The 72,089-nt window shown below is 39.7% G+C and overlaps 2 protein-coding genes across 2 annotated transcripts; both read left to right on the top strand.

Annotated features, from left to right (window-relative positions):
• Positions 1-6,245: 6,245 nt before the first annotated feature.
• Positions 6,246-47,239, top strand: DPT (dermatopontin). Its single transcript, XM_060088593.1, has 4 exons — positions 6,246-6,560; positions 28,486-28,611; positions 42,976-43,083; positions 46,963-47,239. The coding sequence occupies exons 1-4, from the start codon at positions 6,256-6,258 to the stop codon at positions 47,027-47,029; spliced, it is 606 nt and encodes a 201-aa protein (XP_059944576.1). The 5' UTR covers positions 6,246-6,255; the 3' UTR covers positions 47,030-47,239.
• Positions 47,240-53,907: 6,668 nt separating this feature from the next.
• LOC132483315 (riboflavin kinase-like) lies at positions 53,908-54,297 on the top strand. Its single transcript, XM_060088594.1, has one exon. It carries the CDS (start codon positions 53,908-53,910, stop codon positions 54,295-54,297), a length of 390 nt encoding a protein of 129 aa, XP_059944577.1.
• Positions 54,298-72,089: the final 17,792 nt, after the last annotated feature.

Consider the following 72,089-nt stretch of genomic DNA (forward strand, 5'->3'; position numbering starts at 1 on the left):
ACCGATTTGCCTAACGATCCCCTCCACTCCAGTGTCTAGTGTTTTTCTGAGGTGATAATGACAACCTACATTTGTGTCAAGCATTATAATTTACAAAGGCTTTGCCAGACCACAATTTGGTATGATTCTCACAGTAATCTCATGGTGGCTATTATCTCTCATTTTACAGATAATAAAACAGGTTTGTCTAACTCAGTGGTTCTCAACCAGAGATGATTTTATTCCCCAGGGAATGTGTGCCAATGTCTGGAGGTATTTTTGGTTATCACATTTTGGAGAGGGGAGACCTACTGGCATCTAGTGGATAGAGGCCAGGGATGCTGCTCAACATCCTGTAATGTACAGGACAGTCTCCACAACAAGGAATTATCTGTCTCAAAGCATCAATAGTGCCAAGCAAGATACTCTGGTCTAATGTCATTTCATTTACTTGTTGAACCAGGATTCTAACCCAGATCTTTGGAGTCTAGGAGCCCCTGCTCTTTTTAGCATCGTGTGCCACTGCTTTCAGGTCCTGCCACTACCTTGGTTAATATCATCTCCTCATTGAGAGAAAAAGACTGATGAATTCAATGAAGTTCCCTTGGTGCTTTGTGCTAGCTATGAAAATTATGGTCAGTTATTAATTCTCTCTGAACCTAATTTTCCTCAACCATAAAATGGTTAGCCTAGAACTGTTGGAAGATTAACTGGTCTGTCACATGTAAAGCACATGGCTGAGTATCCAGCACACAGTAGGTGCACTTTATTCTACCCCTCCCAATCTTTTCTCCTCTCTCTTCTTAACTTCAGCTCTTCCTGAACTTCCTTAACTTTCTCTGCTGCCTGCAGTATGAGCATTTTTAACATTTTAGCTCTCAAGGCTAGCTTCAAATGGCAAAAATGTGGGTTCTATCTTAGGAAAGCAAAGGATCACACAAAGAGAGGCAAGCCTGAGGAAGAGGAGGACAGCCTGGTATACCAGGGCTATTCAAGACCTTCCTCAGCTAAACTGTGAAGCTGGCAAATATTCTTGTTTGGAGGAAAATATGAATGGTTCAGCAGACACTTGCCATCTTTCCTGAGAGTACATATATAAAGACCCTGTATTTTGGCCACATAGCACTGCAGCCAAATCCTAATTATACACAGAAGTTAAAAGGGAAAAAAGAAAGTGGCCCAAAATGGAATCCTCCAATAATTTCCAGTCAATATTTTAGGTTAAGTATCTGTTCATCTGGGGCTACCACCTTCTCCCAGGCACTGGGATGAGCCATGCCTTCTGCCTTTCCAATGGCTTGTCCAGGGAGCCAACAGGTCTTATCCAGATTGCTCTAGTAGATGTAGATCTGCTCTAGAGTGACATCGTGAGTATATACAGTTTTAACTAGCAATGTACAACAGGATCTGCCCCAATCCTAAAGTAACTCGCTCAGAGGGATGTGTTGATTCAAAGGCCTTTGTGGAGGCTCCCCGTTGAGATCAGGCCAAACAGCATATTCAGAATTTCTCAAGAAGGGACTATATGCCTGAGAAGGCTTCCAAGTAGGAATGGATCCAGGCTCTAAAAAGTCTCACCAGAGCAGCTGTGGCTTTCCATAGCTTTCCGAAGAACTTAGGCCTAATAACAAGTATGGGTGAGGATGTAGAAAAATTGAAACACTCATACCCAGCTGGTAGGAATGTAAAATGGTGCAGCTGCTTTGGAAAGCAGCCTAGCAGTTTCTCAAAAAGTTAAAAACAGAGTTACCATATAGCTCCAAAACTCCACTCTTAGGTACACATCCAAGCAAAATGAAAACATACAGCCACACAAAAACTGGCATGTAAATGTTCATAGCAACATTGTTCATAGGCAAACGGTGGAAACAACCCAAATGTCCATCAATTTATGATGGATAAATATCTTGCAGTATGTCCAGACAGTGGAATATTGTTTGACAATAAAAATAAATGAAGTACTGACACATGCTATAACATGGAAGAACCTTGAAAAAATGCTAACTAAAAAAATGATCACAAAAGACCACATATTGAGTGAGTCCTTTTATATGAAATATCCAGATTAGACAAGTTCATAGAGACAGAAAGTAATTTTGTGGTTACCTAGGGCTAAAGGGTTGAGGAAAAATGGAGAGTGATTGCTAATGGGTACAGAATTTCTTGTTGGATGATAAAAATGTTCTAAAATTGATTGTGGTGATGGTGGTAGAACTCTATGAATATACCAAAAGTCATTGAATTATATACCTTCAATGGTGAATTGTATGGTGTATGAAGTATATCTCAATAAAGCTATTAGAAGAAGGAGGAGAAGGAAAGAAAGAAAAGGAGACAAAAAGGAAAAGGAAGAAGAATCAACCAGGCATTGGAATGCTCATTGGCATAGTCTCTCCAAAACATCTCAAGTTCATTACTACTAGGAAGTGAGACATTCCAGTGATTATGCTGTGGGCTCTGGAATAAATATGATTGAGCTGGAGTCAGATAGGCATTAGCATGACTGTACTACTCCTTACCAAGTGACTCCTGAAATTTAAGTAGAGTTTTCTGAGATAACGTGTGTGTAGTGGTTCTACAGCATGCATCAGGCCACCTGAAGGGCTTGCAAAAATGAATATTGCTGGACCCCACCCCAGAATGCCTGATTCAGTAGATCTGGAGTCGGGCCAGAGAATTTGAGTTTCTAAGAAGTTCTCAGGTGATGCTGATGCTGCGGGTCCTAGAACCACACTTTGAAAACTACTGATCTAATACTGAGTTCTTGAAGTTCCCCAGGGCCTACTGAGCATACTTTGCCAACAACAGCAGAAATTCATAGTGCAAATTAGTATGTGTGATTTAATATTAATAACCTTATCAATATTTTATTTGGCAATTATTTTTAAATGTTGATATATAATTAGTGGACTGCAGTTTTGATGAAATGATGAAAGGAATCACAGTCTAGGAATCAGAAGACCTGGGGGTCATGCCCTTCCAGTCCTAGGAAGTTGAACCAAAAAAGTTCCTGACCACAGTTTCCTCATCTGTGAAAAACAAATCCCAATAATGCCTCACTAATATATACAAGGCTGTGAGAAAGATAATATGATAACCTAGTTGAAAATGCATGGTAAATTGCGTATGCATTAAACTTACATTCTTAATGTCTGCTCAGGACAAACAGTCTCTGGGAAACCTCCAGCAATGGGCTGCAAGTCCTCAGTTTCTAGAATCCCCTGAGACACTGCCTGAGTTAGGATGCTATCAACTCTAAGTAACAAGAATCTATACCCAAATTAGACTAAACTCTAAAGATGTTTACTTGTGCACATTACAGGGAGTCTAGCCATGGAAGATGTAAACTGGAAGATAAAAGAGGTCTGCAGAGAATGGGGAACAGGCAGGGCCTGGAAATTGTTGGGAAATGAATGTATGATAAAGATGAGTGCTTACAATGATTTGCATTGTCTCTTGGAGCTCTATAAGTCTTAAGATTACTCATAAGTCATATCCAGAATGCAGGATATAACTCATGAGCATCAGGATGATCCATTTTAAAACCTCTACAGTAGTGGTTCTCAAACTTGGCTTTACATGCAAATCATACAGGAAGGTTTTAAAGGATACTCTTGTCTGGGCCTGGTTCAAAAGCTTCTGATCTGACGGATCTGGGGTGAGCCTCAGACACTGGTGTCTTGCAAAAGTTCCCCAGGTAATTCTTAAGTGCTGACAGGGTTGAGAATAATTGCTGCAGCATATCATAAACCAAAGTGGTTGCCCTAAGCATGGAGGACTCCAGTTGCCAGCACTGGGGATTTACTTAGGGATAGGAGTGATAGGACAGTGGTGCCTAATCTTTTTGGCACCAGGGACCGGTTTCAAGGAAGACAGTTTTTCCACGGACCGGCGGGGGAGGGGGGAGGGGGGCGGGGGCGGGGGAGGGGGGCGGGGGAGCGAGGGAGCTGGGAATGGTTTGGGGATGATTCAAGTGCTTTACATTTATTGTGCACTTTATTTCTATTATGATTACATTGTAATATATAATGAAATAATTATACAGCTCACCATAATGCTGACAGGAGGTGGAGCTCAGGTGGTAATGAGAAACAGCTGTAAACACACATGAATCTGCACTCACTCACCCGCCATTCACCTCCTGCTGTGTGGCCAGGCTCCTAACAAGCTGCAGACCAGTACAGTCCGCAGCCCAGGGGTTGGGGACCCCTGTTATTGGAGAAGGTGGTACTAAAACAAAACTGGGACTCACGCCTATTCAGCCCAGAGCCTCTCCCCCTCCCTTTGATAACTACATCATCAGAGCAAATGACATGCTCGACACACGCACAAATATACACACATGTTTGCTTTCCTCCCATGTGTGACTTTCTCCTTCAAGGTTACCTTAATCTAGGCCTGAATGCCATCTGGTAAATGTGCTATACGTTGACAAGGGGTGGCATTCATAGTGTGATTTTTTTCCCCTGGATCCACATTCCTTTAGGAAAGTGGTTCTTAAACTTTGGTGTGAATAAGAATCACGTGGAAGAATTTTTTAATGTAGATACCTGGGCATTACCTGTGAGGTTATGATTTAGTAGGTCTGGAGTGGAGCCCAGGAATCTGCATTTTAAGAATCTTCACAGGAGCTTGAGAAATCATTGGTCTACAACCACAATTTTAAGAAACTTCCTGAGGGACAGCCCTGATGAAAAATGGGAAATACTACCCATTTAGGAGGTGCCCAAAGGGCTCAAGAAATTTGAACAGCTAAATCACCAAAGAAAACAGACAGATGACCAATAAACACATGAAAAGATGCTCAAAATCATTAGTCATTATGGAAATGCAAATCAAAACCTCACTGCAATACCACTGGAAACCTACTAACTTGTTAAAATGGTTAAAATAAAAGAAACTGCAATTTTTCTGGGAGGGATGCACTATAGCTCAGCACTTTAGAAGTCAGGTAGTTTCTTACAAAGTTAAATATACACTTAATCCAGTACTCTCACTCCTAAGTATTTGCCCAAATGAAGTAAAAATTTCTTCTCACAAAAACCTGTTCATGGATGTTTATAGTAGTTTTATTCATAACTACTAAACACTGGGAAAAAAAAAACAAATGTCTTTCAACTGGTAAATGTATAAGCAGTCTGTAGTACAGCCATACCATAGAATACCACTCAACAGTGTAAAGGAACGAACTATTGACACTAACACACAACAAGATGGATGGATCCAGAAAGCATTTTTCCTAGTAAAAGGAGTCAGAAAAAAGACAACATATTGTATGATTCCATCTATTTGACATCCTGGAAAAGACAAAACTACAGTGACAGAAAGTAGATCAGTGGTTACCAGGGGCTGGGTATTGGGAAGGATTTGACTACCAAAGGGCATAAGGGGACTAGAGGGTTGAGGGAATTGTTCTGTGTCTTGATTATGGTACTGGTTGAATGACTGTATGCTGAACATTAGAAGAGATGAATTTTATTATATGTAAATTATACCTCAACACAGAGGGGAAAACCACCAAAGGATAAAAAGTGGCTTTATTCAAATTAAACTCATGCCGTATTTGACAGCCGAGCACAGTTTCTAGGTGTAGATGGATCCAATTTCAGCAGCTCAGAAGGATGCTTAATTGTAGCGATAATGCCCAACTTATCTCTCCAGGGGCCCATAGTACTTCCATATGTGACTTAAAAATTCCCAGAGTAGCCTGCAAACTGGCATTCCATGCTTATACTCAGGGTTAAAAGATGTTGGGCTGAGAACTTAAAGTAGGTATCTAGCCTTGCAGAAATCTAAATAACTCTGACCCTTCAACCTATTATTTTGGTGTTTTGAAATCACTTTCTGCATATTTGTGTGGTCCTGGAAGGCTGGTTTGGAGAACAAATACAGAGGTTTGCTAGTGGTGGGGGGAGTAGGGAAGAGAGAAGTGAAGTGCTAAGAGATGAGGGACAAATTTGCTCCTTTTTTCAAGTGAATGTTTCTGAGGAGTGTGAAGCCATTTGCTTTTATAATCTATCTGCTAAGTTGTTTCTTCTCTAGGGAGTTTCTTCCATTTGCATGTTCCTTACGTTTTCTTAGAATTCCACCTTAAAACAAACTGAATGTACTTATGGCCAATATCTCCGCGCTGAAAAGTTTTGTTTAAATGATGACACACTGCAGTTGGAGCCTGCTTGCTCACCCACATCTGGAAGCCACATGTCAGCAGCAGCTGTATAAAACCAGCAGCCCAGCAGACATAGGGTGACATTTTTTGCCAGAAACCCAGACAGCATGGACCTCACTCTTCTGTGGGTGCTTCTGCCACTGGTCACCGTGACCTGGGGACAGTATGGTGACTACGAGTACCCATATCAGCAGTACCATGAATATAGTGATGATGCGTGGGTGAATCTGAACCGGCAGGGCTTCAGCTACCAGTGTCCCCATGGGCAGGTGGTGGTGGCCGTGAGGAGCATCTTCAACAAGAAGGAAGGTTCTGACAGACAGTGGAACTACGCCTGCATGCCCACCACTCAGAGCCTGGGGGAGCCTACGGAATGCTGGTGGGAGGAGATCAACAGGGCTGGAATGGAATGGTAAGAGCCAGGGGGCTGCACACAGCCGGTATTATCGCAGCATATCCCTCTCACTGGGGGATGCTTGACGCTCAGGGAACAGCACTTACTAGAGACTGGACAAGTTCTACCAGGAACTTTTCCATTGCATGCTCTGGGTGGGGCAGGGTCACTGCTGAGCAGACTACATTACAGGACAAAAACCCAGAATGGGGGATGTCCATGGCAGATGGACTCCTCTGTGGTTCTGTTCCTTCCAGAAGCAGCCCTACTCTCAGTTTGGTCCAGGACTAGTATGGGTCTGCGAAACGTTTACCAGTTCACCAAAAGTTAAGAACAGAAATTGAAAGTATTTACGGAACCTTATAGCAATTTAATATTGCTGTGACATCCAAGTGACATTTTAGTTTGGTAGTAATTTATTTTGACTGTTTTACAAAAGTATTGGTACCCAATAGTTTGGGGAAGATAAACAATGGGACGTTCATCACAGACAGTTTGAGAAATATTGATGTAGAGCAAACGAGTGGGGAGAGGGGTCAAAGAAGCTTAGGCAAAGAGAAGTGAAATTAAATAGCTCTCTCCTGCCCCGATTAAATGTGTTCTCTCAGTTTTGAGTACCAGGGTCCTTCTCTCTGTCTGAATTTAAAATGGGTTTCATTGCTGGGAAATAGTTTACTAAAGTCTCTTGGGGAGAAGGACTGTTCTCTTCTGACTGGGCTCTGCCATGGTTAATGACATGGAAATGGTCTGAGCCTGTGTCTTCACCATGGGTGTGACTGTCTCACCCTAGTATTTGGTCAGAGCCCATCCTAGGAGCTATGGTCTGTGAGGCCAGATAATCACAGCAGCCAGGATGAAAGCAGGACCACTGGGTGGGTCGGGGGAATGGGTGGAAGCAGACCCTGTGGAAGGCTGGCCTGGGAAAGAGGAAGCCCACCTGGCAGGCTGCTGTTATGGTAACTGTAGAGAGAAGATTCTTTGAGGACTCCCAGCATGCATGTGGTGTAATGGGGGTTAGGGATGGTCAAGCACAAAACTCTGAGGGCCACTCCAGCAGCACACAGAACAATGATGGGAGATCAAGAGGAAAAGAATGATGGGTGGAGGGGACCACTCAGTAATAAAAACAGCGGCCATTGATTGAGTGCTTACCCTGAGCAAGCACCATGCTGGGTGATTTATATGGATTATCTCATTTAATGCTCAAAACAAAGTTCTAAGTTATTTTATAGGTAGACAGAACACAGTCTAGAGATCAGGGGTTTCCTCAGCTGGGAAGTGGTAGACCAAGGATTTGGATCCAGTGAGTCTCAGCTCCAAAGTGTATGTGCTTAGCCCTGGTGATGGATGAGACAGACTTGAGTGTCTGCTCCCTCTGCCCAGTGTGGGCTCAGTCAGCACAGCCAGGGCCACAGGACTGGACTCAGGGCAGTTCTTCATCCTGAGGACGGAGGGCTCTGCAAATCACAGCAGAAGCCAGCCCTGGAGGGATTGGACCAGCTTAATTACTACCATGACTGAGGAGGGGCTCAGCCAGCCTGTGGAAGGGATGGAGAGAGGGTCACACAGGCAGCTTCAGGTCAGGGGCCCCATTATTGGGCCTTTCTCATCCCCCCCCCAACTGCCTCTAGTGAGCAGATTTAATTATTCAAAACCCCTTCTGACACATGGCTGACTCAGAATCCAGCCTCACCTCAATGATTGACAGTCTCCAGTGGTTCCCTGTAGCCAGGCCAGTTGCCTGGCACAGAGCATGGGGATGCCCAAATTACAACTGTCTGTCTAGTCCTCCAACTTAGGGGGCTATTATATGGGTGGGGCCCCTTTCTAATGTTCCCCTTGTAGAGCCACAACAAAACACACTCAGATGATTTCTTAAGCCCCAAAGGAAGAGCCCTGGGCTCTGAATCAGGAGGCCTGGATTTAGATCCTTGTTCTAAAGACAACTTGCCGGGTGACCTTGAACCATGGGTTCAGCTGTCTAGGCTCCCACCTAATTTGGAAAGTGAGAGGTCAGACTGAATGATCTCGCAAGGCTCCATGGCTCCAATTCTCTTCCCTCTGCTTGGCTCTGAAAAGACAGTTGGATTTTTCTTTCATTCTGTTGATTCTTGCGTTTACCCCTGCTAGGGAGAGAAGGCAAATTATGTTTAGTTTCAAACTTGCCAGGGTGTGACTGGTTTGTCATTAACTCCCAAACTATTTGAAGAAAAGTATGAGAGGGAGTAGAAATGATATGATTTTGTTTGACCAATGCGAGTCGAATGAGAAACTGACAGGCACGATCTCTCTTCCACCTTCTCTTCTTCCACATTTTTGAGTATGCGGAGTCAAATGATATTTTTTTCTTTCTCCCTTTCCACCCTCTGTTTTCTCATCTCCTCCTCCATCAATCACAGAGTAAAAAATGTACAAACATGAAAAACAGTAGGACTCAGCTGCCCCAGAACTGATCCCAATTATCCCAGAGGCATTTTTGTTGGATGATTATTGCTTTGAATTTAGACTCCAGCCTCAGTGAAAAATCTGGAAGGAAAGAAATTGCTCATAAACTGGGGAGCAGTTATATCTTCCCGTTGGCTGCAGGGTCTTAATCTGTTCCGGAGGAAGAGTTGACAGTTTTGTGCAATTTGGCTGCCTTGTATAACTACATTAGCTTGCAGGCTTATTTTAAAAGGGGACGAGGAATCTTGAACACAGATGCGACAACAGTACATAGGGTCTGCTAAAGACACTTGCTAATTGGAGCACAGTCTTTAAAAAGTGTTTCCGTCATGGCTGAGTGACTTGTAACACTGCTGTTTGGCTAGGGTTTCTCTGTTGAAAATCACTTCTTCAGTAGGCAGATTCTGAAGTGTGCATGCTGGTCGCTCACTAACAACTGCTTGGAGGCTTTACCTGGGTTCCATGAGTGGCATTTTGCCATCTCAGAGCATGCCTCAGTTGTTCTTGGGGAGTCTTCTCAAACCTGGGTTGACCCAGGCTGTAGGACATGTGGGTCCTGTGTGGAACAAGATGAAACTGGAATTTTCTAGTGAGGCTGAGCTGGAGTGTGGTGGAAGGGGCTCTGGTCTTAGAATCAGGAAACTTTGATTTGCAGCTCCTGTTTCTATCATCTCTGAGTTCTGTGGTCTTGGGCATTCAGTTTCTCATTCTGGAAAAAAAGAAAAGAGTGTGACACCCACCTCACAAGCTGTTAGAGGGTGTTACCGTGATGCTTACAGGATAAAGTGTAGGAGAACTCTAAAACAAATCTAAATCTAAAACAAATTCCTGGCACATCATGGACAGTCAATAAAGATTTTGTGAATCTGAAATTTGATGAGGCTAATTTGAGGCAAACCAGCTTTACATGGAATCTGAATTCAGAAGAAGAGCATTCAGTATATTGGCATCTGCTTTTTCCCCAGGGCTTCAAAGAATTCCCAAGAAGGTATTTCAAAATGGCAGCTTGTTTTAGAGCTAATTATTTGAATTTATGAATTTACCAAAGATAAGTCACATGATAGAGAAGAGGAAACCATGTTACTTCCACAACATTCAAAAATCATGAGCTACTCCAAATTTTGGCAGTTGTATCCTTGGCTAAGGTACAAGCCCACATAAGAGCATATAATTCAGCCTGTTAGGCTGAAGTAGCCATAGATAAAGGTACTGCCTCAACAATACCAAAAGAAGTTGCAATAGCATACTCAGCACAATATTTGCCATTGTCACCTTTTAAATAAGAACTACTAGTGAACCATGAATAGTCAACATTACCCAAAGAATTTCCTACAGATCATTTACAAGGAGTCAGTAGGTGATCCATCAGTGTTAAGCAGTCAAGAGGAACTTCATCAGTGACAGAGGGGAGAAGAGTAGCAGAATTAAGATTATTACAACATAAAAGAGTGATGTGAGGAACAGCTAACAGAAGGACTTCTTATGAAGTGAGGCAGCTGAGAAATGTTGGGTGTGATGAGAATTTTCAGGAGAGCTTCTACTGAAATGGTTAAATGGTCCTGGACAAACCTCAACTCTAAGTCCTTAGGTTTTCTCACCAGTAAAATAAGAGCATTACAGGGACTAGTTAAGGGACAGTGAGGCCTTGAGCCTTGTAATCTTCTAAGATGGTTTTTATGCCTTGAAGGGCTTCTTTACTTACAGGATATTGATTCACTCTGGGAAGAGGTTTTAAAAGATCTATGTGAATCTTGATGGGAGGTGGGCTGTGAATTTTCCCAATATCAGCTGTAGATTTTTCCCATAAGGGGGTTGGTAGTTGATTCAATAGGGGCAGGTGATGAGTGTTTCCGGAATAAACTCTAGTGCCATCAAAAACAAAGCAAATAAAAGATGTCAAAGAGTCACTTAATTCACCTGGTTGGCTGCTTTGATAACTACTGTCAATTCTAGAATTGCTTTCTCCTTTTGGGAGAAAGAAAGTTCTATATTCTTCTCTAAGAAGTATTGACCTAATAAATGGATGGGCAGAGAAACTAAGGAGAAAGGGGTATGTGTCTTTCAAAGGGCCTAAACAGAAGGCAATATGTTCAAGGACAGAAACCTCTTGAGGTTTATTAGAGATCCCTACTATTTGAATTGTTTTAATGCTACAAGGCAAGGAGTGATTGATAGTAGAGGGGTTGAGTACCAGGAGTGTGGCTCCAGTGTCAGTGAGGTCTGGAAGAGATTTATCCCCCATCTGGAGAAACGTTCTTCAAGTCAGTTAAGAGGGAGGGTTGGGAAGAGCTCCTACAGTTCCCAGGAGCTTAGTCACTGAGAACCAGGAGGATGTTAGAAAAGGCTGATTAGAGGGCTGAAGGCACCTAAAGCACTTACATTTGTAGCAAATTCTTTTCCAGTGTCCTGGCTTTTTGCAATAATAGCAGAAACTCGGGGTGGATGGGGGGTCATTTAGGGGCCTTCGCTTGCTGGAGTTGAAGGTTAAGATTTTGTCAGTCTTCCTTTTAGGTGACTCATTTAAAGTATGAGAGAGCTGGTTTATCAGATTAACTAAATCTGGAGTGGACAAATTTTCCTGTTCCGTCCTGGTCCTTTTTACCAGAAGGGAGATGTTCTGGGTCAGCCTATTACTAAACATAGAGTTACAAGCTACATGGGTGGAATCAACATCTGAAGAAAGACCAGAATTTGCTTTAAGAATAATATGAAATCGATTGTAATAGTCATAAACAGGTTCATCAGATTTTTGTGTGCAAGCCTGAATTTTGTTCAACAGGCTTTGGAAAAGCCCTAGGAATTCCTCAACGAAGTCACTTATTGATTGCCTGAGCCTGATCATGTAATAAGTTAGTGGGCTGGTCTCATGGTTGTAATTCTAGAGAACTGTCGGGCTTTCCTGTACTAACAGTTTTCATTCAATGCTGGGCCTGGCCTTCACCTACAAGCATTTGAACAAACTGATGTTAAGTCGTAGAAACCAGGTTGATAAATCTGAATGACTATATTAATTCAGCAAATCTGTGAGGATCTCCAGTTACTTTGGGCGAATCTCTGACCATGACTCGCAGTTCAGCATTAGTCCAGGAAATATAAGAAATTAAGGGTTTAGCCTCTGGATCCCCCAAAGGCTTAATTTTAAAGGGATAGGTTCTGATAAGTTCAGAGGACAAGGGAGTGGAGAGAGTTTCAGAGAAAAGGGGAAGTCTGGCAAGAGAATTAGTATTGGGGAACTGGGGATGTAAGGGAGGTGTAGTCAGGCAAAAAGAAGGGAAGGGGGAAGCTGGCACTGGAAGTGGGGCCTGATCAGGAGGAGGAGTGAGATAAGATGGTGCTGGAGATGGAGCCTGAGACAGAGAAGCCAAGGAAGAAGAGCCTGAGGCTTTGGGAGCCATGTTACCTTTCTTTAATTGTTTACCTTAGTTCATCTTAAAATCTTATTTTGCAAGATGCAATTAAATTTGTCCCCTGCTGATAAAGTTTGGAAGCCTAAAAATACCAATCGAAATAGGCATTCCATTTAGTTTTGGAAATTTTAGAGCTATGGTTGTCCAATTTGGTTTTAAGAAAAGTACATTTAGGGATTTCAAAATTTCCTCATAATGGTCATTGATATTCTAAATTGCTTTCAGTTAGGTCAATCCAGTTTGGTTAGACATGCACATGAAGAAGGACCTTGGTTTTCAAACATAAAATGGGCCAGGATCCCTGTAGGAAAGGAGTGCCCTCAAAATGTTTAGATAACTGGGATCCTATTTCTCAGAGCTTTTTCTCTAGAGTAAAATAATTCTTTTCAAACAACTTAAGCAGCTCAAATAGCTCAAACAGCCTGCAGGCCTAATACCAGCCAGTTCTAAGGGAACAGTCTAGTCTTGGAAGAGCCAGGCAGGAAGCTGCTCAGCACAGTTCCAATAGAACAGTCCCTATTCCTGAAGGAATGGGCTGATGGCTAGCCAGTTCAAGCTGGATCAGTCTGATTTCAAAAATCAGGCCAAAGTGCCAAATGAGTAGTTGCATACAGAACAAGGTCTTAACCAAAAGAAAGATGAAACCTTAAAACAGATCCCAAATAAAACCTGGAGAGCTTCAAAACTCAAAGAGAGCGAAGCTCAGATCCAGGAGAAAGACTTGCCTTCAAACCCCAGGGTCAGTTAGAAAAGCAGTGAGCAACAATGAGCTCAATGTGGTACCACACCTGTTTGCTTATAAGCCTCAGAGTAATCGGGGGTCTTCACTGGACCCCCATATGGAACAACAAAATGTTGACCTAAGACAAATAGACGGCCAGTTATAACTCCAGAAAAAAATGGGTTTATTTGGAGGAGCAAAGAATTGCAATTTGGGGTCTACAACTATAGTGAGGCATGCACAAGTCCCCCGCAAAATGGAGAGGAGAAAACTCTTATAGAGGGGAAAAGGAAGTTGGGAGGGCCTATATTAAACAAAGTTCATGGCTTTTCATTGGTTGTGTTATGACAATCTCTCATTGGCTGAGCTCTTGCCAGGCAAGAAGAGGAAGTCTTTCTTCTTCTGTTGGGCTCTGCTATCTTTGAAGAGTATGAGAGCACCCATTTCTGGTCTCCTGACTCTAATTGAGGTTTCTGCTTATTAATTTTTTTACAGTAGGAACTCAGTTTTCCATAATCTGATTCTAACTGAGACCAAGGTTCTGTCTAGTACGGAGCAATCCGTCCTGATTCATTATTCTGATCGTTCAGTACGCACAGTGCTCACCTCTTCAGAGAAGTTTTCCCAGACCACCTCCTCTAAACCAACGTCTCTCACACTCTACTCCCCAAACTGTGTTACGTTTCCTGCAGTGCTCTTGTCATTACATGATTTGTATTTATAGTTTGTCCCCTGCAGATTATAAGCTTCATGAATATAGGGACTTTGTCTCATTCACCACTGTATAGAATATTGCCCAGCACTAGAATAATGCTGGCACATAGTGGGCCCCACTAAATATGTAGCAAAAGACCAAATAAGACTAGTTAGTGCATCGAGCAGCCCACAGTGCCCTCAACAAAGAAGCCTGAGATCTTCCTGCAAGGGAATCCATTTTGCTTACATTTTTAAATTTAATTTTTTATTTTATATTGGAGTATAGTTGATTTACAACGTTGTGTTAGTCTCAGGTGTACAGCAAAGTGATTCAATTATACATATACATATATCCATTCTTTTTCAAATTCTTTTCCTATATAGGTTATTACAGAATGTTGAGTAGAGTTCCTTGTGCTGTATAGTAAGTCCTTGTTGATTATTTTCTATATAGTAGTGTGTATATGTTAATCCCAAACTCCTAATTTATCCCTCCCCCAGTACATATATATAGTGGAATACTACTGAGTCATAAAAAAGAATGAAATAATGCCATTTGCAGCAACATGGATGGACCTAGAGGTTATCATACTAAGTGAAATAAGTCAGACAGAGAAAGACAAATATCATATGATATCACTGATATGTGGAATCTAAAAAAATGATACAAATGAATTATTTACAAACAGACAGACTCACAGACTTCAAAAACAAACTTATGCTTACATTTTTGATTCTCAATATTCCAGTGTCTATAATATGGAGCTCAATTTTATTGTACACATCTCATTTTGGCTTCTTGCATTCACCGCCATGCAGGATGGTCTTTTTTGGTCTTCTTTCTTGCATTCACCACCATGCAGGATGGTCTTTTTTGGTCTTTTTCCTGAAGTTCTCCAAACCATGCGTAGAGGATGGCTGACACACTTGTTACCTCAGGATAAATTCTTTATTAGGTTTCCATTATCCCCCAAATCTTAATGTCCCAATATGCTTTTAAAAACACAATAGTAAAACTTTTCATTGCAAAAGCCATATGGGCTAAATGCTACATGGTATCCTGGTTTAGATCCTGTAAGAGAAAAAGTGCATTAATGGAAAACCTGGTAAAACCTAAATGAAGTCTGGAGTTTAGTGGTGTACAATGTTAATTTCTTAGTGTTCATAAAGGCACCAGAGTGATGAAAGATAACTTTAGGGTAAGCTAGGTGAGGGGCATACATGAATCCTATGTATTATCTTTACAAATCTTCTGTATCTAAAAAATTATTTCAGAATTAAAAGATTAAAAAATAAGGATGCAGGCTGGTAGAGTACATATTGGGAGTTTAAAAGGCAGAGCGTAACAGAATCACAAAATCTCAGCACTGGGAGGGATCTCATGTAAAATCTAGAACAACCTCCCTACATCATAGATTAGGAATTAAAGCCAAGAGTGAAGCAATTGAAAAAGCAACAAAACAGGTACCTTAAGTATAAGTGCTATTATCTTAATCCTAATTGATATGGTGCTTTATAGTTTATAAAGTATTCCTCATTCATACATTCATTTGCTTATTCATTCACTACCAAATGTTTATTATCACAAACTTTGCCAGACTCCAAGATTATGAAGGTAAATAACATACAGTCTATGCCCTTGTGCTACTCATGGCCTAATCTTATTTGATCTTCACAATAATACTGCAAGGCAGCATTACTATTTTCCCCATTTTATACATGAAGGACCGTGGTTCAGAAGCACTAGGAGACTTGCCTGCTCATAGCTAGTGCAGAGGTGGAACCTAAGCCCCAGTGCTGATGCCACAGTGCTGCCAGTGAATATTAAATGTTGATGGTATTTTTGGTCTTGAATAAAGTTGTAGTCAGTTCTGGGCTATAGAAGATATCACATCTATGTAAGATTGACTTCTGAGGGAAACAAGGCTGAGTGTGGGAGAATAGAGTTATAGCAGATCTAGGATTCTTGCCAACTTTCCATCTTGGTCACTGTTCTGAGATCTAGGAATCAATTGTCTGAGGGAACTAGGGCTTTGCAAAATGGCTCTTGGCTGTGCTCATAAGGATGGTAAACTTTAACTCCTCCCAGTAGGGGATTTGCTTCTGTCTGCATACTTGTCAGATATAATATTCCTAATGAATAAGAGATTTCCACAGAGTTAGGATACCTTTCTCTCTCTCTCTCTCTCTCTCTCTCTGTGTGTGTTTCTTCAAGGTATCTTGAAGTAATGGAAGGAATATGGACTTTGGAGACAAACAGAACAGTTCTCAAAATGCAGCCCCACTACTAACTTTAGGCAAGTCATGTCAACTTTCTAAGCCTCAGCTTCTACTTCTACAAAGACAATGCCCCAGAATTGTTATGAGAATTAAATGAGATAATATATATGTATTATTGGCTGTGTGTCCTTTGGGGAATTACTTAACCTCTCTAAACCTGAGTTTCCTTATCCATCAAATGGTGGTGGTGGTGGGGAACTGATTGTCCAAGCCCATTTCACGGGATTGTTTTGGTGATTAAAATAATTAATGCAGGTATAGTGCTTAACACAATGCCTGGCACATGGTAAGTCCTTTATAAGAGTTATTTATCCTTACTATTATGACTACTCTCTGGAAACTGAAACTCAAAGAGAGAAATATCACACAGTTGGTAAATTATAAAGCTGGAGTTGAAATATACAAATTGCTAGATTACAAAGACCACTGATAGGTACCATTTTGTTTTGGGAACATATAATTCAGTATACATATTAAGTGTACAATATGAATGTCAAATATTTTTCACATTTCAGATAACAGAGTGGTAGTATTAGATCTCTTGGTTAACAGATATTGTAAATAATTGACTTCAGGAGCTCCTGTGGTTAATTAAGCCTGAAATCCCTGCATGACCTGGAATAGTTCTCAGGCCAAAAGTGATCTCAGGACATAAATACATCTCATAATATAACCTGGATCTTCTCAGAGGCCTTTGGGTTAGCCTCTACTGCTTGTATTTTTCTAAAACAGGGCAGGAGTTTGTGTTTTGGGAAGAATTGCTATTTCTCCCTTGTCCTGTCCTATGGCTTTCTATCCAGAGAAGCTGTTCAGCAGTTCATTTCTGATTCACCATCTTGAAACCTGCTAGATACTAGCAGAATTAAAACCCGACATGGAGAAGATAGCAGAACTCTTACCCAGGTGTGGGCAGGAAGAAAGCAGACTGCATATAACTCAGCATTATTTAAAGAGACTGTTCATACCCCCATCATTGTGGCAGGGGGACCAGTAATCAGTGGTACAGTGTTTACCTTCAAAACCCCTGCACTATCTCACGATGAGATGGTTCAGAGATAGTATATGTTAGGTGAAATGTGTGATAGTGACATCAACGTGTCATGACAAAGAAAAATCAGCAAGAGTTAGAATTGTCAAGAAAGGAAGATTTCTTGGAGCAGGTGAGCTTCAAATTATATTTTATTATCTACTTTCTGAGGCTAATATTACTGCCCCACTGGAAGGGTTCAACCTTGATAATTTCTAATGTAGGCTCCAACAGAAAGTGTTTTGTGGAGACTAGGATGTAGCTTCTCTTTCCATTTAATTGCAAATATTTATGATAATAGTAATAATAACAACTACTACCTTTCCTGCCTTCCTGCCTCTTTTTGTTTTTAAACATCTTTATTGGAGTATAATTGCTTTACACTGTTGTGTTAGTTTCTGCTGTATAACAAAGTGAACCAGCTATATGTATACATATACCCAATATCCCTTCCCTCTTGTATCTCCTTCCCACCCTTCCTATCCCACCCCTCTAGGTAGTCACAAAGCACCGAGCTGATCTCCCTGTGCTATGCAGCTGCTTCCCACTGGCTATCTATTTTACATTTGGTAGTGTATATATGCCCATGCCACTCTCTCACTTTGCCCCAGCTTACCATCCCCCTCCCCGTGTCCTCAAGTCCATTTTCTACATCAAATCTTTATTCCTGTCCTGCCCCTAGGTTCATCAGAACCAATTTTTTTTAAGATTCCGTATATATGTGTTAGAATACAGTATTTTTTTTCTCTTTCTGACTTACTTCACTCTGTATGACAGACTCTAGGTCCATCCACCTCATTACAAATAACTCAATTTCGTTTCTTTTTATGGCTGAGTAATATTTCTTTGTATATATGTGCCACATCATCTTTATCCATTCATCTGTCGATGGACACTAACGTTGCGTCCATGTCCTGGCTGTTGTAAAAAGTGCTAAAATGAACATTGTGGTACATGACTCTTTTTTTATTATGATTTTCTCAGGGTATATGCCCACTAGTGGAATTGCTGGGCCAAAGAATAGTTCTATTTTTAGTTCTTTAAGGAAACTCCATACTGTTCTCCGTAGTGGCTGTACCAATTTACATTCCCACCAACAGTGCAAGAGGGTTTCCTTTTCTCCACACCCTCTCCAGCATTTATTGTTTGTAGGTTTTTTGATCATGGCCATTCTGACCACTGTGAGGTGATACCTCATTGTAGTTTTGATTTGCATTTCTCTAATGATTAGTGTTGTTGAATACTTTCATGTGTTTGTTGGCTACCTTTACATCTTCTTTAGAGAAATGTCTATTTAGGTCTTCTGCCCATTTTTGGATTGGGTTGTTTGTTTTTGTGATATTGAGCTGCATGAGCTGCTTGTAAATTTTGGAGAAAAATCCTTTGTCAGTTGCTTCATTTGCAAATATTTTCTCCCATTGCCTTTCTGTCTTGTTTATGGTTTCCTTTGATGTGCACAAGCTTTTAACTTTCATTAGGTACAATTTGTTTATTTTTGTTTTTATTTCCATTTCTCCAGGAGGTGGGTCAAAAAGGATCTTGTTGTGATGTATGTCATAGAGTGTTCTGCATATGTTTTCCTCTAAGAGTTTTATAGTGTCTGGCCTTATATTTAGGACTTTAATCCATTTTGAGTTTACTTTTGTGTATGGTGTTAGGAAGTGTTCTAATTTCATTCTTTTACATGTAGCTGTCCAGTTTTCCCAGCACCACTTATTGAAGAGGCTGTCATTTCTCCATTGTATATTCTTGCCTCCTTTATCAAAGATAAGGTGACAGTATGTGCGTGGGTTTATCTCTGGGCTTTCTATCCTGTTCCATTGATCTATATTTCTGTTTTTGTGCCAGTACCATACTGTCTTAATTACTGTAGCTTTGTAGTATAGTCTGAAGTCAGGGAACCTGATTCCTCCAGCTCCATTTTTCATTATCAAGATTGCTTTGGCTATTCAGGGTCTTTTGTGTCTCCATACAAATTTTAACATTTTTTGTTCTAGTTCTGTAAAAAATGCCATTGGTAATTTGATAGGGATTTCATTGAATCTGTAGATTGCTTTGGGTAGTAGAGTCATTTTCACAATGTTGATTCTTCCAGTCCAAGAACATGGTATTTCACTCCATCTGTTTGTATCATCTTTAATTTCTTTCATCAGTGTCTTATAGTTTTCTGCATACAGGTCTTTTGTCTCCTTAGGTAGGTTTATTCCTAGATATTTTATTCTTTTTGTTGCAATGGTAAATGGAAGTGTTTCCTTAATTTCTCTTTCACATTTTTCATCATTAGTGTATAGGAATGCAAGAGACTTCTGTGCATTAATTTTGTATCATGCTACTTTACCAAATTCATTGATTAGCTCTAGTAGTTTTCTGGTAGCAACTTTAGGATTATCTATGTATAGTATCATGTCATCTGCAAACAGTGACAGCTTTACTTCGTGTTTTCTGATTTGTATTCCTTTTATTTCTTTTTCTTCTCTGATTGCTGTGGCTGAAACTTCCAAAACCATGGAGAGTGGGCAACTTTGTCTTGTTCCTGATCTTAGAGAAAATGGTTTCAGTTTTTCACCATTGAGAACGATGTTGGCTGTGGGTTTGTCATACATGGCCTTTATTATGTTGAGGTAGGTTCCCTCTATGCCTACTATCTAGAGAGTTTTTATCATAAATGGGTGTTGAATTTTGTTGAAAGCTTTTTCTGCATCTATTGAGATTATCATATGGTTTTTACCTTTCAGTTTGTTAATATGGTTTATCACATTGTTTGATTTGCATATATTGAAGAATCCTTGCATTCCTCGGATAAATCCCACTTGATCATGGTGTATGATCCTGTTTATGCGCTATTGGATTCTGTTTGCTAGCATTTTGTTGTGGATTATTGCATCTATGTTCATCAGTGATATTGGCCTGTAGTTTTCTTTTATTGTGACAACTTTGTCTGTTTTTGGTATCAGGGTGATTGTGGCCTCATAGAATGAGTTTGGGGTTCCTCCCTCCGCTATATTTTGGAAGAGTTTGAGAAGGATAGGTGTTAGCCCTTCTCTAAATGTCTGATAGAATCATCTGTGAAGCCAGCTAGTCCTGGGCTTTTGCTTGTTGGAAGATTTTTAATCACAGTTTCAATTTCAGTGCTTGTGATTGGTCTGTTTATATTTTCTAGCTCCTCCTGGTTCAGTCTTGGAAGATGTTTTTCTAAGAATTTGTCCATTTCTTCCAGGTTGTCCATTTTATTAGCATATAGTTGCATGCACTAATCTCTCATGATCCTTTCTATTTCTGCAGTGTCAGTTGTTACTTCTTTTTCATTTCTAATTCTGTTGATTTGAGTCTTCTCCCTTTTTTCCTTGATGAGTCTGGCTAATGGTTTATCAATTTTGTTTATCTTCTCAAAGAACCAGCTTTTAGTTTTATTGATCTTTGCTATTGCTTCCTTCATTTCATTTTCATTTATTTCTTATCTGATCTTTATGATTTTTTTACTTCTGCTAACTTTGGTGGGTTCTTTGTTCTTCTTTCTCTAATTGATTTAGGTGAAAGGATACATTGTTTATTTGAGATTTTTATTGTTTCTTGAGGTAGGATTGTATTCCTACAAACTTTCCTCTTAGAACTGCTTTTGCTGCATCACATAGGTTTTGGGTTGCCATGTTTTCATTGTCATTTGTTTCTAAGTATTTTTTTTATTTCCTCTTTCCTTTCTTCAGTGATCTCTTGGTTATTTAGTAATGTATTGTTTAGCCTACATCTGTTTGTATTTTTTTACATTTTTTTCCTGTAATTGATATCTAGTCTCATAACATTGTGGTCGGAAAAAATACTTGATATGATTTCAGTTTTCTTACATTTACTGAGGCTTGACTTGTGACCCAATATATGATCTATCCTGGACAATGTTCCATGAGCACTTGAGAAGAATGTGTATTCTGTTGTTTTTGGATGGAATATCCTATAAATATTAATTAAGTCCATCTTTTTTAATGTGTCATTTAAAGCTTGTGTTTCCTTATTTATTTTCATTTTGGATGATCTGTCCATTGGTGAAAGTGGGGTGTTAAAGTCCCCTACTATTGTTGTGTTACTGTCACTTTCCCCTTTTATGGCTGTTAGCATTTGCCTTATGCATTGAGATGCTCCTATATTGGGTGCATAAATATTTACAATTGTTATATCTTCTTCTTGGATAGATCCCTTGATTGTTATGTAGTGTCCTTCTTTGTCTCTTGTAATAGTCTTTATTTTAAAGTATATTTTGTCTGATATGAGAATTGCTATGCCAGCTTTCTTTTGATTTCCATTTGCCTGGAATATCTTTTTCCATCCCCTCACTTTCAGTCTGTATGTATCCCTAGGTCTGAAGTGGGTCTCTTGTAGACAGCATATATACAGGTCTTATTTTTGTATCCATTCAGCCAGTCTATGTCTTTTGGTTGGAGCATTTAATCCATTTACATTTAAGGTAATTATCAATATATATGTTCGTATTACCATTTTCTTAATTGTTTTATGTTTGTTTTTGTAGGTCCGTTCCTTTTGTGTTTCCTGCCTAGAGAAGTTCCTTTAGCATTTGTTGTAAACCTGGTTTGATGCTGCTGAATTATGTTAGCTTTTGCTTGTCTCTAAATGTTTTAATTTCTTTGTTGAATCTGTATGAGATCCTTGCTGCGTAATTTTGGTTGTAGGTATTTCCCTTTCATCGCTTTAATTATCTCCTGCCATTCCCTTCTGGCTTGAAGAGTTTCTGCTGAAAGGTCAGCTGTTAACCTTATGGGGATTCCCCTATAAGTTATTTGTTTCTTTCCCCTTGCTGCCTTTACTATTTTTTCTTTGTATTTAATTTTTGATAGTTTGATTTTATGTATCTTGGCATGTTTCTCCTTGGATTTATCCTATATGGGACTCTCTGTGCTTCCTGGACTTGGATGACTATTTCCTTTCCCATGTTAGGGAAGTTTTCAACTATAATCTCTTCAAATATTTTCTCAGACCCTTTCTTTTTCTCTTCTTCTTCTGGGGCCCCTATAATTCAAATGTTGGTGTGTTTAATGTTGTCCCCGAGGTCTCTGAGACTGTCCTTAATTCTTTTCATTCTTTTTTCTTTATTCTGCTCTGCAGTAGTTATTTCCACTATTTTATCTTCCAGGTCACTTATCCATTCTTCTGCCTTAGTTATTCTGCTATTGATTCTTCCTAGAGAATTTTTAATTTAATTTGTTGTGTTGTTCATCATTTTTTGTTTGCTCTTTAGTTCTTCTGGTTCCTTGTTAAATGTGTCTTGTATTTTCTCCATTCTATTTCCAAGATTTTGGATCATCTTTACTATCATTACTCTGAATTCTTTTTCAGGTAGACTGCCTATTTCCTCTTCATTTGTTTGGTCTGGTGGATTTTTATCTTGCTCCTTCATCTGCTGCATATTTCTTTCTTCTCATTTTGTTTAACCTAATGTTTTTTGGGTCTCCTTTTCACAGGCTGTAGGTTCATAGTTCCTGTTGTTTTTGGTGCCTGCCCCTAGTGGGCAAGGTTGGTTCAGTAGGTTGTGTAGGCTTGCTGGTGGAGGGGACTGGTGCCTGTGTTCTTGTGGATGAGGCTGGATCTTGTCTTTCTGGTGGGCAGGACTGTGTCCAGTGGTGTGTTTTGGGGTGTCTGTGACCTTATTGTGATTTTAGGCACCCTCTCTGCTAATGGGTGGGGTTGTGCTTTTATCTTGCTAATTGTTTGGCATTGGGCTTCCAGCACTGGAGTTTGCTTGCTGTTGGGTGGAGCTCAGTCTTAGCATTCAGACGGAGATGTCTGGGAGAGCTCCTTTCCTGCCATTTCATAATAAACTTTGTGCTATGCTCTGGGGTAGACACGACATATAGCATCTCTTTAATCTTCATGTAATACTATCAGGGTAGAAATTATCATCTCCATTTTGCGCAAGTAGGTATAAATGTCAACAGAAAGGACAAGATGGGGAATGGAGTCATTCTGTTGGGGCTTAAGAGAGAAATCCAGAACTTTTAAAGCTCCTTTAAGTAGGTAAACGTGCTCCCAAACTGGTTTGCCTCTGCCCCTTGCCATTTCACTGCCCCACCATCCCAAGCCAGTCTCTTGTTTCTCTTCTCTGCCTTTACTACCAATCTACTTCTCTCCAATATCTGTATTGTTCGGTGTCTCTTATTGGCACAGTTGTCTGGAAAGGATTGCAGACCAAGTACAGCACCAGACATAGAGTAGGTTCTAATGACTATTTGTTGAAAGACTTAACAAACATTCTGAAATTCTGTGACCCATGTTATAAATGTCTGATAGCAACTGAAAGGATTATTCTGAGGAAAATAGAATTTACAGGAGTCAAACTTTACTCTAAAAGAATGAGTCCACCTTGGTGGAATTTAAACCCTCATCAAGCTGGGTTGGGAGAGAAACACTGGGGAGTAAGAGCTTTGCCACATGGTCTCCCGGTCACATGGAGTGGCCACCAGCCTGGATGATGATCAAAGCTGCTCTTATTCCATATTTGCTGTGGAGCTGAAGACTGGCTAGCAGTCCTGGAAACACGTCTGTATGTTTATAGAGCTGGAAGAAAGATACCAGCACAACCAGCCCACCCATTTGATGGGATTGTAAAAGCTCTTAACCAAGATAGTACTGCTTTCCTTTACCCTGTTCTCCACTCAACCCAATGCCACCCCCAACTTGCTAAGAGTTTGGACTTTCTTTGAGTTGGGACTGAGACCAGCAGAGACCGGAAGAAGAGACTAAAACTTCACAGAGTTGTTCACCAGCAAAACCAGATATGTGCACACCTTCCAGTCCTGGCCTCCATCATTGGGCCTGACCAACAGCCCTGGACCCAATGAAGAACACAAAAAAACAGTGAGAAAGCCTGGCTGGAGATTGGACCAGAAGCAGAATGACAGTCCTGGAGCAGCATTTTGTGCTCCCTGCAAGTTCATGAACAGGAGGTTTGGCCTCAGAAAAATCTGAGTTTGGATCCTGGATCTTCCTGTTTCTATCTTCACCAAGATTTTTGCAGGCATCATTTTATTTCATCTTCACAGTGACTTAGATGAGGCTCTACACAGCATGTGAAGGTCAGGGCTAGGACCAGAACTCATGTTTGCTGATTCTTCAACAAGGGCTCTTTCCCCTGCATCCTATCGCTTCCTTGTTTTGCTATTGTGGACACAGGAGAAGGTTTTGTCTTTGCTTTTCAGAGTGAAGACCCTGAGAGAAACCACTTTCAGAAAGACCACTTTCTCAGAAAAGGTCCATGACTATTGTCAGAGGAGTAACTGCCTGCTGATTTTCCTTCTAGAAAGTTTCTAATGTCAGGTGGAGCATGGCTAACAGTGCTCCAGTTTGTGAAACTGAGCCTACAGGCTTCAAAGGGATGATAAGAAAGAAAATATGTCTTTTCAAATGGAGAGGAGAGAGTCCTGAATGAGGGCACCCCAGGGTCCTGAGACTCTAAGGGAATGTTCTCAGGGAGTCTGTGCCTAGGGCTCAGCTGGGGTCCTCTCACTGTTCATCAGGAAAGCTGCAGTCTTGGGCTCAAACTCTTTTCTGTGGACCATTCAGGAGCAACAACCAAGTGCTGGGAAGTGAAGCAGATCCTCAGAATGTCTTTTCACCATCAACATTTTTTAAAAATTGAATCTGAATCACTTTAATGATTCAAGTTTTCTCCAACATCCCCCGCCACTCCAATTGACAGGCTGCCCTCATTCCCTTTCTCACCTGCCTGGCTCCTGTGTTTGCAATCCTGCAGTTTGTGGCCAAATGTTTAGGTGAGTCTTATTAAATAAGGTACTTTTAAAAAAGGTGATTGAAAGGGAGAGAAATGCCTAAAGTTTATTCATTTTGCACCCTCGTCCTGGAGTAGGCTTTGTTCCTGAAAGAGAAGGTGGAAGTGGGAAGATGGATCGCTCACGTGAGTTCCTGAGAACTACTTGGAGGGAGTTTCAGGGCCCTTCCTGGATTTGAATGACAGGCTTTTAAAAGTCCATTCTGCCTCTGATAATGGAAGATGCTCTGATCATTCATTTGTTCATTCATTCTTCCATCGAACATTTGCTGGACCCCATTGTCAGGCACTGTGGGGAATTCAAATTGAAGATTAAGTGATCTTTCTCCTTCAAGGACTTTACCATCTATTGGGGGCAATAAGTCATGCTCAAATATCTATGCTACAAAGTGGGTGTGTCAGTGACTAAGACAGTCGACTGCTGTGAGCTTTGTTTTAGGGAAACAGCAGCTCAAGGAACACATATGAGGCCACCAGCTTTCCACTGATGGAGACTGGGAAGCCAAGGGCAGATTTCACAGAGTATACTCACAAGTGCCGTGTGGACTAAATGAAAGTATGACGACAATAGTAAGTAATTTATTAATCATTAATAGACACTATCCCCAGAGTTGTATATGCATCACCTTATTTGGTCTTCACAATAACTTTACAAGTACATACTGTTATTATGCCCATTTTACAGATGAGGAAACTGAGACCATTAGAGGGTCTGAAGCCTGTCAAAGGTGACACAGTCAGAAGTGGTTAAGAGCATAGCCCATGCTCTTAACCGCCCTGCTATACTGCTCCCACATGAGTGTGAAAATGTACCCTTACAAAAATCCAATTCTAGAAGGAATAATTTCATTGCGTTGGCCTCATGTACTGCCAAACTCCAGTGCAGGCTCACTCTACTAAAATGTGAGTGCAATGGGACAGAAGCTGGGGGAAGTGAGCTCTGTTTGGTTGTCTAACTTTCATCATATGTTCTTAGGCCCTGGGCCTGTAGTGTCCAAATAATCTTCACAGGGCAGTGTTATCTGAGGTGGTGTGTGAGAGAGTGACACACACACTTCCATAGAGGACTATGGGGTCAGCTGCCTGGCTGGCAGCCGGCGGAGAATTCATGGAACTTGGATGGCCTTCGGAACTGGTACCCCGTGAAACCATTCAGCTTATCTTGCTACATTTATTTTTGCTTATGGGAACTCACCACCCTGGGAATGCTATCCCCGTGATAGTCTGAGTGTACAGGACAAACCAAGACAATGGAACAACAGCTCCAGGGAAACCACAGCCTGGCTCAGTTCTGAAAGGGCTGTTTTAGAGGACAGCAGAATTTTAGTGATGGTAAGGAGGAAGATCACAGCACCAGTTTGCTGCACTGTTTCTCTTTGGACACATATGAGCTTTGTTTACAACTCTTATAGCTTTCTGTTGAAGTTGGCTTTCACTTGCATTGCTAGGATTAGGATAGAATAAGACCATGCTGGAAGATCAGCCCCCAAGGCTACCCTTCAGACCTTGGTTGTCCATTCCAAGTGTGTGGCTTCCTGATATGTACCAGGTGTTTTCCAAGGTGGTAATACTTCTGATGAGATGCAAGTACTGGTAGAGGAAAGAAGAGTAGACCATCAAAGGGCACAGGTCTCAATTTATGTCATAAATTGCACTATTGATCTCCTACAGTTGAGCTTTCTAAGGTCTTTGAGAAATTCTTACAGGTCCTGGGAACAGGGAATTCAAGCCAGTTTGTATGGTGACCAAGTACCAAGCCCATCTCTCAATTCTTCTTTCAACACAGAAGCACAGTGATTGAAACAGAATAGTGAGGGAGTACAAGTTTGTTGAATGAATGAATGAATGAATGGATAAATAAACACATGTTTGAATATATATAAGCATAAATGAATAATAAATGATAAAAAGTACAGATGCTTTCTGACCAGACATGAAATATATTTAATATCTAGTTTTGTCAGACCCAGAAGATCATTTCCAATAATTAAAAAGAATGAAATGAAATCCAGTCATTGATGGTTTTATAGTTTGTGTGTCAGCAAGGTCCCTCTCACCTATCAGCATCGGGTACTTATTCTTACTTTATCTATTATATTTTCTGGAAACTTACCTTTCCTTGAAAAGCAGGGTTGTATTCCAGCAGCTGTCAGGTCATGACACAGAGACAACTGCCTTCTCTGCTTACTCATAAGAGGGAACATGATCAATGGCCAGGTGGGTAAAAATACAAAGAAGCAGAGGTAGCTAAAGACCTCCTTTGGAAGGTCTTGTGAAAGCTCTCACTCTACGCAAGGTGGGAGCCCACTGTGGCCAGGTGGAGAACAGCAACCTCATCAACACAGCAAAAGGAGCAAGCCTTAAGGCCCCGGTGGGTTGTGGGGAAGGAGTGGGAGAAAGTGGGACAGGAGATGGAACAAAGGGAGAAATGATTACACTGTTCTAAGCCAAGGCTTAGCTAGCAAGGTGCTGTGAAGAGGGAACAGGCTGATTCCTAGACCAACAGCAGCCCGGATAGAATGAAACAGTGAAAATTCATGTGACTGCAGGGAGGGTCTGTGGACTAGAAGAATTAGAACTGAGCAGCTTGGACACGAAAAGGACCCTTAGAGGATGTTTGAGGAGTTCAGGTGGCCCATCACCACTCTGTAAGGACTGGCTCCATAGGCCAGGACCCACAGTGGGCACTGGGGATAGAATTTTGACCAAACACTCCCTGACCACGTAGAGCTTGCTGTCTAGTGGGCAATAGAAAGAGTCCTGGATACGTTGTGAAAACTTGGGGTTGTGGTCCCAGCTCCCCACAGCTTGTACTGGGTCACCCTGTACAAATCGCTGTGCCCATCTGGGCTTTGCCTGCTGAGTATCCTTGTGCTCAGTCTCCAGGCTTATGCTTCTAAGAAGGTCTTGTGAAAGCTTCTCTTTGTATTCTTTTTATTTTAATTCAAGTAATGTGAATTAAAGTATCTTTTATTTTATTTTATTTTTTATTTATTTATTTTTTTGCGGTACGCGGGCCTCTCACTGTTGTGGCCTCTCCCGTTGTGGAGCACAGGCTCCGGACGCACAGGCCCAGCGGCCATGGCTCACGGGCCCAGCCGCTCCATGGCATGTGGGATCTTCCCGGACCGGGGCACGAACTTGTGTCCCCTGCATCGGCAGGCGGACTCTCAACCACTGCGCCACCAGGGATAGTGCGCCACTATCTTTTATTTTAAATGGCATGAATATAATATTGCATTTGTAAAAATTCTAGATGCCTCTATATCCATTTATTTATGCATTCCTCCATCTAACAGTATATTCATAGAGGTCCAACAAGAGCAGAGTTTCCCAATTTTCCTTCGGTTGAAAGACTGTGAATCATTTGAATTTGAATGGCAAATATACATCATTCCTACCAGTAAAACAAAGTTTTTTTATGATTTGCATTAAAATGGAATAAATTGTAAGGAATCTAGGTCATTGAAAGAGTGGCATGACTCAATAACTGAGGGAGCTGGGATCTTGGAAAGGGGGGCTCTACTTGTGCATGATTGTGGTTGGTTTACTTGGACTTGTTCTCTTCTCTTCAGGTACCAGACATGCTCCAACAATGGACTGGTGGCAGGGTTCCAGAGCCGCTACTTCGAGTCAGTGCTGGATCGCGAGTGGCAATTTTACTGTTGTCGCTACAGCAAGAGATGCCCATATTCCTGCTGGTGAGTTTAGCAGCCAAACGCAACTCCTCACTGCTTCTGGGGCTGGAGGGGAGCTTGCGGGAGGGGGTGGGGTGGTGGTGGTGCTCTGGTCCAGGTTTCTGGCTTCAAATAAGCCTGGGCTGTCACAAACAAGTTTTAAATATAGCATCTAGCCTATAGAAGGGGATGGATGGATGGGTGGATGGATGGATGGATGAGTGGAAGAAAACGCCAGAATAATATTCACACTGGGAGAGACCTTACAGGTCATCAACCCAATGCTCCTTCTTTTGGCAGAAAAGGAAACAAACAGAATAGAGCAAGGATGTGACTTGCCCGAAACCACCCAGCTATTTCATGGGGGTTCACTTCTATGCTGAAGTGTACTGACTCCTGTTTCAGTGCTCTTTTCTCTCTATCACAATAACTACTCATCACATTCAAGGCTGCTGAACCCATTTGGGAATGTATGTTTTCCCGCGGGACTTTTTTGGAAGAAGCCAACCCCGTTCCAGGTCAGAGTGGCAAACATAGTATAAAATTACAGACTAAAAAAGGAGGCTAGTGCTTTCTAGATAACTATGTAATTCCAGTCTGTGAAATTTTGTTCCTTTCCGGCTCCCTGGGCTGATGCCAAATATCCCATGACCTAGCCTTTGAGTTGACTAGGAGATTGTGTGTATATTTATTTACCCTGATAACTTACACTGGATGTTGACAACATAACTTGTCCCAAGTTCTTCAGTCTGCAAACAAGTCAGACATTTCTGCTTTGGACAAAGGAATCCAAAAGTGTCAACATTTGAAGGTTGGCTGACTCAAATGATGTATCTCTCCACAGTGTGATGCTTGGAAGAACAGCCTTGTGGGTTATGCTTATTCTCTGCAACCAGAGAGCATTACTCCACAGATGCCCCAGTGGGGCACAATGTCTCTAGGGATATGCATCTCCAAACTCTTAACGTTTTTCTGTTTGAAGCAATGATAAATGGTAAATTCAGAGATCAAGGTCAGCTGATATCAGTAGCTATCTGATGGGGCAGGGACCTCGTCCAGCTTTCCAAAATGCCTCCATGAATCTGTTCTTACTCCATCACAGCAGGAAAACAGGCATGGCTAGGGTGTAGGATATAACTGTGAAAGGTCCTGAATCCAAGGCCAAAGGGGCTTCACATTCTGGGGTAGAGTAGAAGGAGCCCACCAATCATTAAGATGCTAGGAAATTAATGAACATGGAGCTCTGTAGGTAGGCAGAAAGTCTTGATATCAAAGACTGACAAAGAGAGATGTGCAACTTTTCTTAAATTGCCCAAGACATTCAAATCTCTGGTAGCAACATTTATCCTTGGCTTTGGTCTGCAATGGTCTGCCCATCCTCCTTCACCACCCTACCCTCCCTCTTCCTCATCCCACTACATCACCCAGATATGTCACTGATGGTTGGTAGAACCAAAGGGTGGGGGGAGAGAGGAGAGAATTACTCAGAAAGACACAGCAAGTCAACTTAGAAGCGGTCCCTCTAAGGAAGGCTTCACTTGGCTGCAACTCTTTCTGGTTGCGTGGTGTTAGAGCTGAGAGCTACCACGGTTGTCAAGGAAATGGTACTTTTTCAAAGGGACACTTGGAGCAGCAGCAGAATGAGACTGCCGTATCACCATGGTAAGCAGTGCATGACTCACTATCCCATTGGTGTGTCTAGACATTTTAGTGGCATCTTTAAATTTCCTGAGTCATGACGGTATATGCTTTTCTAAATTGAACGAAACCTCTAGGGCATGAATTAGGTCATATTTCTTCAGCATCTCAGCATATTGCCTGGCACAAAGTAGGCCCTTAGTAAATTTCTCGAATGAATAACGAAACATCACAGGCGCATAGGAACTGTAACAGTGGTGAAACCTGACATTGATATGATGATGTTTTATAGTGGAAAAAGACTTCATTCACAAGCATCATTTTATTTGATCCTTTTAACAGCCCTTTGGAGTGAGAACTGTTTTCCCACACCTTCCCACAGTGAAAACTCCTGATAACTCTCTTATTTGAAACCTTCCCTTACATCACTTTAACTAGCTTGAATCACCTCCCAGGGAACTGGACATGTGTAGGTGGGGACATTTTTCTCTTCCCACTTTGAAGGCCATTCTGCAGCACTGAGCCCGACACTGAGAAGTGAGCATCTATCCTCTCTGTGCTTGCAAGCTTTTAGGGATTCAGGAATAGCACCACTCTGCACAGGAAAAAAAAAAAAAAATCATCCAACCAACTCCCACATAAGTGCGTGCGGGATTTATTTGTTTGGTGGGAACCAAGGTGCTGCTCCCATTTCAGTCTCTGCAGTTTCTCATGAGATAATACAGCATCACTGAACTCTGGCAAGAAAGCGAATTCCTGATAGATGCAGACATGGCGTCACTCACCGGTCCCCACTGGGATTGGATACATATGTAAATATTACACATATTTATTTCTATGTGAGAATTAATTCTTAGTCCATTCATCTGCAAACCACAAACACATCACTGAGGAAGCCACAACCTTTCACAGACTGTTTGAAATAATTCCTCAGTCTCCAAACAGCTCCAGCGGCTGCATGCCATGCACCAGGCTGTCCCGCATCAGCACGCTAAGGCTGTCCATGTGTAGAATATGTCCCAGGAACCGACAGCTTTGAATTGAGCATGTGTTTCCTTTCCTAAATGGTTCTTCTCCAGATTCGTGACCTTTCATCAGGTTCACTGGATAATATGTTTTGACCAAAAAAATAATGTCCTTCCTCAGAATTAACATAGATAACCCGTTAGTTATCCTTCAGCCTTGAGGTTCTATGACTTTCAGATGCTGCATTCTATTTTCCACTGCCTGGTCCCCCTCTCCCTTCTGCTCAAGTCATAGCCACAGAATTTTTTTTCTTAATTTCTAGATCGCTCTAGCTAACAACAACAACAAAGTCAGTTCATCAGCATATTCTCCTCTGTCTACCCCAAAGCACTCCATCAAAGCTAATCTTTAGCTCCTACTCTCATTGTTCAGATTTTAATACAAGATGGATAGTGTCTGCATGACTGTTCCCCATGAAATCGTGGCAGGGACAAGAATGACCTCGTAGGCACTTCCACTGTGGCGTCTGTCACCCCCACCCCAGCTCAGATGCCTGCTGCAGCACTGTTCCCAGAGGTCTGGTGGGAAGTGCAGCTTCTACACTGGTTCTTCTGAGCAGGTGGAAAGCTGTTATTATAGAGATGGAGACATCCACACTTTGAGAAATAGGACTGAATGTTAACATTTAAAGCAGCTTGCATTGAGTTTAGATGCTTCGGTGCCCTGGACCAACCATTGCCTGGCATTGCATGATGCACACACAAAGCACTCATTTTGGGAGACAATGGCCCCTCTGAGCTTGAGCAAAAGCAGTCATACTTTTCACCAGTCGGGGTGGCCGTCGTAATTACTGTGCCATATTTATAATACAGAACTGTGTCTGCTGCATGCATATCAGTGCTGCCTCCCTTCTTATGCACAAACTTCAAGAGCAGAAATTTCAGAGATGTCGCTGGTTGTCTAGTAAGTATTGGGTAACGAAGGCCAGGCCCTACTTGCTACTTTAGAGCAAAGTAAACCTCGCAATTTGAGACCAAATTTGTCATTTGGTTCTCTCTAGTCTGCTCCCCTTTACTGTTTTCGAGAAATAATCATTCATTCTTCTATTCATGAATTCATTTAATCAGACTGAATATAAATGAATATGAAATAAGTACAACTCATAGACTTTGATTCAGTTCCTGATGATCACGATGATGATGATAATGATGTTTTTATTTATTGAGCACCTACCATGTTAACACGTTTACTTTTATTTTGAATTATATTTTATTTTTTAATACAGCAGCCTTTTATTAGTTACCTGTTTTAGAAATATTAGTGCATATATGTAAATCCCAATCTCCCAATTCATTGCACCACCACCACCACCCCCGTTTTCAGCCTTGGTGTCCATACATTTGTTCTCTACATCTGTGTCTCTATTTATACCCTGTGAACTAGTTCATCTGTATCATTTTTCTAGGTTCCACATATATGCGTTAATATACGATATTTGTTTTTCTCTTTCTGACTTACTTCACTCTGTATGACAGTCTATAGGTCCATCCACGTCTCTGCAAATGACCCAATTTCGTTCCTTTCTATGGCTGAGTAATATTCCATTGTATATATGTACTACATCTTCTTTATCCATTCATCTGTCGATGGGGATTTAGGTTGCTTTCATGACCTAGCTATTGTAAATAGAGCTGCAACGAACAGTAGGGTGCATGTGTCTTTTTGAATTATGGTTTTCGCTGGGTATATGCCCAGTAGTGGGACTGCTGGGTCATATGGTAATTCTATTTTGTTTTTTAAGGAACCTAGATACTGTTCTCCATAGTGGCTGTATCAATTTACATTCCCACCAACAGTGCAAGAGGTTTCCCTTTTCTCCACACCCTCTCCAGCACTTGTTGTTTGTAGATTTTCTGATGATGCCCATTCTAACTGGTGTGAGGTGATACCTCATTGTAGATTTGATTTGCATTTCTCTAATAATTAGTGACGTTGAGCAGCTTTTCATGTGCCTCTTGGCCATCTGTATGTCTTCTTTGGACAAATGTCTATTTAGGTCTTCTGGCCATTTTTTGATTTTGGTTGTTTGTTTTTTTAATATTGAGCTGCATGACCTGTTTATATACTTTGGAGATTAATCCTTTGTCTGTTGATTCATTTGCAAATATTTTCTCCCATTTTGAAGGTTGTCTTTTCATCTTGTTTGTAGTTTCCTTTGCTTTGCAAAAGGTTTTAATTTTCAATAGGTCTCATTTGTTTATTTTTGTGTTTATTTCCATTACTCTGGTGGTGTACCAAAAAAGATCTTGCTGTGATTTATGTCAAAGAGTGTTCTTCCTATGTTTTCCTCTAAGAGCTTTATAGTGTCCAGTCTTACATTTAGGTCTAAATCAATTTGGAGTTTATTTTTGTGTATGGAGTTAGGTAGTGTTCTAAATTCATTCTTTTCCATATAGCTGTCCAGTTTTCCCAGCACCACTTATTGAAGAGACTGTCTTTTCTCCATTGTATATTATTGCATCCTTTGTCACAGATTAGTTGACCAGAGGTGTGTGGGTTTATTTCTGGGCTTTCTATCTTGTTCCATTGATCTAAATTTCAGTTTTTGTACCAGTACCATATTATCTTGATTACTCTAGCTTTGTAGTATAGTCTGAAGTCAGGGAGTCTGATTCCTCCAGCTCAGTTTTTTTCCCTTAAGATTGCTTTGGCTATTTGGGGTCTTTGGTGTCTCCATATAAATTTTAAGATTTTTTGTTCTAGTTCTGTAAAAATGCCATTGGTAATTTAAGAGGGATTGCATTGAATCTGTAGATTGATTTGGGTAGTATAGTCATTTTCACAATATTGATTCTTCCAATCCAAGAACATGGTATATCTCTCCAACTGTTTGTGTCATCTTTGATTTTTTCATCAGTGTCTTATACTTTTCTGAGTACGGGTGTTTTACCTCCTTAGGTAGGTTTATTCCTAGGCATTTTATTCTTTTTGTTGCAGTGGTGAATGGGATTGTTTCCTTAATTTCTCTTTCTGGTCTTTGGTTGTTAGTGTATAGGAATGCAAGAGATTTCTGTGCATTAATTTTGTATCCTGCAACTTTACCAAATTCATTGATTAGTTCTAGTAGCTTTCTGGTGGCATCTTTAGGATTTTCTATGTATAGTATCATTTCATCTGCAAACAGTGACAGTTTTACTTCTTCTTTTCCAATTTGTATTCTTTTATTTCTTTTTCTTCTCTGATTGCCGTGGCTAGGACTTCCAAAACTATGCTGAATAATAGTGTTGAGAGTGGACATCCTTGTCTTGTTCCTGATCTTAGAGGAAATGGTTTCAGTTTTTCATCATTGAGAATGATGTTGGCTGTGGGTTTGTCATATATGGCCTTTATTATGTTGAGGTAGGTTCCCTCTATGCCCACTTTCTGGAGAGTTTTTATCATAAATGGGTGTTGAATTTTGTCAAAAGCTTTTTCTGCATCTATTGAGATGATCATATGGTTTTATTCTTCAATTTGTTAATATGGTGTATCACACTGATTTATTTGCATATATTGAAGAATCCTTGCATCCTTGGGATAAATCCCACTTGGTCATGGTGTATGATCCTTTTAATGTGTTGTTGGATTCTGTTTGCTAGTATTTTGTTGAGGATTTTTGCATCTATATTCATCAGTGACATTGGGCTGTAATCTTTTTTTTGTAGTATCTTTGTCTGGTTTTGGTATCAGGGCGATGGTGGCTTCATAGACTGAGTTTGGGAGTGTTCCTTCCTCTGCAATATTTTGGAAGAGTTTGAGAAGGATGGGTGTTAGCTCTTCTCTAAATATTTGATAGAATACACCTGTGAAGCCATCTGGTCCTGGACTTTTGTTTGTTGGAAGATTTTTAATTGCAGTTTCAATTTCATTACTTGTGATTGGTCTGTTCATATTTTCTGTTTCTTCCTGGTTCAGACTTGGAAGGTTACACCTTTCTAAGAATTTGTCTCTTTCTTCCAGGTGGTCCATTTTATTGGCATAGCGCTGCTTGTAGTAGTCTCTTAGGATGCTGTGTATTTCTGTGGTGTCTGTTGTAACTTCTCCTTTTTCATTTCTAATTTTATTGATTTGAGTCCTCTCCCTCTTTTTCTTGATGAGTGTGGCTAAAGGTTTATCAATTTTCTTTATCTTTTCAAAGAACCAGTTTTTAGTTTTATTGATCTTTGCTATTGTTTTCTTTGTTTCTGTTTCATTTATTTTGGCTCTGATCTTTATGATTTCTTTCCTTCTACTAACTTTGGGTTTTATTTGTTCTTCTACCTCTAGTTCTATTAGGTATAAGATTAGATTTTTTATTTGAGACTTTTCTTGTTTCTTGAGGTAGGATTGTATTGCTATAAACTTCCCTCTTAGAACTGCTTTTGCTGAATCCCATAGGTTTTGGATCATCGTGTTTTTGTTGTCATTTGTCTCTAGGTATTTTTTAATTTCCTTTTTGATTTATTCAGTGATCTCTTGGTTATTTAGTAATGTATTGTTTAGCCTCCATGTGTTTGTGGGTTTTTTACGTTTTTTTCCCTGTAATTTGTATCTAATCTCACAGTGTTCTGGTCGGAAAAGATGCTTGATATGATTTCAATTAATTTACCAAAGTTGATTTGTGACCCAATATGTGATCTATCCTGGAGAATGTTCCATTTGCACTTGAGAAGAAAGTGTAATCTGCTGTTTTCGGATGGAATGTCCTATAAATATCAATTAAATCTATCTGGTCTATTGTGTCATTTAAAGCCTGTGTTTCCTTATTAATTTTCTGTCTGGATGATCTCTCCATTGGTGTAAGTGAGGTGTTAAAGTCCCCCACTATTATTGTGTTACTGTCGATTTCCTCTTTTATTGCTGTTAGCAGTTGCCTTATGTATTGAGGTGCTCCTATGTTGGGTGCATATATATTTATAATTGTTATATCTTCTTGGATTGAGCCCTTGGTCATTCTGTAGTGTCCTTCCTTGTCTCTTGTAACATTCTTTATTTTAAAGTCTATTTGAACTGATAGGAGTATTGCTACTCCAGCTTTCTTTTGATTTCCATTTGCATGGAATATCTTTTTCCATCCCCTCACTTTCAGTCTGTATGTGTCCGTAGGTCTGAAGTGGGACTCTTGTCGACAGCCTATATATGGGTCTTGTTTTTGTATCCATTCAGTGAGCCTGTGTTTTTTGGTTGGAGCATTTAATCCATTCACGTTTAAGGTAATTATCGATATGTATATGCCTATTACCACTTTCTTAATTGTTATGGGTTGTTTTGGTAGGTCCTTTTCTTCTCCTTGTTTCCCACTTAGAGAAGTTCCTTTCACATTTGTTGTAGAGCTGGTTTGGTGGTACTGAATTCTCTTAGCTTTTGCTTGCCTTTAAAACTTTTGACTTGTCTGTTGAATCTGAATGAGATTCTTGCCGAGTAGAGTAATCTTGGTTGTAGGTTCTTCCCTTTTATCACTTTAAATGTATCATGGCACTCCCTTCTGGCTCGTAGAGTTTCTGCTGAAAAATCAGCTATTAACGTCATGGGAGTTCCCTTGTACGTTATTTGTCATTTTTCGCTTGTTGCTTTCAATAATTTTTCTTTGTCTTTAATTTTTGTCAATTTGATTACCATGTGTCTTGGCATGTTTCTGCTTGGGTTTATCCTGCCTGTGACTCTCTGCACTACCTGGACTTGGGTGGCTATTTCCTTTCTCCTGTTAGGGAATTTTTTGACTGTAATCCCTTCAAATATTTTCTCAGGTCCTTTCTCTCTTTCTTGTCTTTCTGGGACACCTATAATGCAAATGTTGGTGCATTTAATGTTGTCCCAGAGGTCTCTTTGTCTGTCTTCATTTCTTTTCATTCTTTTTTCTTTATTCTGTTCTATGGCAGTGAATTCCACCATTCTATCTTCCAGGTCACTTATACCTTCTTCTGCCTCAGTTATTCTGCTATTGATTCATTATAGTGTATTTTTCATTTCAGTTATTGTATTGCTCATCTCTGTTTGTTTCTTCTTTAATTCTTTCTGGGTGTTTGTTCTTTAATCCTTCTAGGTCTTTTTAAAACATTTCTTGCATCTTCTTGATGTTTGCCTCCATTCTTTTTCCGAGGTCCTGGATAATCTTCACTATCATTATTCTGAATTTTTTTCTGGAAGATTGCTTGTCTCCACTTCATTTAGTTGTTTTTCTGGGGTTTTACCTTGTTCCTTCCTCTGGTACATAGTCCTCTTCCTTTTCACTTTGTGTATCTTTCTGTGAATGTGGTTTTCCTTCCACAGGCTGCAGGAATGTAATTCTCCTTGCTTCTGCTGGCTGCCCTCTGGTGGATGAGGCTATCTAAGAGGCTTGTGCCTCATTTACTTCTTATGCATGCGACTCATGATACTATGACACAGATCTGAGAATTGAGGTGCAGAAATTGTGACTTGTTCAAAGTACTGAACTCAATTCCAACAGGTCTATCTGCTTCCCAATCCCATGTTCTTTGCAGAGAACTGGGCTCTCTGAGTGTTGATAAGGAAATAAGGCCTGGACAGATGAAGTATTAGGTAACAATACAGTAGGCACCCAGTAGTGAAAACAGAGAAGAAAGTGGTTATTTTTGCTGAAGGGGAGATGTTGCAGGTGGAGTTTTCCCCACTGATTGCAGGACCATGGCAATCATGATGTAAGTTGGCCAGTGAAAGCCAGCATGAATCAAAACAAATGTGTGTGCTGACCAGCCCTGAACTTGGACAGTGAGCTGGAAACTCAGTTCTAAGAGAATAATTTGGAAAATACTTAGGGACTTTCCTCTTCTAATTTAAGTCACAGATATTTCTGGAACTATGTTCCCCATGTTGTGATACATACTTGAACTGTTTGATATACAGATCTCCAAAATCTGCCACAAGTGGACAGACATGAACATACTGCATTCTTTCTCATACCCCCAGAGTTCAGGGTCTCTCTGCAGAGAAGGGCACTTTGGTGACTACAGAGTCATTTAGTCTCACGTGACCACTTTCCCCAGCTCTTTGCAGGAGAAGCCAGGGTGACTGTTCCCTTGAGGTTGCTTTACTTTATGCATAAGTGAAATTGGGTTTTACTTTTCACATTTGTGCAAAAATAATTCAAACAGGTTCTGGTACAGCACCTATTGGGGGTGCCAGGCCACTGGCAAATTAGCCTAACCTAAAGTTTTCTCATTTCTTGTAGCTTACCTAGAAAAGCATTTATTATGCAAGAGGATTGATCACAAACAGATTCTGTTTATTTAAGACATTTCTCAATGATTTGCCTGTCAGAAAGGGGCATCCTCTTTTTGGCTGGATGCAGAATGTAGGCCAGCTTCAACACATCAAGTCTATAAATGTTGAATTTCTCCTCCATGCCCACTGCTGAACTAGATCATAAATGTGTATATGACTTCCATGTACCAATGACCCCTCAAAGAGTTCACTGTATTGATCATCATCGTGAAACAAGATGCTATACAGTATTCTGTTTTTAATCAAATGCTAAATAGGTGGTGCTAACAAGTAATAGAACATTAGAATATGATATTTTAAATAAGGTGTTAATTGGGAAGTGGAGAAAATAGGAGCAAAACAGAAGTAGAGATTGGACTGACCAGAAGAAGCTTCTCTGAAATGTTGTTTGAGCATGGGCTGAGCTCTTAAAAATGGGATGGAAAACATTGTTTACTCTTGTCTTTAAAAATGCTGAAGTATGGCTTCCTCAGGTACCCCCTTCTGGTTTGTTAACTTGTAAATGCTGAGTTTTCTTCCAGTTTTTACAGTAGAAGTCTGTAGTGTGTGCCTCTCTGGCATCCCACAAAGTGGGATAAGGTTGAGGATGTGACACTAGCTGACTTTGGGCCACGAGATATGACTCCATTTGTTCATGTGCACTCCAGTGGGGTGCATGGCCTGAAAGTGGAGCCTCTAGGATGACCCCAAATAATCCAGCTGTCCTACCTACCAGCAGGTCAGACATGTAACAGATATGTGCTGGTGCTATGAAGTCTGACTTTATGTTCAAGTCTCAGTAATCAATAATAAAGGTGAAGTTTGTTAAAATCTTATACTGAGTCACTTTCTGTTAAAGAATAGAGTCAAAACCCTTTAACTATTAAAACTGCATAATTTCTTAAGCAAACCTCCGACAAAAAGTAAAATTGTCCTCTTTATCTAACTAAATTCTATCTCTACTCCCCTTTTTTAAATGAATGTGATAACATATATCTGAGTAAGCTCTGTGATATGTCCTATTCTCACAGCAAAGGAGAATGCCATCTATCAGCTGCAGTTCAGTTTGTGGTAACGTATTGGAGAGCTATCATTTATTGATTCTAGTTGGATCTACTGATAATTTCAGAGCTTTTTTTTTTTTTTTTTTTTTTGCGGTACGCGGGCCTCTCACCATTGTGGCCTCTCCCGTTCCGGAGCACAGGCTCCGGACGCGCAGGCTCAGCGGGCCATGGCTCACGGGCCCAGCTGCTCCGCGGCATGTGGGATCTTCCTGGACTGGGGCACGAACCCGTGTCCCCTGCATCGGCAGGTGCCACCAGGGAAGCCCAATTTCAGAGCTTTAATAACCTTAGATGAGAAAATCCTATATCAGTCTTAAAAATCCCTTCCATTTTCATGGGCTCTCTTCAGTTCATAACTAATTTCTTTCAATCTCCTTCAACCTTATCTAATACAAGAAGTTGTACAAGTGGTTCTATGTTATCAAGTTCTCACTTAGCTTTGGAACAACTTTCTGTCTCTCTCGTCTTGCCTGCATAGGGCATAAAAAGTAATGTAAAGCGGGGAATTGTACCCCAATAGTCACTCATCCAAAAGTGATAGGAGGAACACATACACACACATACGTACTTCTTTGTAAAGGGGTATGTAAGGCTCCTGATAGAAGAGCTTCAGTAATAGACTCATTTCAGTACATTGAATAAAGACACCTTTCTGACTGATCTTTCCCTTCATCTTGCCAAGCTGAAGGCTTGTTTGATTGCTGTAATTGGTCTAGGAATGTATGGCAATGCTCAGGATGAAGTGTGCTTTGCCAAAAAGCTGCCTGAAGTGACCTGGTAATTCACAAGGAATCTGGAACCACACTGAACTCTCTCCCCCTCTCTCCCTCTGGAAGCTCATTGCCATAGCTCATGAAACCCTGATCTTCTGCTTCCCTGTAGTCTCTTAATTTCCTGACAAGTCCCTATGCCCTTGTCCCAATACCTAGTTCTGAAAGTTTAAATTCTTTTTTTCCTCTGAGGAGCCATTACTAGGGCTTTCATTTATTAGAATATTTTGTGTGTGCATGATGTCATCACGAACTAAATGGAGACACATCTATCTGGTTCTAAAATTCAGAATCCTGGACCGTATTGAAACAGCAGCTCCCTCTGTGAATGGTGTTTGGGAGGTTCACTTTCCTCCCAAAGGGGAGGAAAGGGGCCTTTCTCCCTCTGTATTTTCAGTTTCATAAATAGGGAGAATTTCTATCAATATCCAAACTCCTTCCCTAGCCCCTTTAATCTAGGATTCTGTAAGATAGTCTAAACTTTATCTCATGATTTTATAACAAAAACAAAACAAAACAACAACAAACCCCAGAAATCAAGCGAAAACAAAAACTTGCCTGGGATCAAGATGGAAATACACAAATAAGCATGCATAATACCTTCTCCAGGGCATTCTAGAAATTCACTGAACAGCAGTCCCCCACAGAGAAATCTCCCAGTTGAACAGCAGGCCCTTTGGTCTGGTCACCTCCAAAAATGAAGCAATAGGGAATGCTCATTGAAGAAAGCGTTGGATGACTTTTGTCCCCCTTTGAAGCTTAAAATGTCATGATTTTTTAAAAAATGCAAGCCTCTTTCCCACTTATTCCAAATGTATTTAACTATCCAAATCATCTGAAGGTAGATCAGTAAAGACTTAAAAAATAAAAGTCTAGCCTAATTATTTCCAATAGTTTTGGCAATTGGATTTAGCCTAATGCAGTATTACCTTATGTAGATTTTGCCTCAGCAGGTATTAAAATGTTTGGCAATTAACTTTTATACATTGTATCTAAAGAATGCTCTAAAAGTTCTGGAAAAAACTTTGTGCTTCCTGATGCAAGAAAAACGCCTCCTACTCCCTCTCTTTTAATCCTAATTTGCATTATCCACATTCTCAACAAATCCCTCTTTCTTTGGGTAAACTTGAATCTAGCACTTGTTAGAATCCTCAGGGATCATAAACCAATGGAATTCAAATGACAACCTATTAGGTCCACTTATGAGTCATTTAACATTTTCATTAGAAATAGAAAGCCCCTGTTCTGGGTCTCTTTAGAAGCACAAAATAGACTTCTGCATTAGCCTTATTTCCTTTCATGAACATTAAGCAGAAATACATGTAACCCACTCCAAGTTGGGTCTGGCATCCTGATAGAGCATAATTATGCCTTGAGAAGAGAAAAATCAGAGAACAAGGACAACTGCATAATGTGGGAAAAGGAATGGGTATGAACAAAGGCAGTGAATTTTTAGGGCTGTGGCTAACCCAGGTTACCTTGAGCTAACCATTGATCTTGTTGCATCTAAGCATTGAGATTCTCTTGGGAGAACTTCCAGTTTATAAATCAATCTTTTTAAGATTCATGACAATCTTTCAGTATTATGATTACACAGGGAGAGGTCTTTCTATCATCAAAATACAATGACCTGTGACCCCAAATCACATTAAATTACTAACACTCACTATTTGTTTCCCAAGCAGCCTTGGGGGTGCAGATGAAGACTTTGGGGAACCTGTATCATACTGAAAGGACTATTTTGGTCCTGAAGAGCCCCAGTGGTGAAGACTTATAAGAACCAGGAAATTCTAGATTTATTCCAGGGTGGACCACAACAAACCTATTCAGAGAGAGGCCCAGGATTGACGTAATCTTGGAGAAAGAAGGAAAGGAGAAGGAGGAAGAAGAAACAAAATTTCTCCTAATAATTCAACTCCTACCACGTGTCACACATATTTGTATTAGTGCCAATGACAAACCTATAAGGTAGCTTTCATTCTTCTCTAGACCAGGAAACTGAGATTAAATGACTCTCCCAAGGCTATTTATTTATTCAGCAAATACTTACTAGGTACCAGGAACTGTTTTAGGTGCCAAAGAAACAATGGCAGACTAGGTAAAGACTACCCTTGTACAGCTTACCTTTTACTTTAATATTTTTCAAATACCTTTCTGATCATGACTCACAGTAAAAAATGCATACTAAACTATTACACAATACAAACATCATATAAATACAAACATGCATATATACTTGAAACAAAGTTTTTACACACACACCCAAGAACTTATCTTTAGTGTGTACAATGCAGTCTCTGATATTTTCTATTTCCTCTTTTTTTTTAAAGTTTATCTGGTACTAATGAATTAAATTGATTTCACGATCTGCTACTAAGTCACAATCCACAGTTTGAAAACATGGTTCTAGTGGACTTGAATGGAATGGATTAATATTGATATTAATCAATATTTCCTCGAGGCCTGAGGAGTTATCTACATCTTTTTTAGTGTATAGTTTAACAGCAAGAAGGAATATGAGAAGTGCAAGGAAGCTGTCCATCATTTTGCAGCCTGGAATGGTTTGGTGGAGGCCATCCAACTCTGGTTTGGGTCTCCCATAATGTTCAAACTCCATCTCTCCTTTATAGTATGTCTCTTGTTTGCTCCTGTTTGCCCCCAGCAATAATAGTTTTATCTTTTTCCTCTAACCTTTTGTTCTTCCCACATAGGCTGACAACAGAATATCCAGGTCACTATGGTGAGGAAATGGACATGATTTCCTACAATTATGATTACTATATACGAGGAGCAACAACCACTTTCTCTCCAGTGGAAAGGTGAGCCTTCACCATGGGCTAGGGTTAGCGAGGTCAGGAATTAGCTCCACACAAGGATCATGCCTGCAGAAACCTTGATCTGGGGTTTTCCCTATTTTAGTTTCCTACTTGGTCTAAGATTAACTGAGAGATTGATGGGACAGTGGAAAGCAATGGGAATTGAACCCATTTCATGCAGCAGATCACCCTTGGAGATGACGTTGTGTTCCAGCTTGCTCAGAGCAGGAAATTCCCAACTTGGTATTCCATGATGTTCTAAGCTCTTCCCTTTATTCAATTTCAAAGAGCATTTTTCCTTACCAAACACTAGGAAGAGAGCACAAAAATGATTGAAAGAGTACCCACTGTCAAAATGAACCCTCTCCAATGCCATTTCTCCATATGGTCCCCACTTTGGGTTGTGGGAAGGGAGAGAGAAGAGAAGGAGAGGGGGCTGGAGGGGAAAAACACACAAGACTTACCAACCATATTTAGAAATAAAAAAGAAGAATTTAAATAATGGAAAAGAAAACGGCACTAATTTTTAAAATCTGTTTGCTCTCACAATCAGCTCCCAATCTTATCACAAATATTGAATACATCAAAACAAAACAAGAAGAAGAAAATAAAAATTCTTCTCCCTACTAATAAAGAGATATGAATAAATTCAGGTGTTAAAAGGTTGATCGGGCCTCCCTGGTGGCGCAGTGGTTAAGAGTCCGCCTGCCGATGCAGGGGATACGGGTTCGTGCCCCGGTCTGGGAGGATCCCATATGCCGCGGAGCGGCTGGGCCCGTGAGCCATGGCCGCTGGGCCTGCGCATCCGGAGCCTGTGCTCCGCAACGGGAGAGGCCACAACAGTGAGAGGCCCGCATACCGTAAAAAGAAAAAAAAAAAAAAAAAAAAGGTTGATCTGTCTACTTTTAGTCAGGTGATCATCACTTTACACAGCAAATGAATTCCTGAAAAGTTAGCAATAAATATTTTTCAAATAGGACAAAACCTAACTCATTAACTCATTAAATAATAGATTGACAAATTCGAGTGTGACTTATCTTTTATGTATATTTATGCTTTTGAGTGCAATGATATCACACCTAACTGAAGTAACTTATTTAATACAACCCTTAATTTAAAAAAGAAAAATAGGGTTTCCCTGGTGGCTTAGTGGTTGAGAGTCTGCCTGCCGATGCAGGGGACGCGGGTTCGTGCCCCGGTCCGGGAGGATCCCACATGCCGCGGAGCAGCTGGGCCCGTGAGCCATGGCTGCTGGGCCTGCGCGTCCGGAGACTGTGCTCCGCAACGGGAGAGGCCACAGCAGTGAGAGGCCCGCGTACCGCAAAAAAGATAATAATAAAATATTAAAAAAAGAAAAAGAAAACAGAAAAAAAAAACCCATGAAGTAGCTCTGAAAAGACACAATACGTGTTGCTGGCTCCATGAACAAAACCCCTTACATTTACTCATAGGAGAACTTCTTAATTCTCACACATTAATTATTTGTATTTTAGATACGTTTTTATCTAGCTTAGTTACTATTTTCTAGAAGGGGCAAATTAAAAAATAAGGAGGGAAGATACTACTTAGAATGAGACTCACTTCACCAGTGAGAAGAAATAGCTGAATGATGTGACACACACAAAAACATACTTAAGAAAAAGAAAGAAAGAAAAGGAAAGACCTAAGAACTCAAAGACTATGGAAGCCCGGTGACATTTAGCAGGAGTGTGTATCCCCAGCGGGCAACACTGGATCACATTATAGCAGAGTGTTCAATATTCCTAATGATGTCTCCAAGTCATCATGAAAATTAGTTCTGCATTTCCTGCTTAAGAAGGCAGGAAGGAATACAGTAAAGAAAGCATGCCATCGAAAATTTCCACCAAATAAATACATTTTGGCAGTTAAAATGTCCAACTGCTTGGCTTGGAAATTTTCAGTTATGTGGTTTAACTCAAAATCTTGGAAAACTGAGATACTATGTCATGCATTTGTTTAAAATGAATGTACCCATGCAATTTTGCTGCTGTCACTAACAGTCAGTGGCTTAAAGGTCCACGACTTGGATTTCTTCCACTCTGCTGAAAGAGGCTGAGGCCACTACCTTGGAGAAATATTGTCAGTGCACAGGACTCACTGGGCAGGAGTTTTTCGTCTACATGCAAATCATAGTGGAAACTGCCCCTGCTTGAGCACCACTGTCCAGGAAAGAAATCAGCGACTAAGCGTCATTTGAGTACCTTGATTCTTTTACAACCAAGTAGTCTACATTTTGCTTAGCGTCAATGAAAAGCCTCGTAAAAGAGTAGTGTGAATGCCTGGCTGAAGATCTTATTTCCCTGTGTCTGTTGGCACAGAGATAAATAAGACTTGTCTACAGTAATAAAATTCAGTTGATAAATATGCATGCTACCAATTTTCTAACCTCCATCCAAAACAAGCCATGTCTTCTGTTGACAACTGCAGGAATAAATACTAATAAATAGTTGGTTATCCAGGCTCTTAAAGATCTGTACTGGAGGACCCTATGCCCAATAACTCTAAACAAACAAGCTGGAGCAGCAGACTCAAATTATAAAGCCTGCCTTGGGCTGTTTGAGCAGCATGTACCATGGCTGCTGTTATCTCCCAGAACTAAGAGTAGTGAGTCCCACCTTCCAGGTGGATGAAGACCTTACCACTGTTGGTGTTTAAGAGAAATTGATCTGGGAAGAGGCCTTTCAGATTGAAAAGGAAGAAGGATATTCTAAGGTTGAGTGACCTCACTGTGCTTGGGAAGCATCTGTGTGATCGTATACGGAATGACTCTTTCTTTTTGCCCTTCATCAAGACTTTGCAAAGGATGTGACAGCCCACGTCCTCGATGGGGTTATGGGTATCAAGTTATGGAGGCATTCTGATATAAGATAAAGAGGAAGATTTGAGTTCAACGAAATTGGAACCTGAAATTGTCACCTAATTATGTTCATGAAGGCCACTTATTTCTCTGCATCTGCTTCTCCACCTTAACAATGACTTATCATGAGGATTAAATGAAAAAATTTGTAAAGCATCTAGTGCAATGCTGGATATATTGGAGGACTCAGCAAATAGTCGTTACAATTGTCATTACCATCACCGTTATCATTGTTAAACAATATCAGACCAGAAGAGTGCTGTGCAGAGTAGGATCTCCATAAATTTTTGTTAAATGGGTGAACAAAGAACTTAGGCTAGCCCTTAGCAAAGAACATTCCTTGAAATGTATCCACACCATGTTTTTTTCAAAATTGAGCAATTCTATGTCCTCTCATACCCATGCCTGACCATTTAAACAAATACTCAATTCAATTTCTGTTATACAAGAATGGCAGGTATTGTCTTCTTCACTTTATGGGTTTTAGAATTGTTTCCCCTCCCTTCGTTTCCCTATGATAGTGTCTTCTGAAGGAGAACACACAGGGTATAGCATGGAGCCTAGCACATGATAGGTATTTAGGAAAAGAAAGAATGAGCAGATGGATGGCCTAGGTAAGAGAAGATTCTTTACCACGAAATGGAGACAATGTTGAATAAATGCTTTTATTACAAGTTGTTAACCTATATGTCCAAGAGATCCCTTTGAGACAGAGCAGTGGTGAACTGATCACTGGTGACACACAGGACCTCAACATGCCAGTGACCTAGTTAGTCCCCTCCTAGGTGCAACTTGAACTAGGTGAGGAGGTGTCCAGGACTCCTGACCTCATAGACGATTACTTGTCGGTTTTCTAGAGACTTCATAGATGTGTCTTCTGAGAGGAAAGTGAAATTAGTTGGCCCTAAATTCTCCAAGGGTTTTTCACTGCTTTTCTCTTAGCAGTGATTTTTCCTAAGGTGTCTTTTCTCACTGACGTTAGCTCTCTGACTCTCTCCCCACAGGGATCGCCAGTGGAAGTTCATAATGTGCCGGATGACTGACTACAACTGTGAATTTGCAAATGTTTAGATATGCAACCTACCAATCTGGGTGAAGGGAAGGGGGCCAGGAGACCTGAGGATGTCCACTTATGTTAACATCGGTTGGTCGGGACTCCTAAATGGTTTCTACTGCTCTCTTTTCTTCTCCCTGAGCTGGTTGGTAGTTGCTATGCCAGCTTTCTGGGCCCTTCTGACTAGTATCACACTTGCAATAAAATCCACAGTTTCTCACTTTCAACATGTTCCATAGCAACCATTTTATATGAGTGACAATGGCTCTGTTGCACACCATATATTCTGTGTGCATGCTCACAGCCTGAACAAAAGCCTGGCTGCTGGAGCACCTGTCACAGCCTTGCTGCTGCTTTTACTACCCAATGACCTGCCTGTTGCTGAGCAGTGTCTGTGAACAGGTTCAGGAGTGGAGTAAAGGGGCAGAAACTGAGGAAGGGGAAGGAAAGTCTGCAGCTATGACTGTTTGAAGGAAACCGAGGGTCCTCATCTAGAACAGACCTTCTGCCTTCAGGGGACATGCTTCCACTCTCCCCCACCACACGAGCCATGGTTGCCTAGAAGTTCACCTGCAGAGCTCTGTGCTCCAGGGGGGAGGAGACTGTGAGGTGAAATGGGGAGGTGGAAAAGTTTGGGGGCTGAAAGACTGAGGATTAGAAGAATTTCCTAAATGGGAAGAAGACTACTAGCATCCCCAGTAATGAAAATGAGCATCGGGACCAGAGGAACCTGTGGGAATCAGTCTCAAGTAAGACAAAAACAAGAAAGAAGAGAGAGGTCAGAGAATGGAACTCAAATTAGGAACTTGGAGGGAAAGGGTGTGTGGTCAGGTTGCTTTGGAAAACTGAAAAAGGGGTTTGACTCACTGGCACCTGGAAAGGCTGGCATATGCCCTGTAGCTGTGAGAGCTACTGGAAAACTCACTTGGATTGGTCTCAATATTCTGGATGGGAAAGTCTGTCCTGGGGGGTCTACTTCTCTTCTATGTGTAGTTTAGGAGTGTCTTTTGCAGAGGTGGCATTATCTTTCCTCCTCCTGTGATGTCTCCGTCCCCAGCCCTTTGCACTCTCTTTGTCATAAAAGGAATAAAAATATTAACATTTACTATGCTGCAAATGTTAAGGGTCAGTTTTCTCTCTCTTCACCTCCCCTTTCTGATTATTCATCCATCCATTCAGAAAATATAGCTTAGCATTGTGATTTGTGCCAAGTACCATGCATGGCACCAGGAATACAATAACGATAATGAAAGAATATGGTTAAGAAATCCAATATATAAGACATAAAGTGCTTAAGTCCACTAGGGATTGGACAAAGGGTGGAATCACATTTCTTTGCCTTTAAATCCAGCTTGATTTGTCCTCAACATCCTACAAACCTCCTCACACCAATGCTTTTTAACCACAGGGAGCCCCTATTTCCTTTACCCATACAGTTGGCCTTTTCTTTTCAGATCTATGCTGTCCTTCCCTTCTCTTCTCCCTCAGGGGACCCAGGAGAGCAGGCAGCCAAGCAAAACCACAGGGGTCACCCACCTTGTTATGCAAGCCATCTAGGTGGCCAAGATGGTGAATCTCAGCCAGTGATGCTGCATTACCCACAGTGAGATCCTGGTATTAGGAAGAGGAAGGCAGAGCTAAGGATGTCCTCCTTTGCCTTAATGCTGAGGCCCTTTTTCATATGATGGTTTTGCTTTATTGCTTCCATTTCATTGTTTCCACCTCTCTGGCAATTTTACTTTACAGCAAGCTTCACAGTGTTGTTTCACAATGGGCATCATGAATATTTTAGCAACTGCAGCTCTGGGTCAGGATGGCAGCCAGGAAATGGACTTAGTTGGGTGTGTGGAACACAGCTGGAAAGGAGGCAAGCAACACAGATGGGCTGACTTAGCAGCTATGATGAAAACCAAAGGTGTGTAGGGGGTGTTGCACCTCACCAGGGCTGAGGTTGGAGAGAGGCAGCTGGGAGAAGCAGTCCAGGAGACTGCCAGACAGCACAAGTCGAGGAAAAAAAAATAATAAAGCAATCCAATAAGTGTCTGTGCCAAGTAGAATAAATGGAGAGAAAAACTATGAGAGAAGCTGTTTTTGCATATAGGCCAAGGACAATAACAGTAAAGACATTATCAGCTTGGTTCAAACCTGAATAATTTATACTTTCTATCATGCCAGTCAGGAAGAACTGGGTGCCAGACTGGGGCTAAATCCCAGATCTTTTGACTGCAAGTTCTCTCTCTGTGCTCTCATTACTCCAATCTTTCTACTTACTTGTCCACAACCTTGGATGAGCTACCTCTCCACTCTAGGAGGACATTTATCTAGGTAATCATTGTGTTTTCTTGCAATCCTAGAATTCCGTGAATGCTATCATCTGCCCCAAATTGTTTACAAAGGGCTTTGCTAAGGCATTTTCTTCCAGAGAAGAAGCCTGGGATGAGAGTTGAAAACCTAGGTCCTACCCCTGGCTCTGACAGAAAGTGGCTGTGTAATGCTAGACAAATCCCCGGGCCCACCCTTTCTTCATCTGCCTGGTACGAACAGGAATCCCTTTTCCAATAACTTCACAAGATGGTGATCACATAAAATGGGAAGAAAAGAGACATGATTCCTGCCTCACAGGGCCTACAGTCTGGTAGGGAGAGATGAGAAAATAGACAATGGAGACACAAGTGCAGCAGAGTTTCCTGAGGAAGCCAAGCCTATGGTTAGCCCTGAAGGACCAGGAGAACTTGTGAGGTGAGTGGGAAAAGTGTGGGCTCTGGAGTCCAACCGTCTGGGCACAAATCCTGGTTCTGTCCCTTATCAGCTGCATGACCTTGGCTCAGTCACCTACCTTCCCTGAGACTCTAGTTCCTTACCAGTAAAGACAATAATAGTACTCACATCATGGTGTTGTCGTAAGGATTAAATGCAATCTCATAGTGTCTTATTATACTTATTATATGTACTTACTTATTATACATAATAAGTACCCAATAAATGTAGTAAGAGGAATGGAATATTATTAGTATATATTAGAAAAAAATGTTCCTCAGCTAAGCTGCATATTAGTAGAGATAAAGAATAGGAAAATTCATAAAAGAGGTGGGACTTAAGTTTTGCTCTCATTCATTTATTTATTTGTTTATTCATATTCAGTCACTGAATCAATAAATTATTCAGTCCTTATTATATATTAACCACTGTACTAGGCACAGTTCCTGCATTCCAGAGGCTTATAAACTAAGGGAGTCAGACAAGCAAACAAATCATTACAGTCCAGATTGATAAGTCAAGAATAGGTATCATTTCAATAGAGAGTGGTGAGAGGTTAGGGTGGGAAAAGGGAAAGTGGCATTTCAGGCAATAGAAACATCATGGAAGGCATAAAAAGATGTATAGGCTTAGGAAACGTTCCCTAGGAAGCACTGATGTCACCAAGGTGTCTGGGAGGCACAACATGCAGTCATAATGCCCTAAGGATGTACTGGTAGCTTACAACAGCATCATAAACTAGTTATGCATATTAATTGCAATTTTTGTATCTATCTAGAACTCAGATTGCAGATGGGCCTCCTAGAAATCTGAGAGGGAATTTATCAACTCCCGTCTCTGCTCCTCCATTCCTCTTATATGCACAATAGCAGGGCCTGGGAAGTTTTCTCTCCATCCTGGGTGTTCATCCACATGTATTATCTTTACGATCAACTGCTTTGACCCAGACCAGAAACTCAACATTTTTTTTTAGTTCCTTCAGAGGAATGTATTCTCATAAAAGCATTAATGAATGTACAAATTCAAACAGAACAAAAATACTTTAAAATTTAGACATTTCCTTCTTCCATGTTTTTTTTTTTTTTTTGTCCATCATGTAGTCAGGGGGTTTCCCTCTCTCTAGCTGGTCCTCCATCTAGCTTCCAACCTACTTGATTCTCTTCTTACACTTCCAGATTCTTCTCCCCCTATTAATGAAGGAAAATGTTGCTCAATACAGACCGCATCCAAACAGGTATGCATATCAAGGTGGCCAACACAAGCAAAGGCCATATAGTCAATAGAGTCCACTCTTAGAAAGAAAATCAAAGAAAAGAAAAAAAAGAAAATCTTACAAAGCTTCAATCAATTTTAATTAAACCTGTTTAGCGCTTCTGTTTAGCTCTCTGAAGTTAAACCACTGTGTTAAGAAGTAGTACCAGAGTTACCATTCTGGAAGCCAGAGTCATTTAGGTAAGTGAAATCCTTTGCAAAATGGTGTCTGGATCTAACTGGGTGTGTTATCTGTTACCCATTAACGCGTTGAATATATTTTATCAACTTATTCCCTTGTAAAGCAAGGATAAGAAAACACACCCACCTCAAAAAGTCATTTTAAATAATAATATATTCATGCATAGCTCAGATTTTCATGGAACTTAAACTTTTCACAGGATGAAATAACCACAATCTCCTAAAAACTAAAAACCAACTAACACTACCTATGTATTTTAAAACCTATTTATTAGATTCCGCTGTGCCTTGCTAAGTACTGGAAATGTACCATTTGTGACCTCCTTCTCCTCTTCCCAATGCACCCAGGAGCCCAGTTGTCTGTGTGAATGAATGAGTATCTGTATCAGTGAAAAATGTTGAATAGAAATATCTTTTAAAACATGTAAATTCCTATAGTCTCTGAATTCTCTGAATTGTAGCATTCCTGTTTTCTCTGTTCTTTTTTATACTTTTCTGCCTTTCCCAACTTTAAAAAACAGTTACCATTGACTGTGTTTATAATTTTTTTAAAAAAGTAATTTTAATCTTATGGAACAAAAACGGTCACCAGCTGCCAAGCATTTCAGCCCCAGGACCATGTTCCAGCTGAAAGGTGAGCATATGGTGACTTCATGGCAAGAAAGATTATAAAACCAGACTCTTTCATCTAACCGGCCACCTAGTGAGTTATAAGTTAATATGCAGAATTACCTGCACTTTCCAACGTCTCTTACCATCCCCAGAGACAATGGAACAGATGTTCATTCTGTCATATGGCCAATGAGAAACTAATATTTAAAACTCCTCCACTCACCAAAGTCTTACTTGCCCTTCAGGGCCAAGCATGGGCTCAGCTTCCCCAGAAAACTTCCAGTGCTTTCTAAGACTGGTTCAGGGTCCCTCCCTGGCTCCCTCAGTACTCATCTTTGTTTTCACTCTCATGAAGGCAGGGGTCCTGCCTCTCTTGTTCCTTTGTAGGTTTTTAGTGTCTGGCAAGATGTTTTACACATAGTGGGCATCCAAGGCATATGTTTTAAAATTAATCTGGATTTCTAGTTGGTTTTCAGTTTTTATTGGGAAAACCTATCAAAGCTCTAAGCAATCAATAATTGAAAACATGAGTAAAGGCACTTTGAAAATTGTGTAGTTCTATTGAGGCGTGGTATGATGATGATGCTGTGGTTTTGAGGGGGGTTAATGCCATCTCCTGCTCTTTCCCCAGCATCATTAGGTAATCATTAATTTCATCCTTTGCAGAGCTACTCACTAAAGATGAGGGAGTTGGAAAACACACCAGTCACAACTGTCACACGTTCAGAAAGTGTGTTACCACACTAATGACCAGAATGTGAATTTTGGTGTTTTTATGACCTTTTCAACTATATTGAAATCAATATCTGAGGAGCAAGGACAGGGCTAGGTATTTATTGCACATGAGATAGAGCCTAGTTAACTAAGCCCTGAAGAGACTGGGGGGCTGAGGGGCAAAGGGGCTCAGGTTGGTAAGCTGGTGTAACTCTGTATGAATTTGGATGCTTTTTGAGTCTTATAACAGCATATGAGTTCCAGGGGGGTGGGAGGGCAGTGATTTTTGTTTGATGCATCCCCGATACAACAAATATTTGATGAATAAATAAAAGTAGAGCCCTAAGACTAACGCTAACACAGATTAAGATTTCACAAACACAGACTTTATGACCCTTGTTTTTCCTGGTTATTCCCACTCAGAGTTACTTGTGGGATTAGCTGGTGATAAACTGGACTGAAGCAGTGAAGCTAGTTTCTCAGAGTCAGGGTTTCCTGTTTATAAGGTTGCCTGGCAGGCATTCACAAGCCATGCTGGGTGCCACATCTTCCCTCTCTGAGACTGGTGGATTTCAACTGACCTGGGTGTCTCCTTGGGCCTCTTTTGTTGGCAGACGCAAAGGTGAGCTCATGAGCCATAACCCCTTGAAAAGACGTTTTGGAAACAAACAGGCTCTGAGTCATACCTGTCTGTCCCCCTACCGAGACAGTAGAATGTCATGCAGATTAGTTCTGCCCAGGAAAAAGGAATTGAAAACCTCTCACAGTGTAAAACAGCACAGTTCAAGTTGGAGAAGGACTTCCCAGAAATTCAGAGAGAAGGCAGGCTTAGTTCTCCACATGCGTAGGTAAGCCGTGAGAAAAGTCCTTGCAGACGGATAGAAAAAGATGGAAAGATGTGGATGAGCGGATTATTGGGGCAGCGCATCAGGCTCAGCCCTTCCCAGAATGGCGCCATTGCTTGTTCTAAATCCATAATCTCACACATCTGTGCTGTTGTACATTTAATGTTGACTGTTACTTCAACAAGGTATCGTTAATCACCTACTTTGTTCCTGGAACAAACTGAAGGGAGCCATAAAGCATAAAACACACTCCTGACTTACTTCCGCGATCGCCGGCGTTCCGGAGCCCAGACGCAGCGGCACCTTCTGTTCGGTCAGCGGCGTGAGGGTCTCGCCGCAGCGTGTAGTCCACGCCGCTCGGCCCGTTGTGAGCCCGTGTGCTCGCCGGGCCGGCCGGCCGGCGCAGCTCCAATCCGTATCCCCCGGCTGATCCGGGGGGTCCGGGCACCGCCTCGACGGCGGCGCCGCCGGGCGCGCGGAATGGACCGCAGCCCGCACCCCGAGCGGACGACGTCATGAGGCACCTGCCGTACTTCTGCCGCGGCCAAGTGGTGCGGGGCTTCGGTCGCGGCTCCAAGCAGCCGGGCATCCCTACAGCTAAGTTTCCTGAACAAGTAGTAGATAATATTCCAGCTGATGTATCTACTGGCATTTATTATGGTTGGGCCAGTGTTGGAAGTGGAGACGTCCGTAAGACGGTGGTGAGCATAGGATGGAACCCATACTACAAGAATACAAAAAAGTCCAGGGAAACTCATATCATGCATACTTTCAAAGAGGACTTCTATGGGGAAATTCTTAATGTGGCCATTGTTGACTACCTCAGACCAGAAAAGAACTTTGATTCTTTAGAGTCACTTATTTCAGCAATTCAAGGTGATATTGAGGAAGTCAAAAACGACTAGAGTTACCAAAACATTTGAAACTCAAAGAAGACAATTTCTTCCCGGTTCCTAAAAGCAAAATAATGAATGGCCACTGATGGAAAAGCATCTTATTTATTCATTCACTATTCTCTAATATTTTACTGCTCGTAACTCTACAGTCTCATCTTGGTTATATTTTAAAAATCAAACATTCTCCTACAGCTGTGAATTAGTTTAAACAGTTTAATGTAGCTACCATATTATGTTCCAACTGTTCCATTAAACCCATCATGTTACAGTACTAAAAAGGTTCATTTTAAAAATCAAGATTCTATTTTATATAATATGTTGATTAAAATGTACCACTAGAAAGGTCTTAAGTGTTTTATAATGGAAATGAAATATATATAAATATGGGTAACAGGCAAATCATTAGTTTGAGATGAGAACTATAATTCTCATGGTAAAATTCTAGCATACATGTACCTGCATAGCATGCGTTGCTAATCAGCAGGCTTATAAAACTATATTAAGCAGAAGTTTGACAGTTTATTACAAACCTAAGGGGAAAAATCCAGACTTCGTGTTTTTGATATTTTGTGCATTTATATATTATTATAGACATGAAGACTTGCGAAATTTCATTTTCATTAGTCCTTTCCTTTAAGGGCTCAAATCACTGTACTGTGTTCCATTTTCGTTACAGCTGCCTCCGTTTTAATTGGTCTACACTCTGTGCCTTTTTTTTTTTTTTTTGTCTTTCTTTTAAAACAGTAAAATGAGTGTTTTTCGAATCTCTAGGTCTCATTTTTGTGTTGTATAACACTTCTCTCTTTTTAAGAATAGTTATTCTTCAACATTTTTCTTAACCTTTGCTTCCTGTAAACAATTGTCAGTGTCAGTTTTTCCATTTAGAATATCCTACAACTCTACATTTACAAAATGTAGAGTTTCATCTGCGTCTGTATGTGCCATCCCATCCCTTCACTATATAAACAGTGATTAAATGCATATCTCTCTTTTTTGTAGATTTCACAACCATTTTTATTAATTAATTACTTTGAGAATCATAATTTATTTAGCCATTAAGGGATTGGGTCCTGTCCCATTCTCAGAATCTTTTCACTTTTTTGGTGTGTGAATTTTATTTTATTTCATTTATTTTTTTATACAGCAAGTTCTTATTAGTTATCTATTTTATACATATTAGTGTATATATGGCAGTCCCAAACTCCCAGTTCATCCCACCACCACCCCCCACCCCACCACTTTCCCCCCTTCGTGTCCTTATGTTTGTTTTCTACATCTGTGTCTCTGTTTCTACCCTGTGAACCGGTTCATCTGTATCATTTTTCTAACTTCCACATATATGTGTTAATATACGGTATTTGTTTTTCTCTTTCTGACTTACTTCACTCTGTATGACAGTCTCTAGATCCATCCATGTCTCCACAAATGACCCAATTTCGTTCCTTTTTATGTCTGAGTAATATTCCATTGTATGTATGTACCACATCTTCTTTATCCATTCGTCTGTTGATAGGCATTTAGGTTGCTTCCATGACCTGGTTGTTGTAAATAGTGCTGCAATGAACATTGGGGTGCCTGTGTCTTTTTTTTGTTTTGTTTTTGTTTGTTTGTTTTTAACATCTTTATTGGAGTATAATTGCTTTACAATGGTGTGTTAGTTTCTGCTTTATAACAAAGTGAATCAGTTATACATATACATATGTTCCAATATCTCTTCCCTCTTGTGTCTCCCTCCCTCCCACCCTCCCTATCCGACCCCTCTAAGTGGTCACAAACCACCTAGCTGATCTTCCTGTGCTATGCGGCTGCTTCCCACTAGCTATCTATTTTACGTTTGGTAGTGTATATATGTCCATGCCACTCTCTCACTTTGTCACACCTTACCCTTCCCCCTCCCCATATTCTCAAGTCCATGCTCCAGTAGGTCTGTGTCTTTATTCCCGTCTTACCCCTAGGTACTTCATAACCTTTTTTTTTTCTTAGATTCTATATATATGTGTCAGCATACAGTATTTGTTTTTCTCTTTCTGACTTACTTCACTCTGTATGACAGACTCTAGATCCATCCACCTCACTACAAATAACTCAATTTTGTTTCTTTTTATGGCTGAGTAATATTCCATTGTATATATGTGCCACATCTTCTATATCCATTCATCTGTTGATGGACACTTAGGTTGCTTCCATGTCCTGGCTATTGTAAGTAGAGCTGCAATGAATATTTTGGTACATGACTCTTTTTGAATTATGGTTTTCTCAGGGTATATGCCCAGTAGTGGGATTGTTGAGTCATATGGTAGTTCTATTTTTAGTTTTTTAAGGAACCTCTATACTGTTCTGCATAGTGGCTGTATCAATTTACATTCCCACCAACAGTGCAAGTGGGTTCCCTTTTCTCCACACCCTCTCCAGCATTTGTTGTTTGTAGATTTTCTGATGATGCCCATTCTAACTGGTGTGAGATGATACCTCATTGTAGTTTTGATTTGAATTTCTCTAATAATTAGCGATGTTGAGCAGTTTTTCATGTGCTTCTTGGCCATGTGTAAGTCTTCTTTGGAGAAATGTCTATTTAGGTCTTCTGCCCATTTATGCATTGGGTTGTTTGTTTTTTTAATATTGAGCTGCATGAGCTGTTTATATATTTTGGAGATTAACCCTTTGACTGTTAATGCATTTGCAAATATTTTCTCCCATTCTGAGGGTTGTCTTTTCATCTTGTTTGTAGTTTCCTTTGCTTTGCAAAAGTTTGAAGTTTCATTAGGTCCCATTTATTTATTTTTGGTTTTATTTCCATTACTCTAGGAGGTGGGTCAAAAAAGATCTTGCTGTGATTTATGACAAAGAGTGTTCTTCCTATGTTTTCCTCTAAGAGTTTTATAGTGTCTGGTCTTACATTTAGGTCTCTAATCCATTTTGAGTTTATTTTTGTGTATGGTGTTAGGGAGTGTTCTAATTTCATTCTTTTACATGTAGCTGTCCTGTTCTCCCAGCGCCACTTATTGAAGAGACTGCTTTTGCCTCCTTTGTCATAGATTAGTTGACAAGAGGTGTGTGGGTTTATCGCTGGGCTTTCTATCCTGTTCCAGTGATCTATATTTCTGTTTTTGTGCCAGTACCATATTGTCTTGATTACTGTAGCTTTGTACTATAATCTAAAGTCAGGGAGTCTGATTCTTCCAGCTCCGTTCTTTTCCCTCAAGACAGCTATTGCTGTTCGGGGTCTTTTGTGTCTCCATACAGATTTTAAGATTTTTTTTGTTCTAGTTCTGTAAAAAATGCCACTGGCAATTAGATAGGGATTGCATTGAATCTGTAGGTTGCTTTGGGTAGTAGAGTCATTTTCACAATATTGATTCTTCCAATCCAAGAACATGGTATATCTCTCCATCTGTTTGTGTCATCTTTGATTTCTTTCATCAGTGTCTTATACTTTTCTGAGTACAGGTTGTTCACCTCCTTAGCTAGGTTTATTCCTAGGTATTTTATTCTTTTAGTTGCAATGGTGAATGGGACTCTTTCCTTAATTTCTCTTTCTGATATTTTGTTGTTAGTGTACAGGAATGCAAGAGATTTCTGTGCATTACTTTTGTTTCCTGCTACTTTACCAAATTCATTGATTAGCTCTAGCAGTTTTCTGGGGCATCTTTAGGTTTCTCTATGTATAGTATCATATCATCGTAAAACAGTGACAGTTTTACTTCTTCTTTTCCCATTTGCATTCCTTTTACTTCTTTTTCTTCTCTAATTGCTGTGGCTAGGGCTTCCAAAACTGTGTTGAATTATAGTGGTGAGAGTGGACATCCTTGTCTAGCTCCTGATCTTAGGGGAAATGCTTTCAGTTTTTCACCATTGAGAATGATGTTTGCTGTGGGTTTGTCATATATGGCCTTTATTATGTTGAGGTAGGTTCCCCCATGCCCATTTTCTGGAGAGTTTTTATGATAATTGGGTGTTGAATTTTGTCAAAAGCTTTTTCTGCATCTATTGAGATGATCATATGGTTTTTATTCTTCAATTTGTTAATATGGTGTATCACACTGATTGATTTGCATATATTGAAGAATCCTTGCATCCCTGGGATAAATCCCACTTGATCATGGTGTATGATCCTTGTAATGTGTTGTTGGATTCTGTTTGCTAGTATTTTGCTGAGGATTTTTGCATCTATATTCATCAGTGATATTGGTCTGTAATTTTCTCTTTTTGTAGTTTCTTTGTCTGGTTTTGTTATTACAGTGATGGTGGTCTCATAGAATGAGTGAGTTTGGGAGTGTTCCTTCCTCTGCAATTTTTTGGAAGAGGTTGCGAAGGATGGGTGTTAGCTCTTCTCTAAATGTTTGATAGAATTCACCTGTGAAGCCACCTGGTCCTGGACTTTTGTTTGTTGGAAGATTTTAAATCAAAGTTTCAATTTCATGACTTGTGATTGGTCAGTTCATATTTGCTGTTTCTTCCTGGTTCAGTCTTGGAAGGTTATACCTTTCTAAGAATTTGTCCATTTCTTCCAGGTTGTCCATTTTTTTGGCATAGAGCTGCTTGTAGTAGTCTCTTAGGATGCTTTGTATTTCTGTGGTGTCTGTTATAACTTCTCCTTTTTCATTACTAATTTTATTGATTTGAGTCCACTCCCTCTTTTTATTGATGATTCTGGATAATGGTTTATCAATTTTGTTTATCTTCTCAAAGAACCAGCTTTTAGTTTTATTGATCTTTGTTACTGTTTTCTTTGTTTGTATTTCATTTATTTCTCCTCTGATCTTTGATTTCTTTCCTTCTACTAACTTGCTAACTTTGGGTTTTGTTTGTTCTTCTTTCTCTAGTTCCTTTAGGTGTAGGGTTAGATTGTTTACTTGAGATTTTTCTTGTTTCTTGAGGTAGGCTTGTATAGCTATAAACTTCCCTCTTAGAACTGCTTTTGCTGCATCCCATAGGTTTGGGATCATTGTGTTTTCATTGTGATTTGTCTCTAGGTATTTTTATATTTCCTCTTTGATTTCTTCAGTGATCTCTTGGTTATTTAGTAACATATTGTTTAGCCTCCATGTTTGTGTTTGTGTTTTTTATGTTTTTTTCCCTGTAATTCATTTCTAATCTCATAACATTGTGGTCAGAAAAGATGCTTGATATGATTTCAATTTTCTTAAATTTACTGAGGCTTGATTTGTGACCCACGATGTGATCTATTCTGGAGAATGTTCCACGCGCACTTGAGAAGAAAGTGTAATCTGCTGGTGTTGGATAGAATGTCCTATAAATATCAATTATTTCTATCTGGTCTATTGTGTCATTTAAAGCTTCTCTTTCCTTATTTATTTTCATTTTGGATGATCTGTCCATTGGTGTAAGTGGTAAAGTCCCCCACTTTTATTGTGTTACTGTCGATTTCCTCTTTTATAGCTGTTAGCAGTTGCCTTATGTACTGAGGTGCTTCTATGTTGGATGCATATATATTTATAATTGTTATATCTTCATCTTGAATTTATCCCTTGATCATTATGTAGTGTGCTTCCTTGTCTCTTGTAACATTCCTTATTTTAAAGTCTATTTTATCTGATATGAGTATAGCTACTCCAGCTTTCTTTTGATTTTCCATTTGCATGGAACATCTTTTTCCATCCCCTCACTTTCATTCTGTATGTGTCCCTGGGTCTGAAGTGGGTCTCTTGTAGACAGCATATATATGGGTCTTGTTTTTGTATCCATTCAGCAAGCCTGTGTCTTTTGGTTGTAGCATTTAATCCATTTACATTTAAGATAATTATCGATATGTATGTTCCTATGACAATTTTCTTAATTGTTTTGGGTTTGTTTTTGTAGGTCCTTTTCTTCTTTTGTATTTCCCACTTAGAGAAGTTCCTTTAGCATTTGTTGTAGAGCTTGTTTGGTGGTGCTGAATTCTCTTAGCTTTTGCTTGTCTGTAAAGCTTTTGATTTCTCCATTGAATCTGAATGAGATCCTTGCTGGGTAGAGTAATCTTGGTTGTAGGTTCTTCCCTTTCATCACTTTAAGTATATCATGCCACTCCCTTCTGGCTTGTAGAGTTTCTGCTGAGAAATCAGCTGTTAACCTTATGGGAGTTCCCTTGTATGTTATTTGTCATTTTTCCCTTGCTGCTTTCAATAATTTTTCTTGGTCTCTAATTTTTGCCAATTTGATTACTATGTGTCTCGGTGTGTTTCTCCTTGGGTTTGTCCTGTATGGGACTCGCTGCACTTCCTGGTCTTAGGTGGCTATTTCCTTTCCCACATTAGGGAAAATTTTGACTATAATCTCTTCAAATATTTTCTCGGGTCCTTTCTCTCTCTCTTCTCCTTGTGGGACCCCTATAATGCGAATGTTGTTGCATTTAATGTTGTCCTAGCAGTCTCTTAGACTGTCTTCATTTCTTTTCATTCTTTTTCCTTTATTCTGTTCTGCAACAGTGAATTCCACCATTCCGTCTTCCTGGTCAGTTATCCGTTCTTCTGCCTCAGTTATTCTGCTACTGATTCCTTCTAGTGTAATTTTCATTTCAGTTATTGTATTATTCATCTCTGTTTGTTTGTTTTTTAATTCTTCTAGGTCTTTTTTAAACATTTCTTGCATCTTCTCAATCTTTGCCTCCATTCTTTTTCCGAGGTCCCGGATCATCTTCACTGTCATTATTCTGAATTCTTTTTCTGGAAGGTTGCCTATCTTCACTTCATTTAGTTGTTTTTCTGGGGGTTTTATCTTATTCCTTCATCTGGTACATAGCCCTCTGCCTTTTCATTTTGTCTATCTTTCTGTGAATGTGGTTTTTGTTCCACAGGCTGCAGGATTGTGGTTCTTCTTGCTTCTGCTGTCTGCCCTCTGGTCTTGACTTTCATATTTCTGCTAGTTGTCTCTTCAAGGCAGTCTAAGCATTTTCTATCATGCTTCTAGGTTCACGGGCTCAGTAGTTGTGGCACATGGGCTTTGTTGCTCCATGGCATGTGGGATCTTCCCAGACCAGGGCTCAAACCCAGCCATGTCCCCTGCATTGGCAGGTGGATTCTTACCCACTACACCACCAGGGAAGTCCTGACAATCTTCTTTAAAGTCAACTGATTGTAGATGTTAATCACATTTACAAAATACTTCTACAACACCTAAATAAGTGTTTAATTAAATAACTTGTTACTCTATCCTATGCAAGTTGACCCATAAAAGAGATTATATCATAGTGAAGTATGAATCTGCATGAAGTATTTAATTCTCCCCGGCTTTTACAGCTCTTTATATGGTAAAAATATTGACTTTCAAAATGAATATATTTCACAGCCAAATTTGATAGAAAATATATCTGCATAAAGCCATGTACAGAAATGCACATTTTATCATTCTGTTCATAAAAGAATATAGTGAACAGCAAAGAAGTATCACTTACATTATTTTTTGCCACTTTTCACTGCTTCCCGTGACTGATAAATTAAAAGAACTTGGGTTGAGATGTAAGTTCGTGTCTTGTCCCTTGGTTCCTTGAAATGGCACTCAAGTTGAAATGTTACAATCCTTGCATTACTGCCCAGAACACTACAGCTAAAGCATTCCTTTAAATGCTAATGTACCACATAGAGGGAGTTCTTCCATATTTCTCAAATTATGGTTGAAAGTACTAAAAAAATTAATAATTGTACTTACTAAAGCATTGTCTTCAAACATTTCCTGTGCTGCTGTGGGAAGAAGGCTTAAAGAATTGGGCTGGCATTTGTATATACTTTTATTAAGGTGATTTTTGCCAAAAAACTTTCCTATAAATTCTTTGATTTTACTTTGATTATCAAGTCAATTTAAAATATATGGGCGACAATCTGAGAAAGAATGGTTATATGTATATGTATAATTGAACCACTTTGTTGTACATCTGAAACTAACACAATATTGTAAATCAACTATACCCCAATATAAAATAAAATAAAATATATGGGCTACATATGTGTTCCTGTTATATTTAAATAAGCATAGTCAAAGACTACATAGAAAGGGATTTTGGCAAATTTAGGGGAGGCCACTTGTCGCACAAGTTAAGATAGCACGGTCTCACAAATATTGAAAAAATACTTCATTTGGTGAGTTTGCTGTAGTTCAGTGTCTGACCTTCAGCTACACAGGCTCAAAGACTCCATCTCTTCAGTGCCCTGGAGTTTATTTAACTTGGGAAGCTGATTCAAGCTAAGTTCACAAGAAAACAGTTTATAAAACCATAATATCAATGTATTAATTTAAAATAAAATTATACTAAGTGAACTAGATGCTTGCATCCACCTGACCATCCTTTTCTTTCTTTGTATAAAAGCCTCATTAGAAAGCCTCATTCTTAAGGGATTGCTTGGTGATCATAAAATGAGATCAAGGGAGACTGAAATAATCAAATACTGAGTGAACATCAGGATTTGCTAACTGATGCTTCCATTTCTACAGTAGGGATTTACCTGTCAGAATAATTAAATACTTGTTTCTATCTAAATCCCTCTTCTTTAGAAAAGGCTTGAATGGCACATTGCCAATATCTAAATCTATGACTCTATTTCTATGTTACTAAGGGAGATGACCTTCATGTACAATGTAATTGACACCTTGTTCAGATATGTTAACTTTTTCAACCTGGTTATAGTCAATAGTCATGTTGGCCTGTGAACCAATCAGTTTCTTTAAGATGTAGTCATTATAAAGAGCCCTTCTGAGCACCTGCGCTTCAGAGTCTCCTTGAGTTTGGTGGGACCATGTGACTAATACGTTTGATCAATACTTTTCAAGTGGAAGAATATAAGTCACTTCCGGCTGGAACATTTAAATACCAGTGCAAAACTCTCCTGAGTTCTCTTTTTCTGCCAAGGTACCCAACAGCAGTCAGTGCTCCAGGTAGGATCTGCTCTGGGTCCCAAGGGCAAGAAAACATGGAACATAGGCCTCCAGATATCTTGTGAAGGACACATGTTATGAACAAGAAACAAACCTTGATGTTTTAACCATGGAGATCTTGGGGCTGTTTTTCACTGTAAAAAAAATCTTGCCTATCCTAAATAATAAAAAATGGCATTACATATTTTGTCTTTGATATTAGGTTAATTTTGAGGGCAATTTTATTTCATTTTTAAAAAAAAGTTTTTGGCAAACACTTCACTATTGTTTATGTCCACATATCACCTATGAAGTCATAAATAAATAAATGCTATATATGTAGTGTTTATGAAGCTAAAGGATACTTACCCATCAAATCCTATCTCTGTATATATACCCTGAACTGCCACAGAAGACCCAATATTTCAAACATTTTCATCCAATTATGATTGCTAAATAATTTGAAATTTTCTAATAGTACTTCATTTACCATGTTCTATCAAAATAACTAAGAATGGACTGGGAATTATGACCAATTAGTATTTTATTTTTGTCTAATTTTTGATTAGAGAGATCTATAAAGATGTTAGGTTAGTTCTTATCTTTTAAATGACATAGTTCACCTTCTTCTCCAACCACTAGACTTTTTTTTTCATATTGGAGTATAGCCAATTAACAATGTTGTGATAGTTTCAGGTGCACAGCAAAGAGACTCAGCCATATGTATACATGTATCCATTCTCCCCCAGACTCCACTCCTATTCAGGCTGCCACATAACATTGAGCAGAGCTCCCTGTGCTATATAGTAGGTCCCTGTCCAGCCACCAGACTTGACCATGAACCCTGATGGTTGTCCCAAACGATAGGAAATGTGTCCCAAGTGCTGATCATATCAAGACTCAGCCTGCCATGAAGGAGAACTCTGTGTACATGCAGATAACTAAGAAAGGATACTTGAATCTCTTTATCTCTTCCCTTCCCCTGATGGAAGCTTCAGCATCACTATCTTTTCCTCTTGTCTGTTTGTGGAAGAAAAGGGAATGGGGAAGAGACCTTGAAAGGAACTTCCCAAATCAAAGACTCTAGTTTGCTACAATTGAATCAGCATTTTATCTGAACACCTCCTTCTTTTTTTTAAAGGAAACTTTAGCTCTGTGAAGATACAGGAGAATTCTGTATCCTTTTGAATAAAGGACTTAAAACCTGTGAGTACTATATAAATGTTATTTCTTATTTTGGGGGACTAACAATTCATATGTCAGAAATATAATCAAGGTATACATTATCTTCCATGTGTAATTTTCAACGTGATTATATTCAAAGTCATAATTATATAAGGGAAATTAAATTCTCCTTGTAGCTTCTTACTTTTCTTTGATAAGTTCCTTTGAGGTGACTTGATTAAATGCTCCAGAAATTAAGGCTATAAATAACAATCACTGCCGAAGAGAAGAATGCTGGGCTTAAAGCCTTGGGAATGTTGCTACCGAGTCACCAAGTCCTTCATCTCAGTGTCTCTTATCAGCATCCAGCAGATGTTGGCAGCATGCAGACAGTTCACCCCTTGCCCCATTACCAAGTCATGGCCATTAAAGGATGAGTCAATAATTATTTTAACCAGTTCCCAGGGATTTATACACTAAACACTACTCTTTCATGATTATAAGACAAATTTAGGGTTAGAATGGGCCAAGGATCCAGGAAAATCTTTAATAACAAGTGACTAAAAATCATTTGGACTACTCTATTAGCCAGTGAGAAATCTGTTCCACAGTATATCTGATAAGTAATGTGTTAAAGGAATTGAGTCTTATATGCAATAGTTAATAGCTATGACTATCATTTATTGAGTTATGATAAACTAGGGAATGGGTCCTCACCAAAATCCTATAAGGCAAGTAATTTTAGTGCTTTCATTTTACAAGGAAGACCTTGAGGTTTAGAAGAATGCCAAATAATTTACCTGAGATCTCAGATTACATGAAGTCAACTCTGGCAGTTTCTAAATTTCATGCTTATAACCTAATTTACATTGCTTCTATCAAATAATCATTAAAGGCTTTGAAGTCGAGAGTGACATAACAAGGCTTTTTTGTTTTTAAAGAAGATGACTTTAATACCACAGAAACAGGAGAGTTTACAAAAAGCCAGAGAAAGTCCTAATTTCAAAAAGGGAGAGGAAACAAAACTAACGCATCATATTAATGTCTAGGAGAGAAATCAACTGGAAAATAAAATTTGCACAAAATCTTGAGATTTTTTACAAAGGGAGTTTTATCTTAAGATTTTAACAAAAGGAGTTTAACAAGGGGTAAAATGAGATCTAACTGAAACATACATATATAATTGATTTTTGTAATTCATATGCTTGTGTATTTCCCATTGACCTCATTTCCTTACCTCTTATAATTCTTGTTCACCACTGTAAGCTCAATGACTGGCATATACCCAAGTGAGATAGACGGTAAAAATTGTTAGTTGGCAAAGGATTCAGAGTGACATTTAGTTCTCTATTGTTCTTTGGTCATTTGATTTTATTTTAACCACAATTTCACTTGCTTCAATCAACCCTACATTGAAGTCTTACTTCGAGTAAATACTACTTTCACTTGCATTTTTAAATGGCATTATTATATTTTAATCTCACAAATACCAAAGTTGCTATGTTGAAGACAGATATTTTGAAAAATTCAGATTTAAGCCCTTCTTATTGATGGCAATGTATAAGTTAGGAACATTTATAGAGAAAAGGAGACACTGAAACTTTCATCCATGCCTTTGGGCAACCTTAAGCCCAGAGTCCTCCAAAGACTTTACTGTGTTCCTTTAAAGCAATCATTATCCTTCAAACTCTAAATAGTTGAACAAGTCAGATTCTAAAGGGTTTGTTGTACATCTCTCTCTTTCTCTCTCTCTCTCTCTCTCTCTCTCTCTCTATATATATATATATATATATATATATATATATACATATATATATATAAAAGGAAAAGAAGCAATAGTAAATAACTGATCAGAGAAACCATTTAGAAACAAATAATAAAATTCAAGGCATATGTCATTTTGGTAAGTGGTAGGTACTGTCATCTCAGATTTAAGAAAGAAAATATGGTAGGCATAAGTCCTCCCTGTGATGCAAGATGCATGCCCTATGAAGAGTGAGCCAGCATGGTTACCTTCATTTATTAGGTACGGAAATCGTTTTTCATGCTGTTACATCTACTTTTTGGAAAAAAAGGATTGGATAAATGCAAACTCTCAAGAGAGAAATTAGCCAGCACTTCTAGGATCACTACTAAGTGTGAGTCATTCAACTCATCTCTGAGTAATAGTCTTGATGTTGCAGGCTGCCATGATACCAAAGAAAAGAGTAGAAAATTATTCCTTGGCTGGGACATAAAATATTAAGAGACACCAAAATTCAGTATGGTAACTGATGCCTTTTGAGACCCTCAGCACCCTAGGAAATAAAAAATCACCTCTCCAATTCTCTTTCCAGTGATAGGTCAGTTGTATAAAAAACCTTCTAAAACTATGTTAGCTCAGCTAGAAAACATTTGACCTTGTCCTCATGAATTGCTTGTTCTGTTATCTTCATATTTTAAAGGAAATGTTTGCTATTCCTAAATGAGTCCAAAAATAAATGGTTGATTTGACCTACTCAACTAACAAGCAAATTTAGTGAGGAAATAAAACAAACAAACAAGCAAAAAACATTTGAACAAGTAGTGAAGATACCTATGCAGGAATTGCTTCTTCAAAACTCTTGCCCCATTCACATGAGTATAGAGGAAGTCACCACCTGCATACAAAGAAATTACATTCCCTTGCAAGCACAAGGTCATTACCCTCCTCACATGAACACAAGGTCATCACACTCCTCATGTGTACAATGTAACCACACTGCAACCACAGCTGATTGGCTCAAGAGTAGATAAGTGGCCCACATTAATTAGTCAATTTCTTTAGATTTCCTTGTGTACTCAGGACAAAGTTAACCCAGTCCTTTTCAGGTGACCAAAACTATATGGTATAAAATTTAAAAACTGACCACAACCATATTTTCTCATCTGTGGAAAGGATGACCTGTGGTAGAAGAGGAGAAAAAAGCTGACATCTGGAAAAAAGCAGAATTAAAAGACAGAAAGATCCCTGAGCACATTTCAGTCTTTGACTCAGTTGCCCCTAAGAGTCTGATGCATCCAAGCCCTTTAATGGTTTTGGTTGTTCAACTTGCCCTTAATCTATTAGATAAATCCAGCATGCTTTCAATAAAATCTCCTTTTATATTAGGATACTTGCAACTTGGTTCTTCTAGCCTCTAATAACAGTTTCAAGTTCTCTATCAGTTAATAAGTATAAATTTTACTGAAGTAACAAAGAAACTTCGAATGGCTTTCAAAGTTTAGATTTTTGTTCTCACCTCTTTACTGTAGAATCCAAGTTGATTAAGCAGCCACCATCTCAAATGCTGCTCGCTGTGGAAAGAAAAGAAAATTCTGAGGGTCTCACTTTGTTTAGAACTTATGGGTCGGAAATAGCCACAGACCTACCCAACCACAAAGAGGCCTGGAAGTACAGTTGCACCGAGTAACTAGGATATGAAGAGCTAGAAATAATGGGGAAATATCTCTAATCACCACCACACCCACGTTTCAATATTGACAGAAGTGAAGCTGATATTATATTGATCAAATATAATATGTATTGAAGCCAGAAGAAATCACTGTCCTACTCATTTGGTTGTGGACCTCAAATATTCAGCTCCTTAGCAATTAGGTAAGCTTTGCTGAATAATGCTGATATATGGGCACAATTACACTCAGGACTAGAGTTTGCTAATTTAAAAAATGAGATAGTTTCAGCTGTGAGCTTTTCTTCTATTTGTTTGAGTGAAAATAATGAGAAGGTTAAAAGTGAAAATAAATTGTTTAATTAATTTTTTAGTTTTGAGGCCAAAGTACCTAACATACAGATAACACAATTGATACTAAGGTTGAAAATTGTGTAAGATACACAATAACCATTATCTATTGCATTAATATTTGCATGGGGAGTGGGTGCAGAAGATGAGAAGCAAAGCTCCCCCACCCCAGCCAATCTACATTAGACATAGAGTGTGAGCAAAAAATAAAAATTTGCACTTAAAAAGCATTTGAAGTTTCTTTGTTACTTCAACAAAATCTATATGATCTAACTGTTACAGAAATTGAAACTTTTTTTGGAGACTGGAACAATGTTGACAGGGACAAAACATTTGATAAAACTCCTGCCTGTAATAAATTAGAAGGCAAATTAGGTCCCTAATGAACTTTCACATATCAGAGAAGATGCTGTAAAAAGGATATTAGTACCTAGTTTTTTTTAAGATGGCTGAATTTGACAAGGCACAGAAGTAAAAGGGGGAGAAAAAGGAATAGAGAACATTCAGGAATCAGGGTATGTGTAGGGTTAGAAAAGGCAACATTTTATCATGTTAAGCAGTGACAGATAAAACTGAGAGGACTTTTGAGCAAATTAAAATTCAGCCTTGAGTTAAGGATCTAATCAGGGGCACAGCCATGGCTATAACACCCATTTGTTAGAACCTCTAAATGAAATAAGATGTTTCAGAGCAGAGATCCATGTAAGTTCATGATACCTAGTAGATATCATCAATTGAACACAATAATTCAGAGAAAAGACATTAGACATGTGGTTCTCCCAATGAAGTCTGACAGACCAAGAAACTCACAAGTAATTAGAAATAAAGGCATGAGGTAAGGTAAGCATAAAAAAATAGCAAATATAAGAAATATGTCTAGAAAAGAACCATAGATGTGGCTATTGGCACAATGAGATGATCAGGATCAAATATAATACATAAGAATCCTACTGCACTTTTAAAGGGTTATGTTGTCAAAGAAGCTATGAGCCTGGGCTAAAAAGTGTTTATGGCTATTCAAAACTCAAAATGACACTTTAATTTCCACCAGTCTACAGGGAGGAAGCTGGCTGAGACAGCTGTTCAGATTTCACAAAGGTCATACTCTGAAATAACACTTTTTAGATGTCTAAATTGGATTATGGAAAAGGAAGAATCTCCCAGGGGAAGTTCCATGAAGAACTTCAGGCAAAAGAACTACTCTAAGAGTATGAGTTAATCAAGAAGCATTCAAAAAGCAGAGGGCTATCACAACATCTGCCAAGTAAGAGTTCAGAATTGGACACATCAGTGACTGGAGATTCTCACATTCTTTTCACTTCTACTGAAGTGTTTATTTCAGATCTCCTGTCTCTATTCCAGTATTGCATATTGGGTGTGGGAATGGGAGCATGAAGTGGATTGAATGGTGGTTCCCTGAAACATATGTCCACATTCTAATCACCGGAAGCTGTGAACATGACCTTATTTGGAAAAAGAAACCATCTTTGAAGATGTAATGAAGGGTCACTGACAGTTTGGACTGAAAGGAACAGAGACAGGAAAAAATGAAAGAAGGCTGATGGACTTCTAAAATTCTACCGTCAGGGAATTGACTGATAGAGCTACTCAGCTGCAAACATCCTACCCTTCAAGAGAAGGAAGGATGACTCCAAGGGCAGAGCAGTAGTAGGTGGCACAGAGGCTAGTGGAGCCATCATGGGCCCAGAGAGTGGAGCCTGGAGAAACAAAGGATTACTCTTAGACTTTGAAACCTAATGAAATTTTCCCTGCTGGATTTAGAACTTGCTTGAGACCACAATGAAATTTGGAATTGATATCAATCATAGCATCTTAAATCTCACAGTCAGAAGGGAACTCTAAGTAGTATATTTCAAGTGGCTAGAGTACCAATATTATTATTCCATGGATGAGGCATTTGAGGACTGTCATAGGCTGAAAAATGGGTCCCCAAAAGATCCTACATCCTAATTCCTGGAACCCATGAATGTTGCCTTATACGGTGGCAAAAAGAGTTACAGATTTTGAGATGGGGAGATTATCCTGGATTACCCAGGAGGGCCCAAAATGCAATTACATCTATCCTTACAAGAGAGGCAGAGAGAGTTTACACATGGACACACAGTGAAGAAGATGATGTGAAGACAGAAGAAATAGATTTGAAGATACTGGCCATGAATATTTTAGTGACACAGTCAGACACCAAGGAATGCCAGCAGCCACTAGAAGCTGGAAGAGACAATGAAGGAGTCTCCCTAGTACCTCTGAAGGGACCATGACCCTGCCAACATCTTCATTTCAGCAAAGCAATACTGATTTCAGACTTCTGGCCTCAAGAACTGTGAAATAATACATTTCTGTTGTTTTAAGCTACTAAATTTGTAGTAATTTGTTACAGCAACCCCAAGAAACTAATACAAATCCCAAGAAGATTAAGTGGCTTGGCTAAGGACTCACAACTAAAGAACAGTTGACAGAAAATTAAAATGCCCATGTCTTTTCAGTGCTCTTTCCACTACAACATTTAGACTGAAGGGAATTTTATTAGAAATTCAAGGGCTAGAGGTAGAAATGGGGGTGAGAGGGAATAAGAGATGAGTATATTAGAAATTATTATTCCAGCCTTTCCCATCTCTCTGGCATAAACATTTCAGGACTCCAATTTCACAGGAGGAGAGCAGGGTTCTTAGGGCACTGAATTGGCATCTACTTCTCCAGCCAAGAACATGAGTCAGCCCATGGTGATGAGCATCCCTGGCCAAGTCTGCATGATGAGCCAGCTGTTCGGTCTTCTCTTTTTCTCTGCTCCAAGTTTGTAGGTGGATTAGCATATTTTTCAACACAAGAAAGATTCTGGAGTTTGGCTAGCAAAATCTATAGAGATTAATGGCCCTTTTAGGCTGGGACCTAATTAATTGACTCAAATGATGAATGTGTCTGAAAGCTGCAGTTTGCTGCTCTAGAGGTCACTGAGCATACCCACCTCAAGATAATCTTCACCAAGTCATTGACTTCTCAGCCAGTGGAAAGCACATTGCCCTTGCTCTTTCCAGTTTGCAAGGCTAGTAGGATACATTCCATTAAAAGTTCAGAATCTAAGAAGAGCCACTGATTGGAATTCTGAGCTTCACATCCCCAGGGGAGTCTCAGGAAATGGGAAATCATCAACCTGACTCAGGAGTCAGCAGGTGCATATCAATAAGCAAACTGTTAGAATCTCTGAGCTCCCAAATCACCATGTGTCCTTATACACAAGATTCAGTTACATCAGGTGACTCTCTGAAGGTGAAAATCACTGCACTAGACATCAGGGGAACTTGCTGAAGTCCCAGTTCTCCTAAAATTGGTTTGGCAATTCACGTGACACTTTTGAACCTCAACTTTCTTACCTGTAAAATGGTAAAATGAAGGCCTTTAAAGTTCTTCCTCGGGAACCCTTGTGCACTGTTGGTGAGAAGGTAAATTGGCTTAGCCTCTATAAAAAACAGTATGAATCTTCCTCAAAAAATTAAAAATAGAACTACTATATGACCCAGCAATCCTACTTCTGGGTATATACCCAAAAGAAATGAAAACAAGATAATGAAAAGATATTTGTACTCCCATTCATGTTTATTGCATCATTATTCACAATAGCCAAGATACAGAAACAGCCTAAGTGTCCATCAATAGATGAATGGATAAAGAATATGTGATATATATATACATATGTGTATACATATCACGTGTGTGTGTACATACACAATGTTATATTATTTAACCACAAGACAGAAGGAAATCCTACCTTTGGGACAGTATGCAGGAACCTTGCTAAGTGAAATAAGTCATTATGCTAAGTGAAGTAAGTCAGACAGAGAAAGATAAATACCCACAGGGTATCACTTATATGTGGAATCTTTTTTTTTTTTTTAAGTCAAACATAGAAAGGGAGAGTAGAAAAGTGGTTGCCAGGGACTGAGGGGCAGGGGGTGTGGGCAATAGGAAGAGTTTGGTAAAGAGTACAGAGTTAGCTATAAGATGAACAAGATCTGA

Source organism: Mesoplodon densirostris, chromosome 2 (assembly GCF_025265405.1).
Source record: "Mesoplodon densirostris isolate mMesDen1 chromosome 2, mMesDen1 primary haplotype, whole genome shotgun sequence".
NCBI classification, from domain to species: Eukaryota; Metazoa; Chordata; class Mammalia; order Artiodactyla; family Ziphiidae; genus Mesoplodon; species Mesoplodon densirostris.

Excerpts from the sequence above, each read along its gene's own strand:
- LOC132483315 (XM_060088594.1), top strand. The coding sequence starts at position 53,908 with ATGAGGCACCTGCCGTACTTCTGCCGCGGCCAAGTGGTGCGGGGCTTC.
- DPT (XM_060088593.1), top strand. The coding sequence starts at position 6,256 with ATGGACCTCACTCTTCTGTGGGTGCTTCTGCCACTGGTCACCGTGACC. Across the intron at positions 6,561-28,485 it reads AACAGGGCTGGAATGGAATG|GTACCAGACATGCTCCAACA; the intron begins GTAAGAGCCAGG and ends TCTTCTCTTCAG. Across the intron at positions 28,612-42,975 it reads AGATGCCCATATTCCTGCTG|GCTGACAACAGAATATCCAG; the intron begins GTGAGTTTAGCA and ends CTTCCCACATAG.